The sequence below is a fragment of the Larus michahellis genome, chromosome 2, assembly GCF_964199755.1.
Source record: "Larus michahellis chromosome 2, bLarMic1.1, whole genome shotgun sequence".
Lineage (NCBI taxonomy): Eukaryota > Metazoa > Chordata > Aves > Charadriiformes > Laridae > Larus > Larus michahellis.
The window spans coordinates 135,247,359-135,319,447 of NC_133897.1; the positions used below are offsets into that span (position 1 = coordinate 135,247,359).

Below are 72,089 nucleotides of genomic sequence, written 5' to 3' on the forward strand. Positions count from 1 at the left end.
AAGAGGTTTCATCCAGTTCAAAGAGAGGCGAAAACATGAAAGAACAGAAGAAATAATTTTCAGCACAAAATTTGGTGTGACAAATGATATTTATCTCTCTTTCAGCTCGTTAATACCCTTTAATTATTTCAAATTACCTATTTAGAAACATTTTAGGATGAAATGACAAGGGGTATTTCCAGTTAATCTTAGTAAAAGGTTGGCGCTTCTCCTTAAGCCAGTTCATGCGTCATACTGCTTTCATTTGTCCAGCTGCTAATATAAATGATGATCTGTTGAAGTGCATCTCTCTTGGCAATATATAAAGCTGGCAAGGATTTCTGGACAGTTGCGTGCATTTACTTTATGAACAAGTACACCATTCTGTGTACCAGCACTTACATTGCATTAAACAGTCTTGCAAATATAGAGTGACTTTCTGAGACAAACCTTTTGTTTAACACAATTTGATTAACAAATCTTTTGTTGCAGGGATCTAAGGCTTGCAGTGATGGTGGCTTCTGTTTTGTCAGGGCTGATAAGTTTCTTTAAAAATGTTGAGAGGGAGAAATTAAGCAAATTTGAGAATGAACAAGGGAATGAATGGCTTCCATCTTCTTTGCCTTGTACAATATCTAGATTTACCACAAATATCTGGAATCAAACTATGGTCACATTTAACAACAGACATCCTTTGACTTCAGTGTATCCCAGGTGACATCATTAACATATGGTCTTCACTGTTCCGTTCTTAGAGCAAAATTCTGCTACCACTGGTTACACTGAGACAGTAACCACTTTTGGGATAATGTCTGGTGAGCATGACTGGGAGAGAGCAGTAGTATTTTTAGTGGAAAATCTTTTGGAACTGCTAATTTAGCCTGGTTGACGATCTGCTCCATGGAGTGGAGGTGGAGGCAAGATCAGATCCTGACTGATAAAAACTGAGGCCTGTACCGGGAAGACACTATTTGTATGTGGTTGGAGTACCATGTTTTCACTTTTACTTTTTAATCTCTGAGTTGACTGAAGACTATTCTGTGAAAATTGGACCTTTTTTAATATCCTGGAAGCTAAGATGTTACAGCATATATTGGAGTAGTCTGTGTTTGCTTGTACAGATTATTTTCTTAACGGAAAACATTAAAACTGCAAAGACAGACAATGCAAAACTTATTTTTGCATTTTTGCTATGTAAGTTTTTGCACTGTTGCCAGCCCATCCTGTTCTGCACCTATGCTGCAGCATTTTAATTTTTATAGCCTTACAGAATCATGCTGAAAATCTAGAAATGCTTTTTTGAATATGAACATAATTTCAGATGATGCTTTGGAATGCAAAAAGTTGTAAGAAAAATACCCATGAAATCTTATTTTCTGTGGCACTACATTTATGGCACCACAATTCACTGATGGCACAGTACAATGATTATAAACACAGCAGTCAGAGCTTAATCATTCCCATCAGCAGCGATTTCACTCATCCTCAGACGTCCTTAAATGTACCATCTTTAAGCTGACGCAGCACAATCTACCAGTTTTGTGCCTACTTGTTGAGAAATAAGGCCCTTGACTCTAAAATGGGCTGCTCAGCAACTTGTAACCCTAGAATTTAAAGTAATTAAAGGAACCTGTATGGTCACCATATAACTCACTGCTAGAGAAAGTGCACAGGCATGAAAAAGGTCCAAAGTAACATTAAGTAGAACATGAAATGGTGATTTAGCTGGTCACATTTATTCTTGTAAGTCAGTAATGAATCATTGACCCAGCATCATTTTGGAGGATCAGATTTTCCTATAAAATTTGAAATGGAGTACTTGACTAAGTATAGTCATTAATGATCACACAGAGCTCTGCAGAAGAGCGGAGGTATTTTCCTGGAGGTTTTAACTGTATTCTAACTCGCATGCTTGTATGCAGCCTTCTTGTATTTCCCCTGATGATTGACAGGAAATGCTCTAGTTTTTAATCTATTGGGGTTTTTTTTTGTTTGTTTTTGGCTTCTTTTTTGCTGTGTTCTGATGTAAGTACATTGTGCTGACAAGGGCACAGCTGGCTTTGGCACAAAGAGATGAAAAATCAGTTCAAGATAATGGTGGTGGATTTGTACTTGAATTTAGCAGTCTAATGAAAATAAGATGTTCATCTTCCTATTCGTATCTGGAGTTTGCACCTGCAAGTAGCTGCTGACCAATATCTGACTTTCTGGCAAATCTGGTTGCTATGATTTATACTGGTGTCTGACTTAGGAATTTTAGTCTCACTAATTTTCAGTGTGACTCAGGTGATGTAGACACCTTTTTATAGTGGATATGGAGAAGCCTAAGGTACTCACTGACTTTTTTGTCTTCACCGGCAAGTGCTCTTGCCACACCACTTGAGTAGCAGAAGGCAAAAGCAGTGACTGGCGGAATAAGTAATCACCCACTGTAGGAGAAGACCAGGTTCAAGACCATCTCAGGAGCCTGAAGGTGTAGAAATTCATGGGACCTGATGAGATTCATCCACGGGTCCTGAGGGAATTGGTGGATGAAGTTGCTAAGCCACTATCTGTCATATTTGAGAAGTTGTGGCAGTCCAGTGAAGTTCCCACTGACTGGAAAAGGGGAAATATAACCCTCACTTTTAAAAAGGGAAAAACGAAGACCTGGGGATCTAAAGGCCAGTCAGTCTCACCTCTGTGCCTGGCAAGATCATAGAGCAGAATCCTCCTAGAAACTCCGCTAAGGCACATGGAAAATAAGGAGGTGATTGGTGACAGCCAATGTGGCTTCACTAAGGGCAAATACTGCCTGACAAATTTGGTGGCCTTCTACGATAGTGTTACAGTGTTGGTGGATAAGGGAAGAGCAACTGACAACATCTACTTGAACGTGTGCAAAGCATTTGACACTGTCCTGCACAACATCCTTGTCTCTAAAGTGGAGAGAACATGGATTTGACTGATGGACCAGTTGATGGATAAGGAATTGGCTGGATGGTCCCACTCAAAGAGTTGCGGTCAACGGCTCGATGTCCAAGCAGTGAGCAGTACGAGTAGCGTTCCTCAGGGTACTGGGACCAGTGCTGTTTACCATCTTTATTGGCACCATAAACAACAGGATTGAGTCCACCCTCAGCAAGTTTGCCAATGACACCAAGCTGTGTGGTGCTGTCAACATGCTGGAGAGAAGGGATGCAATCCAGAGACTTTGACAGGCTTGAGAGACGGGCCTGTGCAAACCACATGAAGTTCAACAAGGCCAAGTCCAAGGTCCTGCACATGGGTCAGGGCAATCCCAAGCATAAATACAGGCTGGGAAGAGAACAGATTGAGAGCACCCCAGAGGAGAAGAACTTGGAGGTGTTGGTTGATGAGAAGCTCAACATGACCCAGCAATGTGCACTTGCAGCCCAGAAAGCCAACCGCATCCTGGACGTCATCAAAAGAAGCAAGGCCAGCAGGTCGAGGGAGGTGATTCTGCCCATCTACTCTGCTCTCATGAGACCCCACCTGGAGTACTGGGTCTAGCTCTGGAGCCCTCAGCACAGGAAAGACATGGACCTTTTGGAGTGGGTTCAGAGAAGGCCCCAAAAACGATCAGAGGGCTGGAACACCTCTCCTATGAGGACAGGCTGAGAGAGTTGGAATTGTTCGGCCTGGAGAAGAGAAGGCTCCGGAGAGACCTTATAGCAGCCTTCCAGTAGCTAAAGGGGTCCTACGAGCAGGATGGGGAGGGATGCTTTATCAGGGAGCATAGTGATAGGTTGAGGGGTAGCAGTTTTAAACTGAGAGAAGTTAGACTTAGGTAACATATTAGGAAGAAATTCTTTCCTGTGAGGGTGGTGAGACACTGGAAAAGGTTGCCCAGGGGAGCTGTGGATGCCCCATCCCTGGAAGTGTTCAAGGCCAGGCTGGATGGGGTTTTGATTGTCCCTGGTGTCCCTGCCCATGGAAGGGGGGTTACAAATAGATGATCTTTAAGGTGTCTCCCAATTCTAACATTCAATGATTCTATGATTTTATTATAGCTAACTGAAATTGCAAACAAAATTGCAGGTGAAATGATTTGTACGGTTAAAATATTTGGAACACACCCATTGAGAGTACTCTTTTAAGACTGACTAAGATGCATTATTCCTTTCCCTCCGAAAAGTTTCCTTCATTCCTTTTTGCCAGAACTGTTTTGTGCTATTAGGGTAAGACAACATATTTCAGTTTGTGATAATGCCTTTCATTACTGAAAGTCCCTCTCAGTTAATGAAGAATATGAAATTTCCTTAAATAAAGCAAATTCTCTCTAGTTTTCTCTCTAGTGTATTGACACTGACTGTGATCCATCACTTTTGCATATTTTGAAAAACTGGTAAAGTCAAGGTGTAAAACATTTTTAAGGTGAAATTTTCTGATCCAAGACTCTCCTTTTCAAAGACTTCTGTTGAAATACAGGTTGAAGTTCTTCACATACTTTGGGATAGATCATATCATCCAAACTTCAGTATTCCTTTCCAGTCTTAAACATCTCTTGAGGGTGAAAGTCCATGAGAAACCAAAACCATTTGTTTTATATAGGTACAAATTAAGTTATAATTTCAGCTAGCCTTGGAGGTGTGCTAGAACATTTTGAGATCATGAATGGTGCCTATGGCTTTAGCATTCATTATGAGTACAAGACGAGCAAGTGGTGTCTCTCAGCAGGTCACAGCATCACTGATTCTTTAACTTCTGCATCACTAATTATCAGTTATTTTTTTCTGGAATTTCAGGAAATACTTGCTCTAATTTTTCTTTCAGAGGAGAAAAGATTTTCTGTAAGACATAACAAGTGTATAAGAGCAGGGTCATTAAAGGGTTATGTCTGTTGTAATCAAGGAAATTCAAGGTGTAGCCCCAGGTACAAATGGAAGCTGTTGTTATATATGGGTTGAACTACTTCACTTATTTAATATGCCAACATAAATTTCAGCCTTCTTAGGTAGCCTAGATGTGCCCTTCCATGTTTCTTTATATCACTGTGTTCTTTAACATGTGCGGTGTTGGCTATTGAAAGCCCAGGGTTTTGCAGTCACTAGAAGTGTCTGATTTCAGGGACCAAAAATCCCAGCAGGAGGATGACTGAAATAAGAATGGCAGCTTTTCAGTGCTGAGAAAAAACTATTCCTGTATATAGCTTGTAAAAGACTTTGTAATCTTCCTAGATTAGGGTCATTATGCAGTATAAAATAGTTATTAGCAAATTAATAAAAAGAACACACACAGTAACCATGCAAACACAGAGGCCAAATGAAACCCCGGTGTAATCAGTGGAACTTAATTGATTTCATATGAGCTGTTCCTACCTCCACTTTAGTTGAACTTAGTCATTTATGTGAGTGCTTAAAATAATTTTGTGAAATCACTCTGATTAGCACTATATCAAAATGTCTGATAAAACAATGGCTTTGTTTTACTAAATTAAAGGATTTGAACATCAGAATTAATTATATTTTATGAATTTGAACTTTGATCAAGAAAGGAATGTCATTTTCTTACCAAAAGATCAGCATTGTTGTATACAGCTGGAAACAAGCATTCAGAAGGGCATCAAAGAATAATATTGTGCTCTGTCTCTTGTTAATACAGAATGTGGAATTCCAATTTGCATTTGCATCACTTGGCAAACCTGCTGTAAAAACAAACTCAACACCACCATTCCCCTTTTTTAAAATATTTTGTCTAGTTGTATTACCAGAGATCTTTGTCAGAGATCTTTGCTTGAGGTCAAAGAGGCCATTGTATTGCCTGTATTCATAAAAGTGTAAATAATCTAACAGGACATAGAAGATTGACAGGAGTTGAAGGTGTCTCCTTTAGTCTTTGCCAGTTTTTTCCAAATTGAATGCAGATGTGTTCAGGGGAAAACTACTGATGACAGGAGTGATCTCAAAATGAAGAAGTTAAAGAGTTACCCTTCCAGCAACAATATTTTTAATTCAGGTGATATAAATACCAGAAGTGCATCTCTCTTCAAATCTTTAAAGATTTCAAAGGAATAAGTGCTACAAAATTAGGTGTAACAAATCAACGATACAAAATACACCTTTGCCCAAGACCAAGATTTAAATTCAGGATCAATCTTGATAAAAACTTTGCCACCATTTCTATTCAGTGGTAGGAAGTGCCTTTTACCCATCCTGTCTGACTCATAAGGCACAGCTTCTCCAGAGTCCTTCCAGTCAGTGGCTCACTGACAACTAAAAAGCGTCATTTATCCTTCTTCTCTAATGAATGTCCACATCAAGATGCTGCAAACTTCCTAGGAGCCAGTGGGTCCCACATGCCTTGGCTAAAATGGAGCTAGTTCATTGCAGTTTTCCAAGCACATCGTGGGACTGAGCTTCATTTCTTCTATCAATTTTAATAAGAAACATAGAAACAGATGTGAAAGTTCTTTAATATGAAAGAACTCTTAGTTCGAATGCAGCATTACACGTTGCTTGATTTTTACACGGTGTACTTTCCACCTCTTTGTTGAAAGTAAGGGCTTTTACATATTGTTTAAAAAAACATTTTGTGAACCACATTTGGTCCATGGGCTGCATGTTTCAGTTTATATAGAAAATATGAAACAAATGAAAAAAGTTGATTTACCCAGGATCCAAAGTGATTGGGGTTTCTGCACCAAAAACGTCAACACTAAGGAACAAATTCATGTAAAGCAAAAATTCCAGAGGTAACCAACATCAAACTTATGTCTGATGCTAATGGCTTTCTCTTTCTCTCCATATCGTTAGGGTTGGACTTGCTTGAAACGCTTATAACGGCATTTCTTAAGAGAAGACAACATATAACCATAAGCAGGAAAAGGAGAGTATGAGACTCATGTTTCTCCAGATGTAAATCCGATACCTTGCTGAACATTGTTATATTTTTCACTTTACAATGACTGTTGAACCATAGCGAAGCAGATGAAACGAATGGGGAAAAGTGCATAGAGCCTAAGCTGCAGACAGCTATCCTTCACACGTCTACAAAGGGGGATTCCTCATCTGAAAGGCCTGTGATTGTTTATCTTATCCTTATGCGTGAATGACTGAATGACAATATCACCTCAGAAGTGGACAAAAAAATCAAAAAACTTTTTGATTATTAATCATTCCGTAGAAGGAGGAATAATGAAGAAAAACTACCTGATTTTCTTCAGAGTGAAGAAAAATTACCCTATTTACATGAATCTCTTCTTTATCACAGGGAATAGGGTATTCTGTAAAATATGTGTTCACATTTCTCACCATCTCTGTTGCATGCACAGCAGGCTAAATTATAGACACAGGACTCAAACAAAACCTGCAGTGTTGCTTTTTCCTCTATAAAAAAGTCTTTTAGATGGCAACTTCACTGAATATAATTGTAGCTGGATAAACAGTCTATATTTTCGCATTGATAACTAGTAAAATGGGAGTGGTGTTTCAAATTTGGAGTGGTTCAAATGAACGAGTTTTAATGTCACTTGACTACTTTGCCTATGGACAAAGCTAAACTATACCACATTGTGAGCAAATAATTTCACTCAGTCTAAAACATAGCACTAAAAGAATAGCATAGCAGACTCTTCAAAGGTTTTGGGAACCAAAACATGAAATCATGTTAGAAATCAGAGTAACTTGACCTAAGTACAAAGAGAGTTAACAAGTTCTTCCTAAAATGGGAAGAAGCCTTCTGTAGATAGAAGATTCTTTCCCCTGGGTTCTAGTGTCATATATCATAGGGTTGAGATGAAGTTCAAAGTCGGACAAAGTCAATATCTTTGACCTTCTTTAGCAAAACAAACAGTAATGGTGAGTGTCAGTAAAAGCTCAATAGCCATGAATGTTTTTCTTAAAGGGTAGAGCAGAGTCATGGACCCAGCTCTCCCTTCCTTTCTGAGGGTGAGCTTGTTCCACTGCTGGAAGGCTCCATCTTAAGTCAGCTCAGAAATTGAAGGATGTTAGCGTATAAGTGTGGTGAAGGCAGCTCCATGGACATGGAAGGTGAAGAAGGATTTGGATCACAAAATCCTGTAGTTACTGAACACATAAGCCAAGTTCTGGCCTTATGATCATATGTCATGAAGGACACGAATCTTCCAAGAAGCTATCATTCCACACTGATTCCCAGTCTACCTTTTCTTTATCATGTACTTAAACAAATATTTATTCATTGTGAAGTTTTTTCCAAATTTGTACAAAGGTTGAACTTTGACATTTTTTTAGAATTTCTTCTATGGCATCTGTTGTTTTGGCTTTTCACTTGCTAAGTTTAATCAGTTTTACTTGCCTTTAACCACACTTTTTGCTCCCTATCTTCCTGACCTTTTTTCTTATAAACCTGTCAGTTAGCTCTTCTGAAACAATTATAAGCCTTGTCTTTCTAAGATTTTGATATACCTTTACATTTAGTAAAGAATGACTAAATTTTACCTGTGTATGAGGATTTGGAATTTTTTTCAAACTTTTTTTTTTAATTTCATACGTGGCAGTGATATGTGCCTGTGTATCTCACTTCTAATGAATAACGGCTTCATCAAAGGGTTGTTCCAATCTCAGGAGGTAACTATCTGTGCAATAATTCTTGACTGTTGCAGAATAGATGACATTGGCTACTGCTGCATTCAATTCTGTCCAGTATTGCAAATGTCATTTTCACGTTTAGAGCATTTCTAATCTTATTTCTTTACAGCTGCAGTGAAGACTTCTCCAAAATAAAACCTCTATTCAAAAGCAGGACACAGTTTAGAACCATACTTGCTTCAATAGTATATGCAGTCTGTTGTTTCTTGAAAAGAAGAGTTGCTTCCTGACTAATTTTGGTTTTGTCTTACCGTCTCTTTGAAGCTTTGACTTGATGCTGGATATTCCTGTGGGGTTATGCTTTGCAAGTCCAGTCTACAGCAGTATGGTCCTGCTTTTCTTTCAAGAAATTAATCTGGCGTTTCTCTGCAGTCAGAGAATAACTGAGGTTGGAAAGCAGGGTCAGCTCTGAGCTCAGACTACATTGCTTAGGGCTTTGCCCAGTTGGGTCTTTAAAAGTCCCCAAGAACAGGGATTATGCAAACTTCCTGGGCAACCTGTTCTGTTTCTGGACATGACGGAAAAGCTTCTTAACATATTCTGACTGAACCTCTTGTTTCAATTTATATCCATTTCTCTTGTTCTTCTGCTGTGCACCACTGTGAAGATACTGGCTCCATCTGCTCTGTTACCTCCTCACAGATTCTGCCAGACTGCTGTCAGGTCTCCCCCAAAGCCATCTCTCCTCCAGGCTGAACAAGGCCTACTCTTAGCCTCTTCTGAGGGAAAATGCTGCATCCTTGATCATCTTGGTGGCCCTCTGCTGAAGTCAGTCCAGCCTATTGGTGTCTTTCTTGTATTGGGTGGGGGGTGTGTGTGGAAACTGGATGCACTACAGTATGTTGGATGCTGTCTAAAAACTGCCAAGTAAAAGAGAATAATTGCTTCTTTTAATACATCCCAGGAAGCTGTCAGCCTTTGATGCAAGGACACACTGCTGGCTCATGTTCATTTTGACTACCAAAACCCCAGGTCCTTCTCCACAGAGCTGCTCCCTGACGGTATCCCAGCAGGCCCAGCTTGTATCAAGGGTTTCTTCCCAGCTGAAGGAACTGGCAATTGTCCTTGCTGAGTTCCTGTTGGCACATTCCTCCAGCCTATCATTTTTCCAATGTTCTCCACCTTCTCCACTTCCAATCAGCCAAATGTAGTTGGGCTTCCCCTCCTGTGCAGTTGGGGTTCAGCCTCTCATCTCTGCTGGGTCTCTGTCATCTTCCCAGATGCTGTGCAGTCTGTTCGTTGTCCCACATCTCCTTAATGTGGTGACCTGACTCCTCAATGAGCGCGTGGCTCCTGCAAGCAAGGACAGTCTCCCACCATGTCAGCCTGTAGGCTAGGATGTGGATGGCCACATCCTCCCTCCAGAACTCTGCCTTGGTCAAGGCTTCTGTTGTACCAGAGGCAGCTGCTCCAGATAGGGCTGGGGACAGCACCCTATAGCTGTTACCAGTGCCATATTCTCTTCAGTTACCAGCCTCCCTATGCTCACCCAGCTGCACAAACTGCTGTTCTAGGAGCTGCAGTCAGGGCCTGACAGTTATGTGGGTCTCTTCCTAGCACTAGTTGAATGGCTGCTTGACACTCCTGAAGACAAAAGATGTGTGCACCTTTTGGCCACAAAGAGCTGACTGAAGTATTTAGAAGCTGCTAGATTTGGTAGAAGAAAAAGTGTGGGGTAGCTACCTTTTCCCAGTAACTTCACTCAATCCAAAGTTCCTAGAAGACTTTGTAAAAGTCCCCAAAGATATTAGAAGAAGGTATCAGAAGATCCAGAAGAGCCTGGAAACTACTCTGCAAACTATTGTGTCTGTTAACTTCAGTTTTGCATATTTTAGTGGTTATCATTTACATTAAAGTCACATTCTCCTAGCAGTCTCATTCTCCATTTTGGGTCTCTGATTCTTATGACAATTTAGTCTTGAATTAGGGATTCCATAAAACCTCAAAATTACATGTTTAACTCAACAGTCTCAAATCTGTTATAAATGTTTGAAATGTTTCATCCTCTCTTTGAGTTTTCATAGGAAACTGATATCTTTCAAAACGCTCTTTCTCTCTGGGAGTTCTGTTTTCCTAAAATATCTGTAGAATGGTCTGATAACTGCCTTATGCCATTTTACTTTTCTGGAATAATAAATCCTCCTCATATCTTTGGCCCAACAGTATATATCTGTATCTATATCTATATCTATATCTATATCTATATCTATATCTATATCTATAAAAATGCCTTCTGCTTACCTTTTTTTTTTATTTTTAAATTGCATTTCTGGGGAATTTTCAATGCATTGAAATGTTTAGTTTATTAGCTATTACGCATTTAATGACTCACGATTCATCTTGCATGTTTTGAGAAATGGTTCTTCCTTGATGTCCTCAGATGGTGGTCTGTGGGAAACTAGTGTCAGAATGTCTTGTAATGCTGAACAAGTTAGCAACATAAAAATAAAAAGCTTGTGAAGGTGAGAGAGAGAGATCTAAGCAGATCCTCTATCACACACACACACAAAAGGTTAAAAATTGCAATACTCACACACTACTACATTCTACTCCAGACCTTAAAAGTTTATCTGTTTCATACAAATAGATGAGATGGTAGAAAAAAGACAGGAAAGCATTTAGAGATACATATTTAGACACTTGCCTGAAGTTGTAAGCAGTAAACTACATTGCCCAGAGTCATAAAGAAGGTCAGCAACTCATCCAGAAATTGATGTTACTTTTTCTGCTTCCAATACAGTGAACTGGTCAACCTTATTGCCTTCAGAGTAAATATTTAGAAACTTCTTCAGGTTTAAATTTAATTTCCTTAAGCAAAGTTCATTTGGGCACATGCAGGTCAAATATCATTTAGAAGGTTCTTTTACTTACAGAAGTGCATATGAAGGAAAATGAATCCTCTAAAGGTCAGTAAAAATACTGCAGAATATACACACCCATTCTTCAAAAGTGGTGCCAAGTTGCTACATATCTTTCTATTAAAAAAAGAAATATTAAAAGTTTTGAAAATGACACAATGTTAGAATCAGGACCTGGTTTGCAGTTGAAAGATGTTGAACACCCCCCTAAATATTATTCTTTTTGACTTCAGTATTCTTCAAAGTTCTAAAAAGGATGCTTCAATCCAGCAGGAAGGAAACATGAACTTCTGCACTTGGAATGAGAAATGTTGCCTTTTTTAGTAGTGGTATACACTGGATTTTTCAACTGCATTTTCAATTATAAAGATGCTTAAAGCACCATATAAAGGGACTACATTATCAAAGAGCTATGAGAGAACACAAAAAAATGTTTAGGTTTGGTCATGACGAGCCCACAAGACAAGCCCTGCAGACACTACGCTGACGGTTAGGGAGATTTTGTTTTATAATTTATCTGTCCAAAGAAGTTAAGCACTGATGCATTCATCTATTTTCATTATGCTGGTTATGATAAGATTCCTAAAAGAACACCATAGCAATGCCCAGAGTAGTGAAATGTGACACAATAACCAAAAGAAAGTCTGGAAAATGTGTGCTTAATGTGACAAGTACACTTAACCTCGTAAATTCTTAACCCTTCTGCTTCTCTTCTCCACGGCCAGCGGTTTCTCCTGATATATTAGTGGGAAGAATACTGATTTTATCAGTGCCTCAAAGTGTGCTAATTACCTCATTTCTAAGAAATGTTATATTATGCCTGGCACAGCTCTTTAGCATCCACTTTATTCAGCAGTAATTTCTTGGCAAAGTAGAGTTCTTGCTACATGTAATTAGCATTTCCTCCCATTATAAATAATTGTTCCTCATTTTCTTCTAATTCTTTTCTAGGCCGTTGATACACTTCCAGTAACAATAGATAAACCTGAGCAAATTGTTTCATGGGCCTTACATATGCCAATTTTTTTGCTGTTGCCGCCCAATCCTGTGCCATTGGCTCCACAGTATATTAAGAATATTAATACTTGTGCTTGATGGAAGTTATATTTTAAACTTGTTTGGAAATTCAGGAGAAATGTTTAATACTGAGAATATGGTTTTCCATATTATACTTGTTCTATCTTCTTTGTCTAAAGCTTTGATTTCTGGGTGGAATTTGGATCTACTATGAGTTGGTATACTGGATAGGATTCAGTTCAAGATGAGGACACCAAAATTAGTGTCTATATATAAGCAGAGTGCTTAAGCCCCCAGTGTAGTCAACAAAGATATGGTCAATACAGTCACTGATGTTAAAAGAGTTATTCAAGCAACCTGCCAGGGTGGGCGTCTCACGCAACTTGAGATGTCCTCATCTGGCCACCTTTTGTACTTCAAAAAGACACAGATCTTCTTAAGTCCCATATCATATCTGTGAAGCAGACACCTCAAATGCCTGGACATAGAATCATCTAGGTCAGAAGGGGCCTTTAAGATCATAGAGTCCAACCAGTAACCTAACACTACCAAAACCACCACTAAAAGATGTCCCCAGGCACCACATCTACCCATCTTTTAAATACCGCCAGGGACAGTGATTCAATCACTTCCCTGGGCAGCCTGTTACAATGTTTGATAACCCTTTCTGTGAAGAAAATTTTTCTAATATCCATCCTAAACCTCCCCTGGTTCAACTTGCATCTTAAATGAAACTAGAAGTCTACGCCTGGGCTACATAAAATCTACCTTGGTGAGCTGAAGTCGTTTCTAGGCTCCACTGTTCCTCAGCTGCCATTATTTTTTCAGGAGCTTAGATAGCTCTTTGGACACCTATAGTTAGTTGTTACGATCTTAAACTGAAAACTACTGCTATAGTCCTGATTGGCTTGTGATTTGAGACTTCACTTATGACACTGCTGTAGCTGATGACATTTCCGCCGCCATACTGCCAGAAGGAAGTAGATAACGCCAAAGCATTCTTGAGTGAGGAATTTATGCTTCCTATTCTCACTTCACCTGTGCTAAAAATCCCTTCTTTAAAGGCCTCCTTTCTTTTTTTTCTTTTTTTTCTTTTTTCTTTTTCCTTGAGATACAGTAGGAAACTTCTTTTCCACGATGACCCAGAGGTAAAGTAGATCTGTAGTCTAGGACTTGGCAGAGCTCAGGTCAAAGTACCGCTCTCCACATGATTCTTGAGTAACTATAGGCATGCTACTTAGCTTCTCAATGCTTCATTGTCTCTTATGATGGACATCAGTCTGATGAATTATCAAAAATACAAGGCATAAACTTGAACGTATGAGACTTCTTGATCTTTACTGTGCCTGGAGATACGGAACAGGGAAAAACAGGCACTTTGGGTTTTAATTCTATGAATGAATTGTCTGGCATTAAATTTATAATATCAAAAGTATCTGGAATCCCAGGCAGGTATTTCTAAGGTAGTTAGGAAAAAAGAAAGTTATACTAAATGTTTCAAGTTTAATTGTGTAATGTTAGCAACCAGCATAACATTAATTTGGTGCAAAAACGCTCTTCTTAAATTATGACAGTTTGGCTTTTATACAGTCATAATTAATTTACTAAAATAAATGTCAGTCAAAATGATAAAGTTCATGCTACTTTGTTGAGTAATGGATGATTAGAAGATCAGAATTTTTATTTTTAATCCAAGGAATACACTGCAGAAGAACTAAGAGTGTTGTGAATCATCACTTTTATTGTGCAATGAAGACAAAGACGGTACATTTAATAAACTTATATCCTACTTATATCCTGTTCTCTTTGTCCCATGCCTCTGTACAGCCTACCTCCCAGATAAAATATAGATTTTATGCTAATAAGTTGTATTGCCATTTCTGCTTTTTTCTTATGTGTGAACACTGTTTCTGTGAAAAAGTAGGCCTTTTCTAGTCAAACCTTAAAATATAGTCCATTTCCCAGGACAGAGAGAGTCTTTCAGAAGATAAACTGAGTTATTTTTCTTTCTTCATTTCTTCTACATTCTTTCTCCTTCTTGATTGTATAACTTTCTTCATTGGTAACATTTGCCGACATTAAGTACAAGAATTATTGCCTTTTTTTTTTTTCAGGCTGCTCAGTAACCGTGTTGTGGCTGCCCCGGCTGGCACATTCTGTTCTTAATTAGGTTTACAGATATTTTGACTCATTCCATGGTCTCACTAATGTCTCTCTCTGGCCTGTAATCGTCTTTTGTCACTGGTCTGATTGTTCTCTCTTTGTCAGAATTTTCTGAGTGGGCTGAAGAGTCAGGAAATAGTTCTTTTTGTGCATATTGCAGATGGTTCCATCCACTTTTCATTTTTCTCCTTACAAGCTTGCAGACATCTTTGATGCTTCTTTTCTTCGTTCTTCCTCATTTTATCCATTCCTCTTCTTGGCACGGACCTTCATGAGGACTTTAGTGTGGCTTCCTTAGTCTTTCTTGCTATTTTTCACTGCATGTCAGGTCATTGACTCATTTCTTTCAGAAGAAAACTGAATGCACACAGGCAGGTGATTGTGTAAAGTACCTTAATTGTCAAGCTTGAGAGTTACTATTGCTCTTTCACTATTTGCCACTGCTTTTTTTTTTGAGAACTTATCAGTGCAAGAGGCTGGGTCAAGGCACTCTCGTGCCGTAAGATCTTTCATGTTGACAATATACTTTTTGCTATTGTACATGTTAGTATTGCTCATAACCTTTTTTGCTACAGTTAGATGAGTAGTTACACTGACTGCCTGTTAGGCATGGAAACAAATAATTAGGCAATAACCACAAGCAATGGAAATAAAAGTAATCTCATAAACTGGCCTGTTCTTAGGCAAGTACTGCTCAATTTTATAGCTGTGAATGTAATGGCTATTTTACAATAGCTGTAGAGCTCTACGTCATAACAGCCTCCAAGTACTGCCACAGGTTGAGTATGAGGAAATAATTACAGCAATCTAAAATGTGACTAACTAGTAAAATCTACCCTCTGAACTTCCTGAGATGTTAAGCTGGTGTCTTCCCTTTGATAACTTATTGCAGCTCAGATGAAATCAAAGGACCTGCGGCAATTCAAAGGAGCTGAGAATTCTTCCCGTTGTATTCAAACAATGGGAGGGCAGTTCTTGACATTAACATAAACAAATATGCGCTTCATTTCAGAAGAAAGAAAATTGGATTAAACGAATCATCCAACATCTAGTCCTGCAAAGGCAAATGATGTGTTAAAGTTTCATGTATAGTCACGTAAAGGAATACCTGCAGCTGCATTGTAAGCGGCAGTTTTGGACAGGCTGGATGTACGTATAGTAATATAACTAGTGATGATACTTTATACTTACTTAACACCTTTCAACACAAAGTACATTACCAAACACCAGTTATTTGAGCCTTACAACATGTCTGTAAAAGACTATTATACCATTGTAGAGATTGCACACAGAGATTAAATGGCTTGGGTTAGGCCACACAGCGAGTGAGTAGCAGAGCCAAAAGGAGAGCGTGAGTGTTGGCTGCCAGCCCCGTGCTCTAACTACTGGACTTCGCTTCCTTAATACTTAATTCCCTTATTGCTTCCCTAATAGAGCTACTGAAACTTTTGAGCCCTCGATAAGTTTTGGTGTAACAACAAACCGTTTGTGTTTCTCTCTCCTCTGTCCTTTATGACGTCGCAAAACATTGCAATTCCATTTTTAAGCACCTCATTTTACGGGTTGCCCCAGGTCGCTTAGCCCTGGTGGGGGATCAGCCTGACATTGTGTTGCTCCCATCCCCTGTCCCCAGTACACAATTGCTGGCCGCGGCTGCTTCTCTCTGCGAGCTTTCGTCATGGCCTCAGTGCTGTGCCCTCAGCTCTGCTGTGTGAGTGGCTGGACCATTCTGTGCCTAAATAATTCCAGCTATATGCTAGTTAATGTGAAACAGATGTCTCCCAGGCACTGGCGAGAGCTTTAGGTCCTGCTGCTCCGGTAGTTTCTCACGGGCGGACGTTCAGGTAACTGCTACGGGTCAGCCACAACCTGCCCAGAGTTCTGTCCCGCGTCTGTCTGTGCCTCTGAGGGGGAGCGGGCGGGAGAGGAGGACGGAGGGGGAGCGGGCAGGCGGGGAGGAGCGGCGCCCCGAGCATCCGCCGTGCTCGGCGAGGGATGGAGCGGCGGCCGCCTCCCGCCTGCTTCCCCCGCGCTGCCAGCCACGGACACGGCGGGGCACCGGGGCCGCCTGCCCCGCGGGACGGGGTCGGGGGGGACGGCGTGGCAGAGGTTCCGTTTCCTGTGACTGGGGGCAACAGCGCTTTGCAAACTCTCTTCGTGCTGCTCCTTTGGGGGCTCCGAGAGCTGCGTGAAATAACGTCGGCCAAGCCAGCACGATGCGCGTGAAATGAGGGGGGAAAAAAACCAAACAACAAACCCACAAAACAATCACGGAGGGGAAAAAAAAAAAAAAAAAGGTAGGAAGTACCGAAAAAAAAAAAGAGAGTCTTGCATGTTGCCTCTTTGTACTATAGAAACTGGGGGTGTGACTGAATATCCAAACCACCTACAGTCCGGGGATGCCGCCCAATCGCTGCCTGTGTGCTCTGCAGAGCTCCTCCCCTCGCCTTTTGGCTAAGCAGAGACCTTTAGAGAAGCTGCCTGCTCTGGCTCATACAGGCTGCAACATATAAAAGCTGTTAGCAGCTCCTGTGGCCAGAAGCTTCAAAACCAGCAGAGTTTTGTTCTGTGGGGGTTTGTAATAAGAGACACTCCTTCACAAAGGTTCAGATCATCATATAGGAGAGTGCTATATATACTGGGAGAACAATAGACTGTATTCTTTTTTTTTTTTTCTTGGTATTATCCAGAGGTAAGCCATTCAGCTCAATAAGTTTGCTTTGCATGCAGTTTTATCAATGCTCATCACATTTTTGCTGAAGTTAAGATTTGAATGCTATTTCTAAGACGTCCTGCTCTCATGCTTTATATGTTTTCTTTTGCCTACTAGTTTATCTGTGCCACATTGTGTCAAAACAATCCATGCATATAGGGTAGGCATAGCCTAGGATGTATTTTTCATTTTCAGTGAAAAACATTCTGTGAGGTTTCTTGCAGACTCCCCATTTAAGATTTATAGTGTGGTTTATGGACTGATCTGGTGTGATAGCACTGTTACTATTTCAGGAATACTACTAGCTCTGATCATGTAATTCATGGTATAATGATGCTTCATTTGGTGTGTTTGTAGTAAGAACATATCACTTAATGATAATATGGTTATGGAAAATTGCTCAGTAACGTGTTCTGACTGGATTGTTTTTGTGATTGAGCTGAGAGACAGAATCATATTTCTGATGACAGGCTGCCAGTTCACTTTGTCTGGCTACCCAGATGTTCAGAATCACATCTTTGACATCTTCTCTTCTACAGATCTGTTTTCTACTGCCCTGACTTAAAGCAGAGTACCTCTGTGGCCTATCTCTCTCCTTTGGCCCCAAAATGACAGCAATCGCTGCAATCAGTTGTGCTTTCTTATTTTCCATTCTCTGTGAAACAAGTGCATTAGTGTTACCCAACTCCACTGACCTACTCCTGTCAGACAATAATTTCACTGACATTGAGACAGCTTTGGCAGCCCATCTGGACTCTGCAAAAATTCCCAAAGCCAGGCGGAAGCGCTACATTTCGCAAAATGACATGATTGCCATTCTTGATTACCATAATCAAGTCAGAGGCAAAGTCTTCCCACCTGCTTCCAACATGGAATATATGGTAAGTGAACTTTGTTTATTTGAGAGTAAAACGAACTGTAAGTCAGTGATTTCATTTTCTTAATCAAATTATGAGGGTTTAGTTAAGTAGACAAATGATTTTTAACTGTTATTGCTTACTAAAATGTTCTTTCCTTACATTTTTAAAGTAGCATTAACTTAATCAAGCAAAAGCTAAATCCTGAACTCTGAAGCTTTTACTTGCGCTGTTGAATTTTCATTTCTGTGAATAGTCCTAATGAAGCTTCTGGGACCCAAGTAAATGAAGTTGTGAGCTAACTGCTTGTTGGCCTGAGGAATAGTATGTGATCACACGTCTTTAAAGTGCTGATCATTAGTAGTCCCATTGCTTTTGTGGAGTACACTGAAAGTCATCGTCCTGATGTATGCAAAAAGGTAGCCAATGACAATTTATAATTTCTTTCGTGCATAATACTTTTGGAGACAATACGGTAAAACTGTGTCGTCAAAGTAATTCATCTGGTCCGCTGTTTTTCTCACGCTCATGTGTTTTACTTACTGTATATTGTTTGTGTGCACCTAATACTTTTATTTTTCCATGAAATACAAGGCTGCTTTTAAATGTTGCTCTAGTACATAGGATTTCAGTGTGCTCAAAGTGTTATGTTTGTGGCAGGCACCTTTTCCCCTTATTGGCAAATACTCATTATGTGAATTATCTGTTCCCTGCAGGTATGATAGAAGTTATTCATTCACTGTGATTTCATACTTGGCACTACTAGCTAAAGCAGCGTGTTTGCTATTCTGTGTTCCAACTTTGAATGCATGCATACTGTGGAGCTCTAATATTAAACATAGGTTGGCCAAGCAAAGTTTTTTTTTACCTTCTAATTAAGGTATTCATACTGTTTTGAAAGCACAGACAAATTGTGTCAGCACCATAATATCTGCTTAAAGTCACAGAGTTTCTCATATGACAACAGACGGTTAACAGGTTTGAGAAACAGGACACCATCAGCTTGACATAAAAAGGGTATAGCAGTAATAACAGCTCCTCCTTTTTAGCAGCTAATGACTAACAATTTGGACATCTTTCTATCACAGATGTTACCTAAATCTGGATTTGATCGTATAAGCTGCTTAGCACATCCCAGCAGCACCTCAAAATGATGAATGCACTCAAAACATTGCAGGATGAAGACCTGTTGCCATACCGTAGGCTGAGTTTGAAGTTTGGTTAAGTGGAAAGGTCAGAGACAGAAAAAACAGAGAGGTCAGAAGTCAAGCTCAGTCATCATTTTCATTGCTGTGCTCTCCACTGACGTTTCCTTTGATTCTGCATAAATAAACTTTGTTGTAATGTCTGAGGGAATGGCAGCCTACCATGCCCTTCCTTGGCTTGTGTGTTTTAGAAATGTGCTCCTGCAGTTTGCTTAAGTGAAGCCAGCACCCCGTCATATTCCCATGAGTTTTTTAAGTGCAGTGTTCTTAGTCTGTTCCATAAAAAAAAACTTCAAAAGAGAAAGCAAGCTGCCTTGATGAAATCTGTTTTAACGTGCTCATATGCATAAACTGCCAAGATTTTACCCACATTGGTTGGGTATTCTGCTGCAGCTTTGCTCTGCAATGGTGCAGTGCAAGGTTTAATACAAAATCAAGACTCAAGATGTGGTCTTTACAGCTTACATGCTATTCCTTTTCTTGCCCTTCTTCCTATTGCTTTTACCAGTACCATCCAGCCATAAGGGGTACCCGTGTTCCCGTCAGCATCAGCCCCATCAGTAGTCTCAATGGCAAGGTCTGAGGCTTTCTTTCACTCTTGGTTTCCTAGTGTGAAAGTACTTTGTGATTTCGTGCAGTGGAATTCAGAGCAGCACCTCAAGCTACATAGGTAATGATCCAAAGCGCAACTTGAACTTGGATTCCCAAATGGCAGCCAACCCCTTTGCCACCAATTCTCTGTCAGAATTTAGTCAGTCTGTGCGTGTCCCCATTACAGGGCAAAAAAACCCCAGTGAGCAACATCCCACATAGCTTGCTCTGCCATCTGCATTGTAGCCATGGCAGCATCTATTTAACTTTTTACCTGTGTGGCTACAGAAAGGTTTTGGTAGGGAGATCTTAAAGGTGACATGGTGCTGTAAGCCATACCGAGACTGGGGACCCCTGTATCAGTAATGCCCATTTGAGTTTGTTTAGTCCATTCTTTGGTCTCTGTATAGTTCAGTGTATGGCACAGCATCTGTTGTGTCTTACGGGGACATAAGGTTGCTGCAGTTATATATAAAAGATGTTGTGTCACTCAATACTCATTTTCATAAATAAGACAACAAACACATTGTCATTACCAGCGGCCAACGTGCACTGTGCTTGAAAGAACCTTACAGAGCGTGTGTTCCTGTCCTGAATACTACAGAAAGGTGCAGTGGTGGTGATGAAAATGGCCTTTCCCATTTCCCCTAACAGTGACCAAAGAGGATGTCACATGTTAGAGAGCTGGAATTACTTACAGATGCAGTAAATTGTGGAAGTCCCTTGTAAGTGTGTTGAAGTAGAGAAGGACTAAGCAGTTTGGAAGCACAAGAAAAAGATGTTTTCTCATCTTTTGTCTCCCCACAGTCATATTAAATTTTGTTTTGTTCTTTTTTCCTAATTCTGTTAGTGTGCTGTCCACAACAGTTAGGAGCTCTGTTCTTCTCGTGAGTTGCTGTATGACATTCTCACTTCTGTGCCGTTCCATTTGCTTTTTCTTCTCCACTGGTAAGAGCACGGGGTTTAGCTGTATGGGCTTGTTGTTATGATTCCAGTTCTCCACACTCAACCTTTTTTGGGCTTTTCACCTTGAAGCATTCTGTTCCTTCCCCTGGTGCACTCTACTTCTCACACGTTCAGTGCACTTATAGATACTTTGAACTCCTTGGACATTATTCTTTCTGCCCCTACTGTCTTGAAAGTTTGTGTGCTGTAGGACTTGGGATGAGAGGTCTCAAAGAATGGCTTTGAATGCACACACGTTAGGCAGGGGAGGTTCAGATGAGCACTGCCATAACAGAGCTGGGGGAGTGTTTTAATTCTCTTTGGGAGCAGTGGGTGTCAGTGCTGCTCCAGCCTGCTGTTATATGTGGTCCCTAGTGTAAGCGGGCAACTGGGGAGTCAAAAGCAATGATGGGAGCCATTGTTCTATTATCAGTACCTAGCAAAAGAAACAAGCGTCTCTTATACCAATGAGACCTTGAGTAATCTTTCTCTTGGGATATTAGCACCCTATGAGTCACACTTTATAGTAGTACTTCTTTTGGTTCTGGTTCTGGTATTGCTGATGCCTTCAATTGGAAGTTTTTCTGCAAGTACAAGACTAGATTCAGGGTGTATGTGAAGGAAAGTGAAAGAGAAAGGAAACAACTTTTCAGGCCTATAATGTAGAAGTAATGGCCTCTTTTTTTTAAATTTCGTTCTTCTTATGATATCCTTCATTCTTCTTCATAGAATCATAGAATGTGTTGGTTTGGAAGGGGCCTTTAAAGGCCATCTAGTCCAACCCCCCTGCAGTAGCAGGGACATCTTTAACTAGATCAGGTTGCTCAGAGCCTCATCCAGCCTGGGCTTGAATGTCTCCAGGGATGGGGCCTCCACCACCTCTCTGGGCAACCTGTGCCAGTGCCTCACAACCCTCATTGTAAAGAACTTCTTCCTAATGTCGAATCTAAACCTGCCCTGCTCTATCCCTCGTCCTATTGCTACATGCCCTTGCAAACAGCCCCTCCCCAGCTTTCTTGTAGGCCCCCTTCAGGTACTGGGAGGCCTCTATAAGGTCTCTTCGTAGCCTTCTCTTCTCCAGGCTGAACAACCCCAACTCTCTCTTCATCCTACTAAGACTATCATTCTCCAGTCTTTGCTTGTGCTCTAAAAGCTGGTGCCATACCTGCAGAAAGAAAGATGACACCATCCTTTTGGCCTGGCAAAGGGTGAAAATCATCCACTTAGCTTTGCATACTTTTTCTGGAGAAAGCAGAAAGGTTCCATAAAATTCATGATTCAGAAGAAGCCAGGTATAGAATCGCCTGCAGCTCCCTAGTGTGAAAGGTATGTAAATCTGCAGTTTCAGGGGAAGTCTGTGAACAAGCAAATTCCTTTCCCTGAATGCTAATTCTGTGCTGTAGAGGCCTATGTCTCCTTGCTAGAACATCTCACCTACTTGGTAGGCCAGTAAAGATTTGCAACACGTTGCCAGCTGAAATTTGGTTCTATAAAACATGTCATTTAGTATGCATTGGTACTATCTTTAGGATCCCCAAATGTTCTTAATGAAATACCTGTTTCTATGAAAATCAAATGTTATTTTTACCTTCCCTGCAATCATCCCCACTTCAGGCCAGTTTCATAAAAGTCCATATGGTCTTTGTTGTAAGCCATGTCACTGTGCAGGCAAAAGCTGGTCGAGCAGGTGCTTCCATACAGGCATTCGCTTTACAGCTTTGCATGCACCGAGCGGAAGCAGAAACTCTGATAGAGCTGGGCATTAATGAGCATTGAACACTGCCCTCCATGGCATTCCCACAGGCAAAGTGAGAAAATCTGATCTCATTAAGAGTACTCTAAGGTGTAACTTGTTAAAGAGCCATATCAAAAGACAAAGTGTGAGTAGTTCACTGCTGGCTTTGCAAGGATGCGTTCTGAGCCCAGTACTGATCAACAGAGTCATTAGTAGACTGACGGTAGCATGTCTGAAGTATAATAGGTGGGGCAGGACTGCACAGTCAAAAACACGAAGCTGAATGTTTGTGGAATGCTGTGTGAAGATTTTAAGAGCAGAAAAATGCTCTAGGTAAACTTGAGCCTGCTGATGTATAGAAGATGTTCTGATATAGTTTCAATTCCTTTTTGTTCAGTAATTGCGTAAATGCACTTTTATAGTTGGGAAAATCTGCCCCACATCGAACATGTCACCTTGTAGGACTCCAAATAGTAAAAGATTCCCAGACGAGCCTGAAATGAGTTAGTTTGCATACCCTGGAGTTATTTCATGGCAGCATAAAGATAGTTTCTCATGAGCGGGTGACAGAGGAGCTGGGAGGTAATGGAGAATCTGAGGCTATTCATTTCTAGTAAATCCACATGAAAGACTGCGATAAAATGGACAAAGGAAATGAACTGTTGTTCTAAAAGAAATTAAATTGTTTTCCAAGAGAAGCTACTGTAGTCCTGTGAGGGAGTCCATGTGAGTCATGGGGGAAATTTGTTCACTCTGTGGCCCAGGAGTGACCCTCTTTCCTGAGGTGATGAATTTGGAGACTTTGCTTCCTGTCCACAAAGATCTGCAGACAACTTACAAAGTCAGGTCAGAGAAGGAAGTAAATAGCCCACTTGGTGGTCACAAATCTAAATAACTACATTATTATTTCACTCCTAACTTTGAAAGTCTTGATAAAATTTTCTTTCTGTCAAAGTGATCTTAAAAATGCTCTGTGAATATGCAGTAAGTGATGGGTAAGACAAAATGAAAAAAAAAGCCTACTTCAAGTTTTCCAAAGCCCTATTTAATACCTCAAGCCTTTCCTATGGACATGGAAAAAGTGATTTAATTTGATTTTCTCTCCAATTCAAAAGCATTTCTGATAAATAAGCTTCTCAACTTGTTTACCTATTTTTTGCTGTTGTCAGTGTGATTTCTTACAAACCATTCTAAATCTTAGAGGACATTTTGTTCTTGAGTCGTTTGCCCTGGCTCATCTACACAGTCCTACTGAAATCATCCATGTCTGTGAATAAGGATTGCAGGGCTAGTTCCTTCAAGATTTATGTCTAATTAGTTGGATAGGATCTCCTAATTCATATAGTTTATCCCTTCCCTGTTGCAGGACTTCCTTCTGCATTAAATACATATGGTTTTCATCTTGTCTACTTCTGAACACATATAGTGATGCTGTCTCAGTCACATCTCTTGGCAAATATTTTACCTTAGGGATAGAAATGATTTCCAAATGTCTAACCTAAATATTTCCCTCTAAAAGTCAGATAATTAATCTTTATATGCACTTTTTAACTGCCCAATCGAATTTCTCTCCGTTTTTATTTCAAACATTACCCTTTACCTGTTTACTGACAGTGTTCTTGGCATTAATTAAAATGCATGCATGTATATAATGTTTCCTTAATTTCCATGTGCATGTCTTACAATACTTCTGCATATTGCAGCACATTACAGTTGCACTCCATTTCCAGCTTTTTGGTTAAATAAGTGAACAGCACCCTGGAATGTCAAAGCAGATTAGGCCCATCATTTTAACTACGCGTGTTTAAAGACACAAGTGCCGTAACGCAATGGAGAATTTACTCTAGAAGCCTTACTGGCAGCTGTTGAATAGCCCTGTTCCTGTAAATCCTATATACACAGTGAAGGTTGAAATAAAGTAATCAGATGGTGAGTCAGGGTACAAAGATTTTAATCTGCTTTTCATCATGACAGACCATAAAGTAAATCCAAGTATCTAAGATGCCAGTCTTCTGGGAGTAGAGATAACAAGGAGTTCAGAGCTTCCCCAGTGTAGTCCACCTATCCCAGTTTGCCATGGCTTTTAGCTTGCTCTATGCTGGGAATTCACAAGTGAGGTGAGAACAAATAAGAAGGGATGTAATGGTGAAATGTGTTCACTGGCTCCAGTTTCTCCCTCTTAGCACTTACGTTTCTGTTTAGCCATGCATCAGCATGTCGCCAAAATCCAGTACCAGGAGTGTCTGAAGAACATGGGCTAATGAATTCTGGAATATCAATCCTCTCGGAAAATTAGAAGAGAACAGAAAGAACTGATGTGGTTTCATGGTTACAGTTAGGGATGCCTGTCTGCGTGACAACTTTGAAAGGAAGCACTCATTTTGCAGCATACTCAGCCTTTCTCTGCGGTGAAGGTGAAGCATCGCAACTGTCAGTAAGCTGAAAGAAAGCAAGCATAGATGGAGTTTACTTTCTGCTAATTTTGTCACAATAGAGTTGCCTGGCTCTCTTTTGCCTCACAGGTGAGTTTATCCACTTAACCGTTTCCTACTGAACCACTGTCAATAATGCAGCACTATACTACTCGTTGGCTATCAGTGAGATGCAGGATGCTGCTCATTTTTCTAGCGGAGTTTCATCTCCAAAAGGCTAGGAACTCCCATTCACTCTCAGTAGCTAAACCGGTGTTCCCCTAAGGTCAAATCAAAGTGGATGGTAGCTATAAGAACTACAAAAGCCATCAGTTATGTTCAGAGTGAATGATAGAGGACCTTTCCTGGAAAGCACTCCTTGAAAAATCTGAAGAACTTCCCCCAAAACACTATTGTTGATAAATATTGTGATAAAAAATAACTGTGTTAAACTTGCTTTGGTATTAGAGCTCCTTTCCAATGTTTTATACATAAGAATTTTAAAACATCCATCTTGATAGTGTTTTAGATGAGAACATTTACATTATTTAAATTTAGTATTAGTAGAAAGCCTTCTAGGAGTTTAAGCAAACAAAAAACAGCCGAGTAAAGTCTCAGATAGAAAAGCAGCCTGCCCAGAGCCCTCAGAATTAGACATTCCTTTATTATTAAATGTAGCACCTCTTGAACTTCTTGGCTAAAAACAGAGACAGGGCATTTTTCACAAGAGTCTTGATCCAAAGTACACAGTATTTTGTTTCATACATGAATGGAGATGATAGTAACCTTAAACCTCTCAACATTTTAATCCTCTTTCTGTACCTGAAAAGAAAAATCTGAAAAGAATTGTCTATTCAGGTCTGTGGAAATTTGTATCCTAAGGGCAGCAAAAGATGGAAACCCTAGGATAACCACTTGTTTGCTTTTTGTACACAGAATATTGTCTTCAGCACAGGCACCTCCACGTATGAATACATCTGCAGGTGCCATGGGATGGGGTTTGAGGTCTGTTTGAACTCATCTGAGAATGAACTGGTTTTACATCTCTATCTGTACTGTGATACCTGTTAAACCATGTTAAGAGAAAGAATCTTAAACTGAGCTTTCTTCTTCCGAGAATAAAGAACTATTGTTCTTATTTTTTATCCTGCAGAAAGAAGAAGCTGCTATGTGTTTTCTTTTGTGTCATGCTGCCATATCTTTCAGTTAGAGCTACTTAGAAAATAATAAGTATTTTCTCTGAAAACTTTTAAAGAAATTAAGAACATTTTTTTGTTTTAATAAAAAACTTCAGTGGTTAGTAACAAAAATAGTAAAAAATGGGGATTTTTTTTCATATAGAATAGAAACAAAACACCACAAAAGAAATACATTTTTCATTCACATTTTGTGGTTTTGAGCAAAGGCAATTTGCTCTGATTGTATTTAAAATGATAGAGGTCAGACACCTTCCTCCTCAGACTTATGACCAATTGTCAGGGTGACACGGAGCTAGACAAAGTTTGGTCCTTTTTGTTACCACTTCTGAGATAAGCTCTTGCCAATTGAAATATGCCTTGCAGTAGGTTAAGAAAGCACTGAATATTTTAAGATATGTAGCTCTGATATTTAACTTTTCCAAAAGCTAAACAAATAATAGCATATCAGGGAAGCTTATTGTTATTAAATCTGACAGCCTACCAATTTTCTTTGTTTCTTATTGTTTAAAAGCCTGGTGCCAAACATGAAAAAATGCGGACAACCTTTAGAAGAAACAAATTGACTATTAGCAGTGGTCAAGCTTCAAATGATAGGAGTTTGAATTTGGACCATATAGACACCCAGGAATATAAACTTTTGTATAAAATATAGACTTGAATTTTCATAAGAAAAGAATTTTTGGCAATGAGGTTTCTTGGACATCTGTCTGGTGATGCCCTGATTACTATAAGACAGACCTTCTAATACTGAGCCCTTCAAAAACGTGAATCAGATGTTTGGAGGTTTAGTTATATGAGGGCAAATTGACTATAAAACATTGCACAATTTTTCTTTGAGTTGCAGCGGAGTATTGGACAAGCAGCTTGATGTATTAACCCTCTATTTATTTGCAAAAGAATGAAGTACAGAACTGCGATTCCCATCAAGATTTTTTTTTCTCTACTGGGTAGACTTTGGCAATTTTCTGTGTAAACTTTCTAATTAGCACCTAATGCATTTAGGAAAAGACTTGCACGTGTGGTAGGCACCGATTACAGTATGCACAGTAAAATTTCTAACAGGTGGCAGCTGAGAGCAAAAAGTATTCATATTCTTAGAGAGAGAGAGAGAGAGAGAAAGCCTAGAGTCCAAATGATCTGAGCCCAAGTAAATATATACAGTTTGCCAAATCTGTCTATAAATTCCAATGAGCTCATATGTTTTCATCACACAGTATGTATTGAAAAAAGTGAGGGCAAAGAGACGAGGCTCTTTCAGTCACTCCACTGAAAAAGCGTGCAGGCAGAAGGGCTGGTGGGTTGTTTTATTAAGCTTTGTGCCAGATTTGGGGTAGTGGACGTGGTGGGGGGTCCTACAGAAAGTCTCTGAACCTGAAAATGCTACAGGTTTGACTGTACAAAAGAGAAGGGGAGAAGCTGTGTGAGGGTCCCCTGCATGCCCTGCACGATGGTGTGGGATTTGTGAGGAAGGGCCACCGCACGTGCAAGTGGTACGGCCGGCGCAAGGCTGCACGGCTGAATGACCCATGAGGACAAGACCTGCATGTTGCAGGGTAGCAGCCTGCATCTGCTAATCCGCTCTGGGACTTGCGCTAGCAGCTGTGGAGTGCAGCTGCACAGATGGGCTGGAGATGTCGGATTTCATCCCTCAGCTTTCCAACGTTTTTCTCACAGGAAGAAATGGCTTGAATCAAGGTTTTCTTCTTTCGCACTTGCTGACGTTTTGGAAGTAAGACCTTCTGATCTTCACCTGAGCAAACAAGCAGAAGCACAGGGGTAATGGAGAATAAAATCAGAAGCCTGAGGTAGAAATGTTAGGTTTTTGACTGATCTCTGCTAAAAGAAGGTCCTACTGGGCACCTTTCTGAAGTGCAGAGGAGCCACTGTGGATTCGTTGGTGCCAAATAACAATCTGAAGACACGAATACGAGTCCACAGTAAACTTATATTAATGATGAATAAGATGCCAGGACTGACAAATTGCCACTTTCTATTATGGCAAAACGTGACAGTGTTGCCATGCAACTGTATTCAAATTGCATACCCCAACATTTCATTTGCGATCTCATCATGTAAGTGCAGTTGTGGAAAGAAGCTGTTGAAGAGGAGAGTGATTAAAACACCTAGACAAAGACCTGTTAGCTCTGGATTTGTGCTCGAACCTGTACCTGATGCTTGTCACTCCGGCTGTGCCGTTGATGGCAGCCAGATGAGGGGCCAGTCACACCGCAACTGTCGTGGCATTATGGGCAAGTAGCCCTTGCCCGATGGGCACTCATGGAATTCCCACAAGGGTAGTGAGTGACCAGGTTGTATATGTTTTGCTTAAAGTACTTGCTTTGCCACTGAGAAATATGCAGAATATTTTCTTTGCTGATAGGTCATATTAAAAAACCCCACAGTAAAGTACTGAGGGCTGCTGCTGGTATTTAATATTGAGATCAATGCCCTGCTGAGGTTCTCCTGTACTCTTGTGCAAGAGCTTCCTTGCTTCTGGCAATAAAACTGAGCCAGGAAAGATTAAGGATTATGATGGCAAAAGAAGAATGGAAGCACAGTTCTGTATTGCTTGAATGCTTTAAGATGATGATGAGCAGACCCAGGTTAAAAACCCATCTTTATGGATTCCACAGTTATCCCATCTCTCCTAGCTACACAGTCTGTCGGATGGCAGTCTCAGGGAAGGAGTGCTCCTACTTCTCCCTTTTTTTTCTGTGTTTTCTTTGTGACAAGTTAAATGCTTCCAAACTTCTAAACATCCATCTTCCATCCATCCAAACATCCATCTTCCTTCCATCCAAACTTCCAAACATATCCGCATAGAATGAGAAAGGTATTAATACAGTGTGTCACTGTGTATTTTGCTCACTTTGTATTTACATCACAAATTCTGGCTGTTACCATTAATAACCATTTCAGAGCAATTGCAGAGAAGAGGAGAGTTCATTGCTTCCATACTGATGTATCTTTCTCATACAAAAAGGCACGCATAAAGATAGAGCAATCCTGAGTCAGGTGTTTCCTTTTGTCACTGGAAATCTGTATTCTGAACTTCAGGGATGGTATCTGATTAATCTGAAAACAGATTAATTTTTACCTCTGAAAATCAGGAAAAAAAATAATTATAAAAGTTTCAGCTTTCTCATGGAAAAGCACCCTTGGCTAGATGGTCATCCCCATCTGAATAATACTCTTTCTCCACACATTGCATAATGAAGAACTAGACTATGAAAGGGTAGGTTGATATTTTTTTCTCTCACTCCCCATATTTGCCAGGAATAATGTATCTTAACTTTCTCTTCTTCCAAATTCTGAACTTTAAGAACAACTTACAAAGGGGTGCAATTCCAGGTGACAGTATCAGCCATCCTTTCTCAGATGTGGCAGCTTTAGGGGGGGCAACTAAAACGTTAGTTTTCAGTTTACCTTCTCAGCTCTAAAGATATGACTGGTTTAAGTATCTGTTTTACGTGGGAGGTATTCTACTGCTTGAATCAGTCCTTTTTTCTACCTGTAAGAAAGCTGAAATAAATAGTTTATCTGCATGTACTTTATTTTTACTTTTGAAGTAGTGAGTTATCAGAAAAAGGTGGTGTAACATCACTCTTAAGGAAAGTAAATGCAGTAAAAGTGTTGACAGATCTTACTGATGACTTAGGAAGAAGCCAGTAATTGCTTTCTGTGGAAAAAAAAAAAATCACAGCATGTTTTGCAGATTTTATCAATCAGATCATAAATCTAAGGATAGGTATCAGCAACATGGAAAGTCAAAATTATGAATTTTCTTTATTTTTTTCTTTGACAATGTGTTGAAGAGAAGTAATAGAAATGGATGCCCATTTTGATATTTATAAAGCAGACAGATTATTTTTCCATTTTAAAATTATGAAATGTTGAAATTCTGATTATTTTTCAAATAATGAGGAGATATCCTCTTGCAGAAATGGGAAAAAAGTAATTAACATTTTCTGATATACCTAAAAGCAATTTAGGAATATAACATTTTTACACTTGCAGGAGTAGGGATTGTCTGTTTTTAAGAAAAGTATCAATCAAGGATCTGTGTGAAGTTCCAAGACATTCATCCTTTCTTTTCTTGACTTAGCTAGTGATACTTTGGATGATCTATAACATTCCAGAACTCTTTTGCACCACTCATAATATGAGAGAAAGCCTTGACAGAGTAAGGAAACCTTCTCTTTCCTCTCTTTTTACAAAATGTTTAAAATGTTCTCTCTAAAGCAATGAGAAACCTTGAGGCATATGACCAAGAAACTAAAGTAATACATGGCCACTTTTATGATTGAGCTTTTCCTCCTATTTTAGCAAATTATGAAATTAGTGTTCATTAAATGCACCTATATCCTGTATTATGTTTCTAGCTCTTCCAGCTATGAAAATACTCTCAGAAAATGACCTGATGTAGCCTTTTCTCCAGGTGTTGGCATCCTTTGGATGGCCAAGCTGAGCTCTAAGGGACACAGTCTGCTTCCTAGAGCCCTGTGGACTGCAAACCGACATCTTGCAAAGTCAGCTTAAAACCCAGTGTTTTAGTACTGGTTCCAGGCAGAAATGTTGTGGTGGCTGCATTTGAACTGTCTTACAGAGACAGGTTAATTTAAGGAAAAAATACAGTCATGTGATGAGCTTCACTGATATTCACTGACTTGGGGGAGTTGGTTGATGAGAAGCTCAGCGTGACCCAGCAATGTGTGCTTGTGTCCCAGAAGGCCAACTGCATCCCGGGCTGCATCAAAAGAAGCGTGGCCAGCAGGTTGAGGGCGGTGATTCTGCCCCTCTACTCCGCTCTCATGAGACCCCACCTGGAGTACCACATCTATCTCTGAAGCCCCCAGCACAAGAAGGACATGGACCTGTTGGAGCAAGTCCAGAGGAAGGCCAAGAAGGGCTGGAGTGCCTATGCTATGAGGACAGGCTGAGAGAATTGGGGTTGTTCAGCCTGGAGAAGAGAAGGCTCCAGGGAGACCTTATAGCAGCCTTCCAGTACTTAAAAGGGGCCTACAGGAAAGCTGGGGAGGTACTCTTTATCAGGGAATGTAGCAATAGGACAAGGGGTACGGTTTCAAACTGAAAGAGGGGAGATTTAGATTAGATATTAGGAAGGAATTATTTCCTGTGAGGGTGGTGAGACACTGGAACAGGTTGCCCAGAGAAGTTGTGGATGCCCCATCCCTGGAAGTGTTCAAGGCCAGGTTGGATGGGGCTTTGAGGGACCTGGTCTAGTGGGAGGTGTCCCTGCCTCTTGGCAAGAGGGTTGGAACTAGATGATCTTTAAGGTCCCTTCCAACCCAAACCATTCTATGATTCTGGGATTCTATGATATCCAGAGGTCCTGAATCAGACCTTACACAAGAAAAAGATTTAGTTTCCTAACCTTTATGTAATTACACAGTCAAATATTATGAAGCCAGACTAGAAGGACTCCAGCCTGTTGGGCAGTGAAACTGAGAGGTGCTCCATGAAAAGAGAAGGTCCTTAAGGAGGGTCTGACATTACTATGTCACCTAGTCATACTGAAGGCCTATAGTGAATATACGCCCCCCGCTTTAATAAAGATACAGGTCCCAAATGATATGGGTTCTTGATACCATCAAAATCCCAAGGCCTGATGTTTCATTAGCACCAATGATGGGCTGCAGACCCTGGGAACGCTGCTTTGAATACCTGCTCTGTTTTGGTCAGTGTAATTTAACCATGACTTCATATATTCATCATTCACAGATGTTCTCAGTAAAGTTTGCATGTTCAAGCTGTGCTAATAGATGTTGCAGTAGTGCACTTAAAACTAGGAATATGAAACTTTTTACTTTTCAAATAAAATTACCACAGGGTATATGTATCTGGGGTGGCAGTTTGTTTCCAGTGGTGTAGCAGTCCTTTAGAAAGTTTGCAGTAAGCACAAGTGATTTGAATTAAGAGAGCTCTGTGTAATTTGTTTTGCATACGCTTGTTCAATGTTTTCTATTTACAGATAAAGTAGCGGGGTTGCTGTCTGAAGTACCTTGTTGCTTTCGGCTTTTTCTCCTGTTCTGCAACAGGAGAAGACATGTGTTGAATAGGGTGTCAAGAGAAAGCTATTGGTATTAGGAGGAAATTCTGACTGTAATGAGAATGAGAAGAACAGCTGCGTTTCTGAGTTCAAATTACAGTCAAAAATGGGTTTGTACACCATTCCTCAAATTAAAGCATAGTTGTCACTGTAGGAAGGGAACGGGCAATTATTTTTCAACAAATGTTGTGGACAGATCTTTGCAATATTGTAGTTGCATCTCTTCTTTTTCTTCATTGTGATGTTTATACAGCTTCACCATCTTTTTAATACCTAAGAGGATAGTTGTGACCAGGACCTCCTGTTCCAACAAAGCTGTTCCAACAAAGAATGAAACGGCAACTCCATCCCTTCTACATACAAATTATCTAAGAACAACTGAGAGGCAGCTATAGAAACAGCTATAGAAAGGGAGGATACGAGGGAACTGTGACCCACAACATTAAAAGGCTTCCTTTGGGAAAGGAAGCTCGCTTTTTGGGCTTCAAAAAATTACATTCAACATTAAAGAGATTTAATTTTACACTCCGTTGCTTGTTATACATTATTAGAATAAAAGCATTTATTTTACTATTTGTTTACAGAGTGAAACAAACAAAAACCCTTGATCTTGGGTGAATGGGCTCACTGGCAAAATTCCTGCTGACTTTATTAATGCTGAGATTTTATTCCTAACTCTCAACCAGTGTGTGCCGTGTGAGTGCAGAGAACACCCCAGAGCTGCCTCATAAAGGCTCATAAGGTGGTCTCTGGTGTTGAAACTCCCCATGTAGAAGCACTAGCCTGTTCCCTCTATTCAGTCCGCTTGACAATTTTCAAGTTGAAGTGTAGTTTTGAAGTGTAGTTTTCCAGGGAACAGTGCGGAAAGCACAGTCGGACAGCTTTCTAGGAAAATAATCTTTGGCTGAGGAAAGAAATTGGCCAAAGGATGTTTGCTTCAAGTTGCCAGTGGAAGTGTGGTGAGATGCTTTAACTCCATCGCAGCTCAGTCAGACCCAGTTGACGAGTGGGGAGGTTTTCTATGCTGGACCAAATCAGTGATCCAAAGAGCTTGCGGGGGGATCTTTATCCTGGATGGAAGGAAGGTGACTGCTTCCCCAAGTACTAAGGACCTAGCAAATGACGATTTGCTATCCCCGGGGAGAGAATGAGCATAGTTTGGCACTGGGGGTTTGCATGATTAGCATTTGAGGATGAGTCACCTCCTCAGATGTTGACCCACTGAGTATGCAAATCTTTCTCCTTTTTCCCTTTTGCAATCTTGTGTTCATGTCAGGCAGCTTTCTCTAACATGGTTAATAGAAACACTGGGTTGGCCATCATTTCAGAGTTTATAATTTTGTTTATTGCAGTACTTTTTTAAACTCTTTGCTAATTACCTCGAGATTTTTAATTTCTCCTTATACAGAAACTGCTCCTCTGGCTTTCAAGTTACTCTGTTTTCTCTTTTTAGGATATTTTTCTATTTCTTTATATGCTATTTATCTATGTACAACAGGGTTCAAAAATCTAAATGTCTTTTCCCTGTTCTCTTACATGCCCAAAATAGGGGACTGAACTGACATACAAATTAGTACAAGTGTGGATCAGACTTCTTTTGAAAGGGGTGAACTAACAGTACAGTGTCTTACAGATTAGATTTTAGGTCATTATGAGATAATAATTTTTGTGCTTGAGCCTATATTAATTATTTGCCTTTTCTTGTGGAGATGATCTAGAGCTAGTCGTAGAGGGACTGAGATCACCTTTACTTCTAGGAAAGTAAAATAAAGTAAGGAAGGTGAAGCACTTCATCTTCTCCCATGAAATACAAATTATTTACATAGCAGGAGGGGACTCTGTACAAGGGCTTTTCACCAGCCTGCTAATGAAGGAATGGAGAAAATTAAAAGATGCTGCATTTGCTCCCCTGCCCTTATTTATTATTTTCTTCCTTTCTTTTTTTTTTATTTCTCTTTCTCTCTCTTTTTTTATGTTTGACAAAAATTTCATATGACCAGAGAGTGGTCAAGAGTGAATAGATAATGGAAAGCAGAGCACACTATATATCATAGTAATGCTTACTTGCCAAACCCACAACTTTTTAACTGAGTTTGAAACAACCCCCTAAAACTTTACCAATCAAGTGCTGCAGATGATTCCTGAGAACTAAAAAATGAAGCTAAGGAGGAATTAAAGTGGACTAGCAGTATTCTCACAGTCCAAGGCAAGGGCCATGCCTGCTTTAGAGAGGGCATTAATAGTGAAAACCTAATCCAGTCTTCACATTTCTTTCAAACACCTAACATGCTATTTTGCAAGGCAATTTAGTACGTGAAAATATGCTGGGTGGAAATCAGGAGCTTGGTGCTGTTTGTGCAAATACAGTACACATTTAGATTATTGTGGGACTGCAGCCAGGTCACTTGGGAGCAAGCACGCAAACCTCATGTTCAGCCTCCTGGCAGGGAGCGCTCGTGCCAGAAGCATGATTAATCCCAGCAAAGGAGGGTGTTTATGGGGTGTCATAGTCCTGGCGGAGCTGCCCCTTATGGCTGCACACCAGGCAGCTGTGTTTGGACCCACGCGCTGGATCCATCTGCTCCTCCGTTACCCTGGGCCTGGGCAGGCTCCAAATGCCGACTGTGGCCCCGCGCTCAGGCACACTTCCTAGGCACATTTTTATGCTTGTACCTGTTGTTGCCTCCTCTTCAAGCCTTCTTTTTGGGACCACTGATGTACCACAGGGTTTGTAAAGAGTTATTTGTATACTGGCCACGTGCAGCTAATTGATTGAATGTAAGAGATACAAAGCAGAACAAATATCTGTACGCGGTTTTCTCCCTCTTGGGCCCTAGAGCATTTCCTGGGTTTCGGATGGTGCCGTAGCAGCCCCAGGTCCCCTCTCTTGTACCCTAGTGCTCCAGCTTAGCCTTCTCTTCCTGAGTTATAGACTTATCTCTAACTCCTCCTAGAAACTCCCTTCATTTTTCAGAGCTGAAGTCAAAGTATTTTCTGGCTTGAAGACCATTCCTTCTTAGCATGTTCTTCCTAACACTTCTCTGTTTTGTCCCTTTACTGGCAATTTGCTTTGACGTTCTTCTGGGACCTTTTATGAACAGGTGTAAAGTAAATCTCCTCTGTTTTATACACCATCCATCTTCCTTTCCATAAGGTGCTTCCACTTGAATGGAAGATCATTTGTATGTATTTAGGGTTCCTACTGATTTCTGTTGCACTTCTTCAGCTTTAATCTAGAGGTACCTCACTCACTCCATAGTAGCAAAAGCTTGGTTCAATGATATAGCAATGATGTCGTACAATTTCCTAAGTTTTGTCCTTTTCACTTAGAGAAATTTCACGAACTACCAGACAGAGTCAGGGCATGAATTACTGTCCTAGTCCAGGATCTTTGGTCAGTCTTTTCACTCTGCAGGTTTGAGAAATTAAAACTATGAATTCAGTGTTAGAAATCATTATTAGCTCATAGAACAGAAAATATTTGTGATGTGGACCACCGTATCCTTAGACAAGTTTATTTCTGACCTTGCCTGTTATTTCATACCACTCAGAGACCATACTTTGTTTCATAGCCACTCAAGATTTATGGGTTTGGGTTTCTGTTTAAAAAGCTGTGATGGGCTGGGTAGGCAATTTTACCGCTTTCTTTTCCTGCCTTTCTACTTGCAGTTCACTAAATCTGTCCTGCACCAAAACACTCCACTTGGAGTATTCAAAATGCACTTCTAATTCCAGGATCTAGACCCTATTTGGGTATCACTCAAACACAAAGATATACTAGGATTTGTGTGTACTTGTAATAGTGAGATATTCTTTATCTGGAGCTCCAGCAGCGCAGTAGGTTCTATTGCTGATATCTCTGTTATTGCTGAGGCAAATGTATTTGCTGTGGAGGAAACAGTGGAGTCAGAAATCAAGCATGTGAGCAGGAAAAGCATATAAAGGAGACAGTGTTCACTTGTCATGTTCCTACCATTGGAGGAGAATTTAAGAAGTCAAATCGTCTCTTACAGAGCTGTTACCTTTTTATTCCAGGCAGGGAGCAATGTCAGCTCCCATGCAGAATAAAATGATGGAACTCATACCACACCTGGAAACTATCCATAGTCTTTGCCTTTGTGGAATCCCTTTGCTTGACCTTGTGGTCTCAAATACGAAAAGCTGCCACACACACTCTCTCTGGCTATAGATACTCCTGAGATCCTATTTCAAATGTGTTGTTGGGGTTTTGTGGAGTATGCAATACCTGTGCTGGATTGTTCTTCCCTGTGTGCCCCTCCTTCTCTTTAACTTCCATCTGAGTCCCATCCAATGTTTCACTCCACTCCACACATGGATCTCATCAACACGGAAGGGAAAATGTCAGGAGAATGCCTGCTCAGGGAAGGGCTTTTCCAGAAATAAGGAAGAGATCTGAATACTTGGCTTCCTCTCATGATGTGGATGGGATTTCTGTGCAGTGTTAGGGCAAATCCTGCTAGATTCTGTACGTGCTACCTACCCCACAGTTTTGTGAATTCAAGAGCTCTCTGCCTAGGTTACAGATCTGATGTGTTATGATAGTATATTTGTGACTGAAGATACTTGCTTCTTGTGTTCTTGCACTGTGGTCACTATTTGTTTTTTCAGTTCTGCTGCTAAGGATATTTTATTTTGTCAGGTTTGGGATGAAACTCTTGCTAAATCTGCAGAGGCTTGGGCTGCTACATGCATTTGGGACCATGGACCTTCCTACTTACTGAGATTCTTGGGCCAGAACCTGTCTGTAAGAACTGGAAGGTATGCAGATACCCTAAAAAACAGTTATTTTGTTAGCCTTTGAACAGCTTTTGAGATACAGATCCTAGATTGTTGCAAGTGTCATCCAGTATTCTAGCAGTAGTTGATATCCATCTGTGTTCATTTGGCTTAAGTGTATTATTGCTTAATACTGCACCCCTAGTGATGCATGGAGAAATGTGTATTTAGATGACTTCCATCAGAGGGATTAGCACCAGAAAGTTCCAAAATACCTAAATCTAAAATGATTTGTTTTTCTTTCTGTCCTTTAAACAAACCCAGGTATCGATCTATTCTCCAGCTGGTAAAGCCGTGGTATGATGAGGTGAAGGATTATGCTTTCCCTTATCCTCAGGATTGCAACCCCAGGTGCCCCATGCGATGTTATGGACCCATGTGCACCCATTACACACAGGTTATATAAATTACATTCTTCTATTCAATATCTACCGTCCAAAGCTGGACTTTTCTGTGATGTATTTATAGCTCTCTCTCAAATAAATGTATATATATATTTCTTTTCAATTTGGACTTCACCAATAATAAATATTTATTCAGATGGTTTGGGCCACTTCCAATCGTATAGGCTGCGCAATCCACACATGCCACAATATGAACGTCTGGGGATCTGTTTGGCGACGAGCTGTTTACTTGGTATGCAACTATGCCCCAAAGTGAGTTGCTTTCTTTTAATATTGTTTATTTTTATACTTTATGCATGTTTTGGTCCTGTCATAGGGCTGCTTATTCCCTTTTCTGCAGCTTGACTTCTATTTGTGCTTTTTCTGTGGGCTGCACCTTCATTCTAACTTTACATCTGAACGTACTGCAAATGCATGACTTCGGTATACCAGGAAGAAAAGGAAATAACTTGATGTGTATGGAATGAAGCCAAAAACTTGTTTTCTGTTATTGTTGTTGTTATTATTAAAATTCTTTTTGTCTTCCTCCTTTGTGCTGTCTGCACTTTACTTTCAATTCCTCATTTCTTCACTCTGTTATATATACCTGTGGTGAGCTAGACTTCCTCAGGTAAGCAATTCCACTGTAGCTCAGGCCCTTGATTTACTGTGAACACATGTTGTTGCCCATAACGTACCTTTGCTTGTGACCATGCTGCATAACGGCCTCCATAGCACAGGTTTCCCACTAAGTCCATCTACCTAAGCTCGGTGTCTACAAATCTCATTTTACCTTCCGTATGAGGGTCCTTCAGAGTATAGGTCATAGACACTCACAGGGGGCCCTAAATCAGGTAGCGGTGCAGAGAACTGTGTTAGGTTGAAATTAAGAAATTAATTTTCTCCCAGCATTTCCTAGATATCATTCCAAGCTTACGTCTGGGTGCAGAATGAATCAATAAAGTGTGGCTCTGGGAGAGCTTTGGTTTGAGGTCTGGTTTGGACGAGTGCTTCAAAAGCAGCATGGACAGTGTAAATAGCTGGTTCCTCTGACTGTATAATGTTAGGCAAAGCCATAGATCTGTATAGGAATGTAAGTATAATTAATTGAGCATGTTTTCCATAAACTCTCAGTGGCACGGATCCATTTGTGGTAAAGAATATGCAAGAATATGTCATTATCCTAGCTGTTACATGAGTAAAAGAATTTTTAAAGATTTTACAACTTAAAAAAAAGATAGGATTTAGTAAGAAAACTTGGAAAAAAACCCCTTTGGAAATCAAGGAGATTTCTCTGTCCTTTTGTCTTTAATATCTACTAGAAAAGGGTGGTAAGAAATGAATGTGAGGGGTATCAGGCGGCAAAAACTGTGCCTGACTTTTAGCTCCACAACATGGACTAGGTGAAATCAAAGTTTATAAGAGAAACCCAAATACTGTTCTTTATATATCTCCATTTGAAAACAAATACTAAAATTTACAAACTTCCTAGAATACATGTCTCATCTTCATATGTAGGAAAAGAATGCATTAGGCATTATTGAAAACTGATGCATTGTTTCTGTATCATTAATACATTAACAATGTGTTAATGACATTTTTATATTTTCTCAGTCTAAAACTTCCACTGTTTCTCAAACAGCAAACCAAAGCCTGGACTTACAAGCTTCCTCTCTGGATGAAACTTTGAGTAGACCTTTGATTCGTAGGTAGTGGAACCGTGAGTTTCACATCTACTTCTTGCACAGTCGCAAAAAGGATATTGAGTGGTCTTGTCTGGCTTAAGTTTATATTCCTAAGAATTAGTTAAATTGATTTAAGGACATTGGGCTTAGAGTCCTTTGGCACACATTCAAAAGTCTCTTTGCCAGTTGATAAAGGCTGCATCCTTCTGAGTAACCAGCACATCAGAAACTCCTCTGAAGAATAAGGGGGTGAATATAACAGCCCTGACTCGAGTTATTGATATTGGAATTTAGTAAAGGTTTAGGATTTGGAACTCCAGTAATTTTCCCTGATGCCATGCTGTAATGATGAAAAATATCTGTGCTTCTGAAATAATGAAAAAAAGTTAAGGAGGGTAATTACAAAATTTATAAAGGCTCTGCACCTGTTTATCTGACAGACTCACACGAATCAGCCACACGTTGCATAGCAAATAAAGCAGAAATCAGCTTTCAGCAAACTCTTTCTGGATTTCCATATCTGTTATCAAACTAAATATATTTCCTGAGCACTCAGTCTGCTGTACCCATTTGGAAGAGAAGTAGGAATGAGCAAATTATTTGAGAGATTCCTGCTTTCTTCCAAGGCGCAACCCAGACCAGGGTTTTTGATCCAATACTATTGGCTGGGAGGTGGGGGATGAGAAAATTTTTCATAAATACTTGCATTACTCACTGCTATACCACGTCACATGCAAACTAGAGGAAAGTTCTGTGCTCAGTGAGACATAACATTTAAATAAAAATCTAATTTTAACTTCCTTTCTGCCTACATCACGAGTGTTACATGAATCCTTAAAAGGCTGGGGTTTATATAAGCACCTAAAAGTCTGGATGCATTTTTTCAGATGTTCCTAGATCTTTCAGTTACCTCTTTTCACATGATCACTATCCAGACTTGTACCCCTTTCCCCCGGGGCTCTATTACTCAGCTCTGTTCACCAGATGGGAGCCCTCTTTCTCCTCCCATTAACACCTATGAGACCCCTACAAATGCCCAAATACAGTTCTTTTTAATACATCACTGGTACAAATAGTTTTCATCTTCCCTTTTCTCTAACCCCAAATTCAGTGTCAGAGCTTCACAATGTGGACTCAGGCAACCTGAGAATAAGGTTTCACTCAGTTCATTTTTCCACCTTCCAAACCCAAGCTTTTAAGATAACTTCCAGACAAAAAAGTGCTCAAGGAAAACCTTGCACCAATGTTTATGTTGCTAATTTCTCATAATGGAGCCCCCCAGTAAAAAATACTCTGCTTGGCTTGCAGCGTCAAAAGTCACTTGGCTGTAGCAAAAGCGAGAGGACTGGGACTTCATCACAGACACTGGCCTGGGGTAACATGATTGTTCTGCTGGTTTTTGGGAATCAGTAGATCAATGTTTGTCAGCAACCTGCAGAAATATATTTTTAATATATTTTGTCAGTGTTAGGTTAGTGGTTGGACTCGATGATCTTTAAGGTCCCTTCCAACATAGATGATTCTATGATTAATGTAAGTTTTCAGTAACAGGGCGTTTATAGGATATCACTGAAGACATTAACTTTAGTCACTCAAAACAAGTATGATTTAATGATTTTTTTTCTTCCTCTCTGAAATTACTAAGCATTCTTTTTCCTTTTATATTTTCAGGGGAAATTGGATTGGAGAAGCGCCATATAAAGTAGGAGTTCCGTGTTCTGCTTGTCCTCCAAGCTATGGAGGTTCTTGTACCGACAACCTTTGTTTCCCAGGAGTAACATCAAACTACTTATACTGGTTTAAATAAGTTAAGGTTTACATTATTTTTTTTAAAAAAAGGATGAGTAACAAGAAGCTTGTATATTGAAATTTGCACATTTTATATATAGAGAGATATTGTAATAATACTCTGATGTTTTCTTTTTGTATGCTTTTGTATAATTAGCTTTCAAAGTATAGTATAATTTGGTTTTAACACTTTGGGATTTAAGACTCACATTAACCCTTTTAGATTAACATTTTGTTAACGGAGAGCAAACTAATTTTCACCTTAGCAAGTGTAGCTTCCTGAAGATTAGGTTCTGTTAAAAGTGCATTAGAAGATAGAATATGACTTCCTTTAAAAAAGAATATCTCCAGAAAGAGAAGGGTCATTGTTTAATACTGTACTTTCAAAATGGAGTGTGACGTGCGAGGCAGCAAATTGTCCTCACGCTCCCAGTGGTTCCTCCCATTTACACCTGTGCTTTCACCTGCAATGTCAACGGGACTCCAAGCAGAGGAAAACATATGTGCAAGAGAAACTGCAGGATATTACCTACCTCATGCACAACATCAATTCGTTTATGGCATTTCAAGAGTTCAGCACACGGCTGCTGCTATCATCAACGATGCCTGTGTGCAGACAGGAAAATTAGAGAGAATGAGGAACAACACTGGCCAAGATGCAGTGGCTGTTAACTCACATGCCTAAAGTCTTAACCAGATAGAAAGCTACGTCACTTCAAATATACTGGTATAATAACACAGCCTAACTCTACCTTTCTGTGTTTGCGAACAGAGCCATAATGGTACAGTGGTGCTCTGCAGCAGTATATTTATTCTTGTACATGAAGGTAAAGAAATATATTGCTACAAAACAACTTATATCAATACATGACATCCATACTGTCCTTTACACTTTAAGTTTGCCAGTATATGTGCTATCCCCTCTGACTGAAACTCAGCCAGGTGAAACTTTCAAGGAGAGATCAGACGTAAAAGTAGGTAAGAGGATTTCCAAATAAAAGACATGAGGCAACTTTAAAACTTCATACAGTTTTGTGACAAAAATTCGAAATTTCTAGAGCAATTGACAATGTCCTTTAAAATATATTGCACTATTTCCTGAATTAATAAACCCCAAATCTGTTCATTCATACCTTTCCTGCCAAAAAGAGAATGCCTTTATGGGTGCTTACTGAAACGTTTAGAAAGAGGACCTACACTTTAAGCTAGCATATTATACAGGTAGTTTTCTTAAAAAAACAGATTGAAAAAAGGAGGAAATCAAATGTCTGCCACAACTACTATGTCATTGAAATAGCCTCGAGTTTTGGCTTTGTATTACAGGGCAGAATGTACCCCACTTCAAATATATGTGTTTAGTCTGCTTGCACTGCTACATTTAGACCTCTGAAATTTATGAACTTTGAAAAGCAATACTGAGTAGAGCAAGCAGAACAACAGAGGATAGTTTCACTAGTGATACATTTGTATGTGTCTTTAAGTCACTACTAATTCAGCCTGTTTGAGGGTGTTGGAGACAGTCTGTCACCAGAATATGAGGTATTGTATTGGCAATATAAAAAGAAAGATCAGAGTTTAAATTCTTCACGTTAGTTATTCTTTTTGTCCAGCAAGATAGCTGTGTGTGGGGAATGGGCTCTACAGCATATGAAACGTAACAGCCCCTCACCTTCTACCCATAATCTGATCCCTCAGAGAACGTCAGCAACTGATCTGTGACTCTTCAGACATTTCTGGTTAGTGACACTTCTGTATCTGACAGGACAATAACTAGGCAAGTGTATCGTCTTAAAATGTGATGTGTCCATGTCTTAAAAGAACAACACTTGTAATATTCTACTAACTGTTATCCTAACAGTTACAATATAAATGGTTTTCCTTTTGGTTTCAAAGGGGCTTGGACTCAGACAGTGCTCAATCAGTCAAGAACTTTGGCTGAGTAAAATCCAGTCCTGTTTTGGGAGTGAAACACAACCTCCATGCATCATCTATTTACACGTTGAAAGAGTTCAGTGAGACAATACGACTAGGTGGGTCACTAGCCCTCAGCCAACCCAGTTTTTGACAAGGATGCATGGGGCAAATACAGTTTTGTTCTGCATAAGAAATCTTCTCCAGAAGTAAAGACTGCAAAGTTAAAATAGCGCATCTAGCCATTTTCATTATTACTTTTTTTTAAATACAAAAATGGAAGCAGAGCATAAGCAAAAGTTCAGGTTAAGCCATGGAGCTACAACAGTAGGTCTAAGAGTAAATGACTATGCACTTTGGAATTTGCAACACGTATGTTGTATGGTACACTTTCCAAACAGGAGTAGACATTGTAAATTAATTTATAATTCTGTAATTCAGCTGAAATTATTATAACGGGTATATATGTTATCGTATCTGTTACTTTTTAAGTTGCTACAAATACCTTGATTTTGTGGAATATTTTGTTTTCTGTGGATATAGAAAACTTTGCTTTTAACAAACAGGTATGCAGGTTTTTTCACAACATCCCATAATGGTGCTAGGGATTAATTATTGTAATAACACTGTAATGACAGCAGCAAAAAACGATCTGGGTATAAGCTATTTCATACAAGCAGCTCCTGATAAAACCAGCAACAAGCGCTCAAGTACTTGCTGAATATTTTTCAGTGGACAGAGAGGTTTACAGCTCATCAGATATTTGATTACCACACGAAATTTGCCCTTCCACTTTATTTAATAAGAAGTTTAGTGAAGGCCTTTCTGTATTAGCGATTTGAATCGCCCCAGATTCTATCATCTTTTTTTCTCTTGGGTTGGGTAATGGCAATGCCAGTAAAGCTCTGCTTTGATTGCCAGTGTCAGTGCTGCCTGATTGATTACCTGACACCAAGCGCTGCTAGAACAAAAGTACTGAAATGTGTGGAAGGCTTCAGATGTCTTTGGCAGTATGTCTGCTCTGATCCATGCTGAGGGAAATTCCTGATGAGTGCAAGGTTATGCTGAGGCAAACGACCCCCAGCTGCTGTTCTAGCCTGAAGATTTGTGCTAATTCCTTCCAAGCAGAGTGGTGTGCCTTTAAAGACAGAGAAATTAGCTCAGACTTTTGTTCTGTTCTAAATATAAAGTTATGAAAATATACACACATTAAAACAAGGCTAAAAATATTTTTAGTCAAAATACTGTGAGAGGCATAAGAGTAAAAATGAAGTAACTGATATCATAATTATTGAGTGCAGCTGTTTATAGTATCTACTTGTGATTTTTTGCCTCATTTAAACATCTGAGATGATGGGTAGCAATTGATACCTTTTGGTGCTAACCTATATGTTCTGGTGCTGAAGTTATACATTATTTTTGTGGAAGATGAGGTTTACTTCCAATATTACCATAGACACTCCAGCGTTTGTGAGATCTTTTTCAGCTAAGCATATCATATACTACCATTTGCTTTCAAAGATTTGCTTTTTTACGGTTGTTTCAGGCTCTAATGAGAGTTTTATGTGCATCAGAGAGGAAAATGTATTCCTGTTCAAAACCAAAACAAACAGCACCCTCCCCTCAGCACAACAGTGAAGTGCCTGTGGAACGAATTACGGGGAGAGTAAGATCTCCGGCAGTCATGACTTCAGATTGATGCTGAGCAGGTTTTAGTGATCCCAAATCCTCTCTCTCCGGGGTAAGAAATGACTTCAGAAAATCTAGGCTTGACCTTGCACACTTGTCCTTGGGAAGCTTCTCTGACATCAGTTTGTTCCCCTCTGAATTTGAAATGAGTTGGATCAGGCCTCAGTAGAAACCACGGGAGGTTTAACATAACTTTTGCAGGAGTGAGGAAGTTGGATTCCATGAGAGCTTTATGGACAGCAGAATTAGACTTCACGTGCTATCCCCTACCAACACTGGGAAATACCATGTGATTCTGAAAGAAGAAACCTCCCAGAGCAAATGCGTTCTGTACCACAGCTGGGACCTAACAGGAAGAAATATGTCTATATCCTTGTCTGTGTCTATAGGTAGATGGATAGATAGGTAGATAGGTACATCTGTTCATATATGATCTTCAAGGCTCAGGTTGCAAGCATGGATGCCCTCTTGTGGTTGAGAATACCAATATATTGGTTTGATTTCCTAGGAATCCAAAAGGTTTTAGGATTTTTTAAAAACAAATGTATGCAAATTGAGTTTCCTTCCTTCAGAATTTTGGCCTTGATTTTAAAGGCACATGAATTAGTCTGTCTTTTTTCTTTGAGAAATGATGTCCATTGCATAACTCCTCCGTTTCTTAATTTTACGTGATTTGTAAGTACAGAACAATCACAGTTGTATTGTTGTATTGGCTGTTGGTTACCTATCATAAAGTTTTCTGAGCATGTGGTACAATAGAAGTATTCAGATGTCAGAAGAACTTTTAGAGGTGTTAAATCAGATGTAGTTCTTAAAAAGCAGGGCTGGGAAGCCTCATCACTCAGATACAAAATTCTAATGATCCCTAATAAAATAAGAGTTTTAAAATCCAAATTACTGTTGAAATTTGCCCATTAGTGCTAAGTTTTCAAGAAAAAACTGTTGCTTTCCTCTTCTAGTATGAAATGATCTCCTAGAATCCAAGCACACAGCATTTTTATGGTGCTTTTAAAAACTGTGCAGAATAGAAAATTCATATGCTGTGGTTGTCAGATCATAATTGGTTTGATGGTGTCAAAGTGCACAAACCTTCCCATTTGGATTCATAAGAACATTAAACTTCTGTCAATAGTAACCTGAAATAACCACAGCTTTCTCAAACTGCTTTCTTTCAATAGAAAATAAATTTAAAATCAAGAAAAACATAGCAATGACCCATCTGGTAAATTCAAGAAAAGAAAAAAATAATTCATTACTATTGGTAATTTCAAGACTTTCTTGCTGCTGAAACTTCATTTACTGAGTTTTGCTCAGGATATAGTTATTTTCTATTAGAAAAGATATTTTTTTCTCATATTACAAGGCAATGCATTTTTAAATTCGCACAAGTCAGTGGAACAGACATAAACTTTTGATAGTTATCCCCACTCTGCTGAGCTCCCCTGAGTGTGAAGTGTGAGAAAACCAGACTGAAATGGTTGCAATATAGTATTATCTCCTTGTCTTCTGCCAAAAGACAAAATCCAGAGTGGAAAAAGATTTTGGCACCTTATCATTTGGCAATCAGGTTGTAAATTCTTTAAAAATCCCTCATACTGACAATCCATATAAATTACGCTAGGAGGTTTTTTGGCCAGCAGAAGAGAGGGACTATCCCTCAGGTTATATGTTTAGCTCACAACAGCAATCGTTATTTAAATCACTGGGCTGTTCATTGTGCTGCAAGCTTGCTACAGCTTCAATAGATCATCATGTAAGTCAGGAAGTAGCTTAGATGCAATATTTAAGGTAAACAAACTTGTTCCTTAAGAGTGAATGGTAATATTGGAATCTAATAGCTCTGAGGAGTTAAAACATCTTTGTTTCATGTAGGGTGCTCTTACGTATTTGAAATGGTGCTTAAAGGCAGGGTTCATTTAAGAAGCAAACCATCTACAGTGGCTTTTTTCCGTATACAATAAGGAAAGATTTTTCTGGGGATTGAAGATGTTGAGGATTGGAAGATTATGACATTTCTATGCTTTCTATATGAACCCAAGCCAAAAAAAATGTTCAGTGTTTATTCAGTGAAATGTCCTTTCACCCCTCTTATTATATATTTTCATCATTTCGTGTTTAGATTTTTTTGATAATTATATGGGTGGGGTTATATCTGGTTTTTCAGAGAAGAAAGCTTGTTGTGTAACACGTCTTGCAGTGAACTTATCAATATAACATTTCTTTCATATTGTCATATGATGCTATATACGTTATACCTGAGATATAAATTTGTATCCCTGTTTCAACTTCTAATGCTTTGAACCTATAAAGAAGTGTACATCGTTTTGATCTATTTTGTAACATCTATGCATTTAAATAAATAAGTAAAATTATCAGTATTTACACTTGGTGTTCTTTTGAGGCATCGTTGTCATTTCTTTTGTTGATTTGTTCCCTGAAGAAGACAAGTTTTCAGTGAGACAGTAAAGGACATATCTAAACTGAATTTAAACTCAGTTTGAATATATTTATATAAGTGCATATCCTTTACACCTGAGCTCCATTATGTACTTGAAAGCTGTCTTTATGTATCCACCTATATGGATACGAGCCTATCTTTTGGTATTGAAAACTTGAACTCTTCATCAGGATTAGTGGTCGGGGGTTGTTTTCTTATGTGCCTCTGTCCAAGAAGAAAAATCTGAACAGTGACCAAAGGAGACATCCACAGAAAATCAGGGACGTACAATTGTCAGTTTGGCCAAGTTCTCTTCCATGGAAGAAACAATGCTGCAGTCAGGAAAAGAGTAAGTCTCCAGTACCTGAGTAATTCTTCTTCCTCCCAAGGTGGTACCAAAGCTGTAAAAGCTACATTTGAAAATTAAAAGCCCAAAACATATATTTAAAAGAAAAAAGGAAGCTATAACATGACGACAGGGGAGAACAGAGGGAGAAAGAGAAGGCATTTTTAAAATATTAAGAGCTGGTACGACAAAAGCTATTAAAAGTCAGCGTGAAAATCCTTGGTTCATCCTTCACAAACTGGACACAACAAAACCCACTTTTCTTATAATTCAGCATGACACAAAGTTATTTTATACATCATTAATTTAGAGATTCAACTGGGAGGATACAATCTCACAGAAAATGGGAAAGAATAGAAGGAAGAGCAGGTTCTTTCAGAATGTTGCAATGCATTCTCTCTAGTATGCTCTGTTTTGTTTAATGATATTGTATGCTTTTCATCACACCTGTTTGTGATGTAGAAGTTCACTGAAATTTGGGATTAATATTATGTGCTATTATGAATAAATATAGCCCGAGTTGTTGGCACTCTCTGGGCAATTGCAATAGGATTATGACAAATGTCAGCAGCTGGCCAACAATATTCAGTGTTGTTGCTCATCTCTGCCTGATCTGAGCCCAGTACTGTTTGGACTACAACAAAAAGAACAGTGGTAGTGCCAAATTTCTTACATCTGGATGGACTTGATTTGGTTTGTTTTACTCTGTTCCTGTCTTGCTTCTCTCCCATCTTTTCCTTGACATATAAATTGGCACATCAATCCACTATATTCTTTTTAATTTTCTCTCTGTTGCCCTTTTATCTGGATCTGAGGCTGAAACAGAACTGACCACTGAAGGTTCCCACTGGTGCCCTGTCTCAGTCTCCCAGTTTTCTAATCATGGTTTCCAGCAGGCCTTCACACCTTGATTTTTCACTTACAGAAGCCAGGACATGGAGGAGCTGATGTGTATGCAACTCTCACTCCAATATGGAGAGTGGATATAGTTGGGGTGTGTGATCTCAGGTGTGTGAACTTGATATCAGTCGCACAGTCCACAGTTTAGACATAGCATGAGGTGCTCTAAACTGTGACTTCAGCGGGAGGAATGGAAGAATGGTATCACTGTTGTCAGGAGGCAGCAAGTCCACGTTATAGTAGTACCGTGGTTTGGGATGCCTTTATGTTATTGCACCGTGGTTATTGTCAGCCTGAGAACCTCTCATGTAAACTAGGAGATCCAGTTTTCTTTAATTTTTGAGAAAATATCTACCATGTCAACATGGTATACATCCACAGGATGACAACCCTGTATATCCACAGACAGTCAACGTGGCATCCCAGCCATTTACAACCTAGGAGAGAGGCAGACAGCTTCCTTCTCATGAAATCACACAGTGCCTCAGAGCCTAGTTTTAACAAGTTTTTGGGTCTGTCTTAATCTCTAATTCAGCAAGTCCCCAGTGACTTCGACATCAGAGATGTTAATTTGATATTCTTTGACTTTTTTTTCTGTTTGGTTTTTTTTTTTTTCTGTTTTCTTTTATGTTAGTAACACAATAACCTGAAAATTTCTCGGTCATCCAAGCAAATTTTTCCTGTGTCTTTAACATAGTCCCTGACGTTTGACTGGGGGACCATTGTAGCAGTTGCATTCCTTACACATATGACAGGCCGTTATAGCAACATCATGAAAATATGTAATGGAAAATGCCATAAAGAGTTCTCCTTAACAGAGAATAGAAATTGAGAATATATTTTCTCAACTTGGCAGTGCTTATAGCTTTTTTTATTTTCTGTGGGATTTCACCCAGAGCTCTAGCTCCATCGTTTTGAATCCCCTTTTCATCTGAGGCAAGACAGGTTTATTTGATTTTGTCTGTGAAATCTAGCAGTGGACTTGCTCCACTGCACTTTTTGTCAAAAAAGTTTGAACTTATGTCTGCAAACCCAAAAGTCTCTACAGTCTTGCTCAATCTGCAGTCCATACATCTGCAGCTACAGCCTAAAAGTACTGTTTTGCATTCTTTTGTAGACACTGGCAACAGTAAGGTGACAGTAGTTTCGACTGACAAGGATCTTGCATAATGATAGGAGATTTTTCCACCCAGATCACATCCAAAGTCTCCTCTGTAACTGAATGTATTGAAATTCACTTTTATTAGCAGTCATGGCAGATGAGTCTACACTTGACCATATTGTTGTACGAGAATGTGGAGTAGAGCACAGAGAGGGACATGCTAATTTCCATGTAGGAGGTGAATAAATAATTTGCATTATTTAAGTACCATTTTGTCTTCTCTAAACTTTTAATATCCCTATATCTATTTAGGCACTGTAGGAGCCTTAGCTTGCTGCTTTAAGTTGGATTTAATTTTGGCACCATTTTTTCTGCATCATTTTTCAAAGAGTCTTTGTATTTCCTCCTTGTTTGCTGGATCAGATGTGTCGATAAATTCTTCATACTTACTGTGATCTACCTGCAGATCTCGCCATATAAATTTCTCCCCATGTTTGCTATTTTAATTACACAGAATTGGTGGTTTTACTTTTTTTTTTTTTTTTGCTTTTCTCAAAATCTTCAGCTCTTTCCATAGCTGCATGAGCTGCTAGTGAAGCTCTTCTTCACTCCTTCCCAATAGAAAGTCTACTTTCTGTTTAGTATGCTGTATACCACCAACATTTTCTATTTTCCAGTGCAAAACATATGTGCCAAACATAACTGAGGTGGCAGTCTGCAAAAAAACAGTGTCTCCCTATGGGTGTGTTGAATGTGCACAGACATGTGGTCTTTTTTCCTATGGGCAATGCCAGAATCCTGCTGTTATGTCAGACATGGAAAAATATTTGGCATTAGCCATCTCCTGAAGGATTTTTCCCCTTGCAGGTAGTGGAAAATATTTCTCTTTTACATATCAGTTTGATTATTTTGGGTATGTACATAAGCAAAAATAAGCACACTGGTTTTTAGCAACTGTATCTATTTCATCCATTCTTCTAACCCCAGTGTAGTCACTTGGAGCTGTATACCAAAATGTAATGCCTGAGAACAGTACAGCTCACTGAGCTGGGAGCAAGAGATGGTCTGAGTGCCTCAAAAAGAGAAGATGTCTGTGGCGGTGTCAGAATACCAGAAAAGAATACTGTTCCTTGCTGAACAAAGCCACATAAGCCCTACAGCTGGACCTCATGATGATGTCGCGATGTTTATATCTGCAGAGTCTGTTTCACTTCCTCCCACAGCCGTATCATGAAACCTTCACACCAAAGCAGCCTTGATGGTTGTATGACAAAGCTCCAGCAAAAGGTTTGAACATAATACCTTTCAAACTGTATCGCAACTCAAAAGCCATAGGTGGGAAACATCTCACCTATGCACATCCCCTCTGTGACTACCCCAGCTTCCCAGGTGCCTTTGCATAATAGGTATGAAGCTCTGCAAGTGGAACTGAGCAATAACAAGGACAATGTTTCATCTAGCTTGGAGGTGTCGCTGAGGTTAAGTTGACCTACACCCTGCATCAAAACTGCTTCCATAAAGAAAAAAAGACAGGTCCTTGTCATAAGAGACTCCCTTCTAAAGGGAACCCAATATGGAGTCCGGACCCATTTTTTAGAGAAGTCTGCTGCCTCCCTGGGGCCTGGGTTAAAGATGTGAAGAGAAAGCTTCCTACCCTGGTACAGCCCTCAGATTATTGATTTCTTGGGTAGGCAGCAATGAAGTTGCAACAAGAAGTCCAAAGGCAATCAAGAGAGACTTCAGGGCATTGGGATGACTGGTTAAGGAATCAGGAGCACAAGTAATATTTTCCTCTGTCATTCCAGTTGCAGGAAATGATGAGGGGAGAAACAGTAAGAGCCAGAAGATCAATACCTGGCTCTGAGCCCAGTGTCACCTGCAGAATTTTGGGTTTTTTTGATCGTGGGTCGGTTTACATGACACCAGGCCTGCTGGCAACAGACAGGGTACATCTGTCTAAAAGGGGGAAAAGGAACTCTGCACATGAGTTAGCAGGGCTCACTGAAAGCGCTTTAAACTAGATTTGAAGGGGGAAAGGGATAAAACCGGACTTGATAGAGATAAGCGTGGGGGCAGCACGGCAATATTTGAGGGACAGTGTGCTAGCGAGGTTCTTTGGTCTGCGATCTCAGTGGAGGCAGGGGATGGAGATCCATACAGTAGCAAAGACACAAGGGTTATTGATGTGTTAGAAACCACAGAAGTGTTTGATAATGGCCATGTGTGAATTAGGGCTTTTCCCCCCAAAAATATGTCGGGATCAATAGCCCAACTGAAGTGCATCTACACCAATGCATGCAGCATGGGTAACAAGCCATCGTGCATCAGGAAAAGTATGATATAATTGCCATCACAGAAAGATGGTGGGATGACTCATACCACTGGAGTGCTGCAATGGATGGGTATAAACTCTTCAGAAAGGATAGTCCAGGAAGGAAAGGCAGTGGGATAGCCCTGTACGTTAGGGAGTGTTTTAACTATCTAGAGCTCAATTGATGGTGAAGGCACTTGCCATGGGTACCCAGATAGTGGCACAGCCTGGATGGACAATGCACAGCAATGGAAGACCCTCCACTGCTTGAAAACAGTGTTAAATTCCTCACCAGTTTTGCTTCTCTTCTTTCCAAAGCATAAACTTTCTTCATAAGATCAATAGAGTGACATGCTTTTAATAAAAAAAAGAAAAAAAAAAGATGCTCTATACCCAAATTCTATTAATTTCTATAATTTCCGTTACTTATTCACCCAGGAACATAGTTCATCTACTCTTTTGTGGGAATAAACTCAACCTGAATTGTATTCATTTATCTTCTGTTACTCATCGCTTCTCTGACAAAGTTGTGAGGAGGGTTTCAGGAAAAATAAAAGCTAACTTTTTAAACTACCTTTCCTTTTATTTGTATCCATTTATTACCCTTCCACATCCAAAAAACATTTTAACTACAGTCTGCAATCTTTGATATATACATAAATTTTTCACCTTTGCTGTCTCTTTTCAGATTTTTATTCCTCTGTACAAGGTATTTTAATTTCTTTTTACTTTTATGCCATTCTCCTCAGATGTTTCCCGTATCTATATGGTGGTCAGTTTTGATGCAGATAATTCCCTTCTCTCCCAACCAGATTACCTACTCTCCCTCAGACAGCGTTTCTCTTTTGTGTCATCTTTACACCCTGTCACTCATGCCCTGTGGATGCTGATGTCATTGGATCATCTTCATATTTGATAACTTCGTTACTGCAAATTACAAAAGATCTATTTTTATTTTTTTTTCTTTTTTTCTTTTTCTTCTTCTGATTTGGTATCTTAGTGTGTGGATGCTAATAACAACTTCACAGAGACCCACGTAGTGGTACCTTCTGGGAAACTCTCCTCGTAAATACTGCCATTTAGGTGCGTGTACTTCTATATAGACCTATAGAAGTATGCAGCAATCCTTTGAAGCAACCCAGTGAAAGTTTTTTTTCATTCCATTGGAGCAGGAATTTCTCCTCTGCTAAAATGAGAACTTCTGCTTTCTGCTTTTCCAGACTTTTTAAAGTAGTATCACTCTACCTCAGCTAAAGAGAGAAGGAACTTTAAAGTACCTGCAAGCTCTATCCATTTCTCCAAAAGGTGTATAAACATAGCCTGGAGAAGAGGAGGCTGAGGGGAGACCTTATCACCCTCTACAACTACCTGAAAGGAGGTTGTAGAGAGATGGGGGCTGACCTCTTCTCCCTGGTGACAAGTGATAGGACGAGGGGAAACGGGTTCAAGTTACGTCAGGGGAGGTTTAGATTAGATATTAGGAAACATTTTTTCACTGAAAGGGTTATTAAACATTGGAATAGGCTGCCCAGGGAGGTGGTGGATTCACCATCTCTGGAGGTGTTTAAAAAAAGGGTAGATGGGGCACTTAGGGACATGGTTTAGAAGTGGCTCTTGTCAGGGTAGGCTAAAGGTTGGACTCAATGATCTTAAAGGTCCCTTCCAACCTCAACAATTCTATGATTCTATGATTCTATAATTGGAGAGAGGGGGTAAAAAAAGGACAAAATACATGAGAAGGAGCAAAGTGACAACTGAATGAAACTAAGCAAATGGAAAATATAATTTTAACTTCGAGTCTTTGGAAATTTCTACTTTAGCACATGCTGTTTAATCAAGTTTTTGTACAATGAAGACATCATAACGTGGAGCTCACTTTAAATGTAAAGAGTTTTATTTCTGACAGCTGCATTTACCAAAGAAACAGAGCCCATAAAAGTCTTAAACTGAAAAGGACAAAATAAGTAAAATACCTGATTTGTGTTAAGAAATAAACTGCATTAAAGGCCTTTATTTTCTAAAGATAAACAATGCTGAAAAACTTTTGCTCCTGACTGGTGGTATCAGAAATGAGTTTCTACTCTGAATTCCTGCAGTCATATTTTATTTGTCCAACGTATTTTTTCTAAGGACATTTAAACTTTTATCACTTTTAAAACATTTTCTTCCACCTCAATAGTGTTATAGTATATCCTTGTCAATGGTATCCTTGTCAATGTTGAAACAGTCTTTTGGAGTCTTCATCAATCAAAAAATACTGGTTCTTAAAACTGCAACACATGTTTTACTATTATTGTCATATAATTTATGTGCTTTCAACACAATATTAATAAATTAGTTTTAAACGGTAGTTCAAAATGTTATTTATATGATATGTATTTTCAAAATTGCTCACCATTATATTGATGAAAATCTTATTCCTCCTCACAAAGAGGATATTAAAATAATAGTCCATGCACCTCCTTTTTTACCACCTGGGTAAAAAAGGCAAGATCCCCAGAAGTCACTTGTTTATTTATAGAGCTACTTATACAGAATAGAAATTCCTAAATCGAAGAACGTGATAAATAGTCCTTTCTTCCTACCAACAATACCTGCATATGCTAGTGTAGAAGCAGAGCCTGTTCACCTCCTTTCAATAGTGAAAGCAAAACCGCATTTTGACATCCCAAGCATGAAGGGCTGGAGGTGTCTTCCCAGGAAGAAGACAACGAGTCCGAAGAGCTCTAGAGAATGGAGTTTGCTGTCAGGGAAGAAGAAAAGAGGCTAAAATGGCGGCAGCAAGTGCTGCTTCTATAAATGTTTAGTTCTCTTCCATACCGTCTATTTGTCAGATAACTCCTACAGGAAGCAGGGGTCTTATAGTCAGTTTCTTCCTCACCCTGAGGGAATTCAACCCCTCTCTCATGCTTTCAGTAGACTCCCAAATAAAATAGTTTACACGTGCAGAAAAGCTTTGTTAAAAGGTGGGTAGGCAAGCAAAAGAAGCCACTGCTGAGCAGCCAAGTACGCAAGAGTCATGCAAGAGGCCCAAGGGAAAACAAAAGTGTTGGTTTGGACGCCTAACTAGAAGACCTACAAATCCCAGCACCTCCTCTCAGGACTGTGGCTGCTGTAGGCAGTGATTTTGGCATGCAAAATGTATAAGTTTATGCATTTCTTTTTAAACATAGAATGTAAAATACAATATTCCCAGGAACGCAGACTAGAACCCACAACTCATTATGGAACAATACATGCCTTACCTGAGAGGAGGGACATCACTTTCTCTCTAACATTACATAGGCTGAGTGAGCCCCCAAAAGAGCTTCATAGAAGCTAGCTCTGAAGCATGTGTTCACCTTACTCATTTGTACAGAAAAAATTCAAAAAGGGAAGTAGAAATAAACTCAAATGCTTGCTAAACATTATAATGAATATTCCCCCTTGGGTATTTTGTAAATTTAAAATGAAGGAATGCCTCATCAGATAAGCACGGGTCTTACCCTTCATGTAACATGGGGGAAGAAGGGAAGTGAGCTCGCTAGTGCTAGGGTCATTGAAGGTCAGATTTTGTTACTTTTATTCCACCTGTGTAGTTGAAAGGGTTACTGACTGTATTGAATGGAATTAATGGCAGAGTAAGATAATACAATAGTAAAGTCATAGTGGCAGAACAAAGACAGCGCTATTTATCTGTGCGTGTAAAAGTATATGCAGATCTGCATATACTCCTAAGCTTTCACATTCCTCATCCATGAGTAGTTTGGCAAATCTTAACATTACTACAAAGAATATATATCAATCCATAGAATTTACTTCATAACTTTTTTCCCCTGCGCCTTAGCCAAGCCTCACCATGTGTGTGCATTAGAAACCCTTGACAAAAGCCAGCTGAGGGCTGAAATGTTGGGAATTTGCCCTCTTCACCCTTATGAATAAATCTTTCTTTAAAAGCAAGGAAAAAATCCTCTTGGCTTGGAATATCTCAGCATGCTGACTGTGCACAAACCAAGGTTGGAATAATCATGCATTACTGTGATTTGTTTTTGTATTGACTCCTTGTCATGTTTTAAAAAAAGAATACAAGTATTATAATTTCTTATTGCTGTGCACCAGGTGCTTGCCAGATAGTTAAGGAGGGCCAGCTGTGTGCTTTCAGGAGATGCCAGTGGAAGAACTGATAGATTTTTTTAACCAATGCGTTCAGAAACCTATAACATTCCTGCAAGTAGTACAGCATTTGCTTGCCTTGAGAAGAAGCACTGGGAAAGCAGTGCTTAATGCAGTTTCGGCTGTCTTTTTGAGAAAAGAGAAGAAAGGCAGCAAAACATGTACTATGTGATGAGCTAATTTTTCATGGACCACCAGTGAGTGCTCTGCAAGCTACACTTTGAGAACCATTTCTGTAAATGGTGCCAAATGAATGCATGGTCTGATAAAACCAAAGAAAATGTTTCTGTCTGTTTTTCTCTACCCATAAGCTGTGCAATGAAAGCCCTGATGCTCGTTCCACTGCTACGCTTGGCACCAAGGTTTATGAAAGCTGCGAGTCCATGAAGGGAGTTTAGAGTGAAAAGAACCTGCCATCAGCAAATATAAGTGCAAGTGCTATCAGTGTTGTTCTTAAAGCAACTATTGCAACAGGTTGATGAGACTGGTTAAAAGACTAATTCTTATTACTTGCCACGTGATTTATAACAGGAACTAAGTTTTCTCCTGTTTGTGCAAATGTTTTAGTAACCAGAGGTGTTCATTCTTGTTCCATCCCATCCCTTAAATGAAAAGGCTTTCAATTGAGCACAACTCCATTGATCTGATCTGGCACTAGCCCAGACAGCAAAGTTTGCCAGTGACTCCAGTGGAAGCTGGTTCAGCTCTGCCCAGCCCTGTGTGTCGTGGGAGCAGCACTGCAGGTTTCTCCCTTTCCTGTCATGCCACACCACCATGGCTAGGGTCTGAGAGCTGATCAGAAGGAGGAACACAGATGGACAAGGCCACAACTTCATTAACAAAACACTTGTTATGTCTGAGGAGGTCCAGAGCAAGGCTACAGTGCTTCTTCTATTGTGTAATCACAAAGTAGCTTTTCCACAGTCTCTAACACCCTGACTCTCCTCCCCTCCTCTTCTGTAGAAAATGTAGTAGAATAGGGACCTCACAAGGTGACACCTCAGGACATGAGCTTCTTTAGGTTTAAGGTCCATGAGCAAAATCCCAGTTCTCTCTTGCTTCTGGTACTTGGCTCTTTTATTTTTCTGTATGAGCTGTAACTTGGAATGACCTGAAACATTCCTACAGAAATGACCAGCATTCAGGTCCAAGTCCTCCACCAATCTGGGTTTTCCCGACATTGTGAAGAAGATGAAAAATTTCCCAGTTTATCCCCAACAACAAAACCAACTGCTGGACACCAGAATTAATCACTAGTCAGCATCAAAATTTTTTAAAACTATATTGTACCTATAATTCAGTTGGAATGGGGGAAGTGGTAGCTACAAAGTCAGAGAATTTTAACCCTGATGAAACAACTGTATTAAGAGGATAGTGAAGACTGAAACAGATACTCTCTGTCTGAAATCATGAGATGTAAACAAGTGCTAGAAGAGATGGGATCCCAACTAAGTTCTCTGTCTTGTGCTTTCTCTGTTCCTTCTAGACAGAGCCATGGGATGGTAAATTTGTTCCACTTAAAAATCAAGTCTGTAGCAGTCATTTCACTTTGAATTAGGAGGTAAGCTGACTGTGAGTATAGTCAACAACTTAATGGCAGTATTAGCGGCTAAAATACTCAGCAAAGATGCACATTCATAAAGAAAGCATTAGAAAAAAACTTGCTTAAATACAGCTGGATAAATAGCTTACGTAGATAAAGAGGAAAGAGATTACAGATCCTAGCATCTGGCCAGTCTCATTCTTGACACGGTCCACTGAAAATTAAATAGACAAACCTATACCAAATAGCCTTAAGGTCCCTTTTTTCCCTGCTTAGTTTCATGCTCTTTCAGCAAGATAGAAATGTCTTTTTAGAGACGTACATTTTTTGAGAAGGGAAACAAGTTCAGTTATTAGGAGGAAGCTTGTCTGCCATATTGTCTTGAATTGGTTCTGAGACTCCTCATGCGAAGGCTCAGATTGTTCAAAACAACCCACCTGTCACTTCCTTCAGCAAATAGCTTCTGCTTATATTTCAGAAGTTTAAGATTTGCGAGTTGCATACATCTGAGCTGTGCACCTAGACTCTGTATGTTCTAAACAGGGGAAAGTAAGACCCTACTCATTTTTTTTTTCTGTGATTTCTCTCACTTGCTCCCAGAAGGTGATTTTAAAGACAAAGGAAAAGATATAAATCTGTCTGGATATAGGGATTAGAACTTGAGGAAGAAATAAAAAATACAGTTTGGGAACTGTTTGCACACAGATAAACTTGCTGATACATTTTGTATAAAAACTGTATCTGGTAGATCAATAAGAGTAAGGAGGAGTAACAAGTAAGGATACAACTGCAGGATTTGATCAACAAAGCTAGATGAGAGTGAAGCAGACATATAGCCTGGAAGCCAAGGGAAGGCAGAAATCAGAGAAAGTGAGAGAAAGAGGAATTGCATAAAAGGTAGGAGGCAGAATAAACACAAAGATGATAGAAACATGCCCATTAGATTTAACTAAAGTGACAGTTGAAAGAAACCTCTAGCTTAGATGATCTGCTGGCAAAGATAAACCATTTTTGTAAAATCCTTTTTAATCCCTTTAACTTGTAATTCTATGGCCCCCTTTTACATACCAAAATAAACTTTCTCCCACATTCTGTATCACTCTGTCATTAGGACTGTTATTTCAACTTTTCATTTTGAAAAACATTCAGCCCTCTAATAGCCAGTCAAGGACAGGAGATTTATTTTATCCCTTTTTTTAAAAGAAAATGGTCTTAGAAGCCAAAGTTTACAGAAGAAAAGTGCAGCAGAGTACTTCCAATACACACCACTTTTTCCAAATACAGTGAAGGTACAAGATAAGTCAGTCACATGAAGCACAAGACAGTACTGAACAAAAGAAAAAAGTGATATATTATTGAGACCAGTCCTGCCTTGGCTGGGAGACAGTTTAATAATCTCATGGGTCTTTTCCAGTTCTAACTTCTACTGTATGATAGCTCTTCTGACTGTGAGCAAGTAAAGAAAAAAAACTAAGGGCAAAAATGAAGCCAGCGTCAGACTGAAGTGTGTCCCTCAGAGGGGCAAAGGGTAAGGCATGGCTCCTCCTTCCTCTAATATATGCATTGGACAACATGCATTACTGCCTAATTTCATCTTTAAGACATCTCACCTCTTTTCTCGGCAGTTGGCTTACTTCCTTCCCCTAAAACCAGCTAGGGGGTTAAAAGGAATGTAGGAGAACTTTAGCATTCTCATTTCAGTTTTTCACCATCTTACACCAGTTTTATACCACCGAGCTTCACTCAGTTCCTTTCAGAACAGAGGACCCTGGTTTTCACACCTGTGCAAGAGGTGTGAAAACTCGAGGATCTAGATAATTTGCCTGCCTCTCTGCTTACTCATTCATTACTCATAAGAATTCAGAGCCAGAATCTATTTTTGGTGGCTGTGGATATTCAGTATCTCAGTCAAGCCTCAAGGGCTGGTGATCAGATTGGAGGGGACTTTGTCACTGGCCTTGGTGGGACAAAGAGACCTTTTATGGCCAACCTTCAGAAATTGAGAATGACAAATAGAAGCAAGTTCCAGCTTGTATTCAATATTGTGTAGGAATTAGAACAATTAGCTGCTAAAGGAGTTTCATTGAAGACATGATTCATTCACATGCTCAACCACTAATTCAATCAATCCTTATTTTGGAAAGCAAAATATTGTCTAAACTTGAACTTTCAGATATTTAGCCTACCAGGGAAGATTTTTAGGGAAGGAGGCAGAGTCACAATCTTCCAGTTTCACCATTTGCTTTGTTTTTAGCAGAGGGAAGAAGCTGACAGCTTTGTTTTCAATATTACAGTGGCATCCAGCCATAGTCTGCCACTTACAACCTTCCCTCCACTGTCTGCATTGACATATAAAAAAGACAAAGTGATATGATGCATTTTATGTAGACAGAAGGAATTATATTTACAATAGGGAGAGTTAGTCCCTATAGACCACTGTAATCTGAATTCAGTGAGTTAATAAAAAAAATAGATATTTTGTGGAACTGTAGAGTTGAGAAATAGAGCGCCATAATGTTGGATAAGGCGATATGGTCACATTTGAAACAAGTGTCATTAAAGCCTGCGTGCCTCATGATATCTTATTTTTTTCATATATATGCGGCTTTTAAACAAAAGAGCTATTTATGAAATGGCTTAAATTTGAAGGGTTCTTCAAGCTCATTTTGTGTATTCTGGCTATGGTCTTATGCTGTATTACTGACACGAATCCATCTGTGGGAGCTTTAATGCTGCACCTTTAGTGGAGAGACCATATCACATTTATATGAGTTGAAAATGTGAAGGAAAAATCCCAATGTCTAAGCTAAGGTTTCTCCACATAATGAGCCTTCTTGTTCTCTGTCTACTTAATGAGATGTGAGTATCTTAAAGATCATGTGAAAATCAACATGACTAAACAAAGGTAATTTCACCACCCACTCTTTTTCCTTAAAACAAAGTGTTCTAGACAACTATGTGTAAATCCATGGGATACAGTATTACAGCTGTCATCACATCAAGTCAGACAATATAAGAATCATCTTTTCAGAAGCTGTATTAGCCAAGATATATGTTATATGTTTTTTATTGCTGCTTAATTGTGTGATATTTGTGTTGGACTAGAAGTACAAAGGGTTCAGATTATGCAATGTGTCTTATTTTATGCCGATGCTGGAGTGTTAATGACTGAGTTTCTTCCAATTATGTCATTCTAGTTGTGCAATCTTCAAATTTCACCATTTTATGTTTCCTCTCATTATTTATCAACATATCTTGTAATCAGTTATTACAAAATCCTATAAAACAGTAGACTGTACAAAACTGAATACTTATTCTGAAAGTAGAATGTAATTCTTCACAAAATAAATCCAGAGGTTGTATTAATATGGCAGAATAGTAAAGAGCTATGATAGTAGCTTTAGGACTCCAGCTTGAGCTTCCCTGACAACACCTTATGACAACAATTTGTTTGATGGTCCTCTGTGAAAGTCCAGGTGATCCTTCTGACAGAGGCAGTGACCGTAATGGTTTCATAAGGTATAGAGGAAAATCAGCTAGAGCTCAATTTTGGAAAATTTTCATCCATAAGTTTGAATTTCTGTTGGAGCATATTAGTCTAATTTTTCCTTCCTGATGGAAAATAAAGGCATTTGGGGAATTTCAACATAATGTTTTTCTTATGGTGTTATTTTGTAAAACTGTAATGGTTTTATGGCATTATTTTCTTATGGTGTTATTTTTTATGGTCTTATTTTGTATTGTTGTAACATATAAAGTCAAAATCAGAAAAAAGTATTTTGACTCATTCAAAGATAATTATTTTTTTAAAACATCTTTTCTTTAAAAAATGTTTTCATTCCATTGAAAGTTGTAAAAAAACAGATTTTCATTTCAGTTTAATCTCTATTAACATAAGAATGTCCTCAAAATAATCTAAAAATCACATTTTGTAATTTTTACGTGCAGCGTGCTTGAAGTGCCATTCCGTTTGAAATTACAGATGACACTGAATTTCTTTTAATATAAATTGCCCTTTTTGGATCCTTGGTAGAAGAGAATTTTATTAAAAAGTGAACTTTTTTCAGTTTCTATTTCTATAGCACTATTTTTACTAGGATGAAAGGTGACAGGAACAACTGTTGGCTTATCAATATCTGTGACATGCTGTAGACAGTATCATTTTAGCCGTGCTGATCAACTGGTCCATGTCAACCCTGCCAAAAAGAGAACTGCAACCTGTTAGCACATGGGAACTGTCGCTTCCCCCATTTACCCTACAATTGTAACACTGCTAGTTGGCATGTTGGCTATCACCTGCCAAGGCCCATGTGCTATGAAAGACACAAAACTGCAGTCTTCTCAAGGAGGACAGCGTGGCCTTCTTGAAGGAGTAGGACCTTGGCTCCAACTCCCTCCTGCAGCATGGAAGCAAACTGAGGTCAGCAGTGAGTAAATACGAGGAGTGTAATTGTCGCTGCTGCCTACTACTAGATGTACCTACCTGCCAGTGTGGGAAGGGACTTTCTGGTTGGGGACACTTCTCACATCATTTAGGAATTACTGCTCGACTACTTCAGGTCCTTGGACTGCGGACCCCGCACTCCCACTTGCTGAGGACTCACTAAAACAGTTGAGCAAAAGGGCTTAGCTATGTTGAGAGTGGGCACTGCAGCATTTTTAACTTTCTGCCTAGAGGAATTCAGGGCCTTTGTTTCAATCGGTTGAGGGAGTGCATGAGGAGTACAAAACAGGTAGTACTGAGTGAGAAACTGTCTAAAGTATCCATCGGGAAACGCTGAAGGAAGAGGGAAAGAGGGCCACCCTAGAACATTCAGGAACAGAAGTGTTTACTCAGGGTGCAAATTCCCTTTAGAAAGCAAGGTAAACAAAACCCTTACTGATCACATTCCAGCTGACAATTTATTTAGGGGACCTTTGAGACAAAATGAAAGCAAGGCTATTTCTATCTGTCACATCAGTGCTTTGTGCTAAACCTTGTCCTGGAGGTTTGCTGTCATTGTTAGGTGCTCATTAGGTGAGTGGCTTGATTAAACTCCTCACAAGGGACAGAAGTAGGAAATCAGAGTAAGAGCATCATAGGGATACTTAAGCATGGGCTCAGCTCTATCAAGGAGTGACCACATCTGAGCACATCTGAATTTATAGGGAAAATGTGCTGTACCATAGGCCCCGTGGTAGGAGCCTGAAGCTCCATGTTTTTGGTGTAGCTCTTAAAGGGCTCCATTTTTTTGTAGATCAGCTGCAGGCACAGGGAAAGCTTGGACCTGAAGCACTCTGAAGGAATAGTTTGAAAACCATGAGTAAGCTCAAAGCATGTCCCCTACTGAGAAATGCAAAGAGATGTTTATTTTCAGAAGAAAATAACAGTTGGTTTCAAAACAATCTTGTACATCCAACAGATTTATTTGTAGGAAAAAAGGACGAAAATATTGGAATGAAGCACAATCACAAGAATGTAGGGTGAAGTTAACAACAGCAAGGTTGTCATTATGAAAAATTCTAGGATTCAGTCTTCTTTGCCAAAACATACATAAATAGATATAGTGCTGTTAATGAGACTTAGGCCTCTAACACCAGACAGTATAATCATGTCTGAGCATTATTATAAAAGCTAAATAGGTGTTAATTGAACATTTCCTTTTTTTTTTTTTTTTTTTTTTTGCTGGCCCCTCCCCTTGTCTCCAAGATCGTTAGTTCCTTGGCAGTTGCCCGGTCCCCTCACCACAAGACTGGAGGGAACTCCAGGCAGTCAAGAGATGGAAAAGGCCCAGCAGTACTGCACCATTTGGAGTACTGAATAGATTACAACCTCTTTTAATAATACTCCAGCACCTTTGTTTGAGATCATGTCATTAATCTCTAGCTGTTGCATTCCCCTGGAGCTGGAAGAATTAAAGGGGAAAAAAAACCACACCTCCATCAACTGAAAAAACTCTATCCTTCATGTAGGGACAGGAAACCATCAGTGGAATCAAACCTCCCATGGCGCTGAGCTAACCGCACCTCATTACAGAGGCATTAGTGAAGAGCTGTATAATCACGTTTTTATGGCTTAACAGGTAGAAAAGCAGAATTTAGTGCAATTAATTGCCCCTTGGGAACAGACAGTGACCGCTCCTGAGTGACAAACACTTTTGATCTCAGATTCATGTTACTAATTTGTTCCAGAAGATACTAAATGCATTTGATAGCAAATTCCTGGAACTTCTCAGGTATCATTCAAAACTTCCAAAAGAATGTTTTTGTTTTTATTTCCTCTGCTAACACAGAAGCAAAGTATGACCCAAACTATTTCACTAGGAAAACTTATAAGTTTCTTCATAAAAATAATTCTGCCTTTGCTCCTGTGTCCAATGTTTTAGGGGACTATTTTGTTACAGTATAAACACATTAAATATATTACCCTATATATACAAAAATATTAGTACATATTTTTCAGTCAATTATTTAGAAACTTGTATTCAAAACCAAAATCCAAAATAAATGAACATATTGACTATTTTTACAAAGGTACAAATCAGCAAAAATAGCCTTTTTTTAACTCCATAAGCCAGAAAAAAATTATTATTACTGGAATAAATAGCTTGACTTCTAAATATAAACTGGAGGCAAAATTATAAACTCGCAAGACTTTTCTGGTTGATATTCAATCTGAGTGAATAATACGAACAGATCAGTCCTTTCCAAAACACCAGATCAGGATACGGTTTTAGTAATAGATATCTATGTCACTTCTCAGTGTCCTTGTTTTGTGTATGATGACTGGCTTCGAAGTCTAGTCCCCTTCCTTGCCTGAAGGGAACCTAAAACCGCTGCTCTAGGGTGCTGCAGCAATGCAATGACTTAATGCAAGGCTCTCACATAGCCTTGGTGAAGCCGCTCTACTTTACGGAAATAATTTATTTGAGTAAGTGAAGGGTCCCAGCCTGCCCTTTCCAAGGAGTCCCTTAACTCATTAACAATCATTCTCACTTTTTCATGCCTTTTGTCCTTCAACGTAAAATTAACTATTCTCTGTGAACTACAGGAGGAAGCGACACAGAGACCATCCTGGAATAACCACAGCCTGGCAGTTTATGTTGTCTTCTGAGAGTGGGAAAAAACTTCTGGTGAAGGAGGGATCAAAAATGTTAAAAGCACCCAGAGCTTTAATGACTGGCCTATCGAGTAAAACAGGAATTGCTCTTTCAGCTAACTTGGGAATGTGTGGGAAGGGGGGGACATGGGGAGGTGTTGATAAGTGCGATCATCTACCAAATCAAACTCTATTTTTAGAGAAGTGAAGGAATGCACATTTTATGAGGCCTGAAGGAGTTGAGCTATGAGAAAGGAACTCTGCATTTTACTGCTGTCAGATTACAGACAGATATGTACATACCTAGTAAAAAGGTTTTGGTACCATAGCAACATTAGCAATGGAAATATAGGCTCCAAAAGAGCTAAGTTTTGATAGTCCTAGATGGCAGTTTTGTAGCTGCCAGTGTTGACTTTAAAAAAAGATTTTCTGGAATTTAGATGCTTAAGTAGCCATTGAATATATAATGGTCAGATAACAATTTAACAGGCAGTCAAAAGACTGGGATGGGAGGAGAAAACAAACATTAGAGCTGGTTTTATTCTTTTGCCAGTAGTTTCACATGAGCTAACCCTATTTCCTCCTGATCCAGAATGGCAGGATCAATAGTGTTCTGATATTTTATACCCATTGAAGATCTGACTTGTTAATTTTACAAGGTTTTCACTGAAATTACTTGAAATCTTTCTGAAAAATATCTCTGAGGAACCGAGACCCCTCTTAACAAAACTCAGCACGGAGCTAATTGAACAAAATGAACCGACTCATTTCAAATCCTTTGGAATTAGAGATTTTAATATAAACATCCAGGAGAATGTGAGTACATTTTTTGATGGTTTTTATTTGGAATGTTTTTTTAACCCAGTTATTTCCAGCTAGTCACATTTCTGCAATATGATGGCATCGTCTGCATTTTTAAAAAATATGTTGTCTGTACATACAAGGAATTTTGGAAAAGAGAATCCTAAATCCTATATGGATTTCATCGGATGAAGCATTGAAGTAATTGAAGGCCCGTTTGCAAAGCTCTGTTTAGTTGTTGTCAGTCTTTCAATCTTTCAAAGTTTCCACCAAAGATGACTTGTTTTGCACCTTCCTCCTCACTTCATTTTTAACATTGATGTTGAAGATTTGTAAATGTTGCCCCTGTTAAGTTTATTATAATAGCAGCACAAGTGAATTGAGTGTGACAAAGGCTCCTGGTGAAGGCTAGCCACATGAAGCATTTTGTTTTCTCCAGTTTTAATAGGCTCTTATGGAAACCTGGCAAGGGAGGAGTTCATTGTTGGAGCTGATAATGTTGAACAACATCTCTTGGTTTATGAAAATTATACCCTTTCTCCCTATTTAGGTTTTTTCTCCCCCCCCGCCCCCCCAGATAGGAGTCATGGGTTTAGGAACTTTGCTGCTTCGCCTTTTGAACCTTTAGTTTTCTCCAGTACATCCATTACTTTCCTGTTTATTTGGCTCTATCACAACGCTCCACCTCTAGTTATGAAGACAGAAAACACTGAATCATTATGAATTAGGCAGGGCTGAGAAAAGGCTCCAAAGGGGACACTAGCCAGGGAGAATGCTCGTCTATTTAAAAAGGGACGAAGCATGTCCCAAGGCTGCTGTCAAATATAGATCTCCCTCTGTACGGCCTCTGTCTGTGTGTGAGAAGCTTTTATTTTGCCTAACCTTCTGGTACCTGCTAATGATGTGATCACTGAAGTACACGTGTGCTGCAATAAAAACATGTTGCACCTCCTTGTGTGTTTGTTCATCAGTCCTCTCTATTAGCTGATCTAGTAGAGTTGCTGTTTTAGCTCAGTGGGTGGAGGTTTGTGGTTTTGGAAGCCACATTTAAATCCCAGTGCTGTGTTTGTGGTTGGCTGACGATCCTAGGGTCAGTTTGTCTGTGGTCACAGATCATTACACCCTGTAGACAGCAACTCTCATACCACATCACCAAAAATTATACCCTCTGAACACAGTCATGTCTTCTGAACCATCTGAATATTTTAAACTACTAATCTTTTGAAGATTGTGCATGCTAATTGTCTTGGAATAGACACTTTTGATGAATTTTACCTTTTTGATATGTTTTAAGAATTTTTCTTTCTACCTATAGCAATTTCCTCCACTTTGTTGATGAACAGAAAGTATATTGATGTATATTGATGCATCAGAAAAGAACTAGTTTGAGAGCATCTATTATGGAAAAAGAACACGATGCTTCCACTAACTTCAGTGTGTGTTGGATTCTTCCCTGAGCACAAGAATATGTCAAATTCAGATCATCACAAAAAATAACAAACTGCCCAAATCTTGCTCTTTTTCCTCATACTAAATATCAGAAAAGTTAACTACATTCTTAAATATGCATCATCAAATTCTGTACATAACTGGATCCTATATCTCTACCTAAAGGGATGCAGAATCAAGTCATAGAGCTTCAACTTTTGGAGTAAAGTAAAAAAGCAGACGCAGCAGACTGCTGTAGTTGGTAAAGATGAACTAGATGTGCTTTGCAGGCTTGAAGATGAAGCTGTAACCTGAAGTTACAGCATCTGTGACTCACAGATCTGAGTAAATATTTGTCTGCTGGAGTCCATTTCTGCTTTACCAGAAGAGGCAGAGGCTTTCTTATGAGTCTCTGGATGTCCTGCAACTTTCTGTAATTGCTGGCTATACATGTACAAATGTTGGTTAAAATGCCCTGGCGTATGCAAGTACACTGACCAGCTTCTTTCATGGATAAGGAAATAAAACAGAATAGTGAGACAACTTTTTTTTTTTATTTTTCATACAGGTGCTTCTAAAAATACAGATCACTTTTCAATATGCAATTTTAAAAACTGGATGCAAATATGTCTGTTGGAGCTCAAAGTACTTAAATCAGAGTTTGATTTTCCTAATCTTTTGCTTATCCGAGTTCCTCAAAAAGTAGAAAAAATGTGATGCAAAGTTATAAAGTACTTGATTTATTTCCTGATCTATCGGCATTCTCAAGAGTCCCATTCTTTAAACATATTTTCAGGAAGAGAAATTAATAACAGCACTCAAAACTGATTTTATAAATCAATGCCATTCCCTCCAGCTACGATCTTTCAAGGGGCATATGTTGTACATGGTATGGATCTATTAATAAAGTAACCACAGCAAAAAACCCAAGCAACCAACCAAAAAAACAGTCACTTTAGTGGCAACCTACTTTGGACTGTGTGATACTGTAGCGCTTGCAGACTATTATACACTGTAAAAACATGTCTCAAGCCCGGAAAGCCAAATCTGAACAATTTTAATTAGTTCACTATGAAGTGGCTTTGTTCCACACATAAGGTTTTTTTCAAACTTAACTGCTTTCTAATAAACAAAGCAGATAGATAAGAACTCTAACCTTGTCTGGAATAGAAGAAACTCCATTTTGCAGTAAGTTTATTCATTTTAAAGTTAAGAAGTTTTGTTAGGAAGTTGTGTTTGTAACTCTGTTTACAACAGCTGGCCTTTTAGGCAGGAGCCATCAGTTTAGCAACACTGAGTCCCATGCTGAAAAGAGCCTTGTTAGGATTTGCATCTTTTTATATTTGAACACAGGTTATTAACCCAGTCATTTGATTGCTGCCCGCTGTGCGGATCATTTCCTACCTGACCCAATGTACACAATTCCTGGGCAAGGCTCAGAAGGAAATAAACCTCTTCAGTATTACAAGAACCTGTGTCTCTCCATCTGGTTCTGTCTAAATCCACTCTTACTTCTGAATGCTCTTAACTGTTATCCCCCATTTCTTAGTGTTTTGATTGGTCTTGTTCAGGCACCTGCCTACCCTGAGCTCTTCCAGATGCTCCCCTTCATCACGCAGCCCGGAGCGGCTCAAGGAAGCTGTAGTCTAAAACCAGAGGCAGATAATTATAACATCACTCACAGAGTGTCCCTGCACCTGGGTATGCCAGCTCCGAGTTGCTGGACTCAATTGCCCTGATTGGAGCACATTCAGTGTTGGAGCATGTTCAGTACCGTCTGGAGAACTGACAGGATGCAGGCATCCTTATACAGATATTACAGAGTGAGACAGAAAAGAAAGGATTTATGGATCTTATGCTGTCCAAATGATAAAGAAGTGGACTGCAAGTTTGTTCTACCATCAAATCATGAAAAAAATTCATTACTGTAAAATTTGATAAAAAAACCCCAAGCAATACGGGGCGCCCTTAGCTTAACATAACAAGTGCCCTTTTCCCAAACCCACAAGAACTCTTTCTGTAAGACACGGGCCCCAACCACAAAGCATTTAATCAGAGCAGCCCAAAACTCAGTGACTTTGCGGATACAGGCATTGGTTTGCTTAATCATGGAGACAGGCGAACTTCCACTATGACCATATAGTTTTTTTCCTGGACAAGCCTGAAAATGTTTCAGTATGATTGCAGGTATTTTGTGTGCCATCACACAAACGCAAGAGTTTTCACATATTTATGGATATGGGCTAAATAAGGCAGAATTAATGCTTGTCTGGTGGTACTCTACAAGTAGCTTTTCTTCTCTCCTCTCCCCATTCTTCTTTTCCTCGCTCTTTCTCAGCATGTTAAAAAATGCCGCAATTGTCAAACTTCAGTCTTTATTTCCCTGCATAAACACTTCTCCCAGTATTTGGTCCCAACAGCCCCTTCCCCAACCCATTTTCTGCTTACTGTCGCTTCCTTTCAACCATCTTAACCCATTACATCCTGCTCCCCGCTTATTCTCTCTAGCCATCATTGACTGATAGGATTATGAAGATCATAGAATCATAGAATCATTTCAGTTGGAGAAGACCCTTAAAATCACTGAGTCTAACTATTAACATTACCAAGTCCAATCCTAAACCATGTCCCTAAGTGCCAATATGTATCTGTCTAAAAATACTAACAACTGCATTGTGAGGCAACGTGGTGATAAACAAAAAGGACCGAATAACAATCAAAAGTGTATACTGGCATAGTTTTGAGCTATAGTATATTGGTAAGCAGACTGCAAGAGAAATAGTCCGTACAGGTTACGTTTCTCTTTTATTTCTATACTATCTCAGAGCAAATCTTTATGGGAAACAGCAGGATAATATCTTCTCTTAGTTTGCTCATTGTCTTTTCTAAAAGGTTCCTTCCTGTGTCTCTTGAATATTTATGTCAGGTGATGTGGTTGCCTGTAAAGTACAGTCTGCTAAGACGCACATAGAATTACTGTATTGCCACATAGCCACTTAAGCCGTCACATGCATAAAGCCCAAAAGTACATCCATTTTGTAACCTCAAAATCAATCACAACCTCACAACTACTAACGTTTTGTTACAAAGGCTATTTTTCAGGGGAAATATTTTGCCTTTGCAGAAGAAACCTTCTGTGAGAGTAGAAGACAGAAATGTCAAAACTGGAGGGAAAGGAATAAGGAAGAGTTTCACAGAAAATGAGCTATGCTACCACTGAGATCGGTGTCATGGCCGGTTGTCCCACATTTGTATCACTAACCTAGCCCACAGTTCACTGCTAGCAGCCCATGTCCAGAAAAATATCTCCACTTGTGAAGTTGCTTCAGATTAATGCTCTATTTCATACTGCTGCTCCTCTTCCTTCTCCATTTACCTTTTTGCCATGGCATGGAAAGCCCATGGAACTGCAAAGGCAAATCCAGTGGCTATAGAATAAATACAATATACTCACCTTAGCTCCACCTAAGGAAGTCAAGTGGACATTTCTAAGAGAGTCATATTCTACACTGAAGTGGACTGATCCACTGTGTAGATGACTAAAATAAGCAAGGACTGGAGGATAAAAAGAGAAGACGATCAAGTGTATTGAAAAGTTATGGGTCATGGGCATCTTTGGATAGAAAGAGGGAAGCAAGTTTATACTCTGCTCTCATTTCACTGGACTGATCTCAACTTACTGCTAGTCTTTTGTAGAAATAGCATAGGATTTTGCTGCAGCACACTAAACTCAGGTTTGTTTATAGCAGGGAGTCTCATTATTTTAACATTCTAATTAATGTCCTCACGGAAGGTGCTTATTATTATTGGCTTTACCTTGTCTGTAATTCTGACAAACTAACAGATTGAGGGAGACTGTGTTGATGTTGCCTATAGCTGTTTGTGGCTTTCCCATTTGAAAGAGTATATTAAAGTTGGATCCAGATTACAAATGTTTAATCTGGCAAAGATATTTGGTGGCCTCTAAAACAAATATTGTGTCATTAATATAGCAGTATCCATAAATGGGACTGGCGACATATAATGCTGTGTCTGTGGATATTTTCAAACTCTGTTTAGGATCCTTAACTAACCCCATTCTGTGTAGGTATTGCAGTTCCACCTCTTCAATACCTAAATGCAACAAAATAAGTTAAGACTGTATTTTTAGCCTTAACTCTAAATTCTCAGGAGTTTGTGGTTTTTAAATGAGACCCTCAGTATTATCTGGACTAAGACTTCTTTTGTGGTTCAATAGAAAATACACAGTATTCAGTTTTTCATTTTTGGTACATTTTTACAATGGCATTAAAAATAGTGAAACCTTTCAACTTTATTCAAGTTGACATGATGAACCATAATTACATTGTTTAGCACAGTTTATTGTATAAATACAAGCTTAGATTTTTTCAAGTGAATTTTGATCCAATGCCAGAACAGTTCTTTGAACAATTTATGCTGATCTTTGACATGATATTCAGACACGTGTCATCTCCATCCAAACCACTGAGCTATTATAATGTTGTTACAGGAACAAGGTGTGGGCCAAAAAGATATGAGTATTGAAGTTAGGAAAAAATTACTGCATGGTAGCTGATGTTAAAAAAATCCCCCATGGTCAATTTTATTAATTTTTTTACTACCAAAGCAAAAAAAAAAAGCTGAATCTCTATTGTGCACTGCAGTCTTCGGGGACTGGGTTGAATAGCTGCTGCGCTGCAGGGACGACAAAACGGCAGGCCTTTATTTTGGGCTTTTGCTGCTAGAAAGGCAGCAGTGGGGCATACCACCGGTGGCAAGTGCCCGCCACCTTTGCCTACAGCTTGCCCCTTAGGTATTCCATATCACAAGACAGATGTTAAGTTTAGTCCTCATGGAAACAGCTGAGGTCAACCAATGAAATCAAGAAGTAGAAATACTCCCTTGCAGAGAATTTCAGCACGTGACATGTAAAATCATTACTTAGAAACCGTCCTGACTTAAATTTTCAGACTATCTTCTCTTTGCTTCTCCTCCTCTCTCATACTGGTGTTCTTGTCAAAGGCTCTTCTGTGTATGAACACCATTTTATAAAGTTAGCCAGCCATCTGAAGAAAGTGAGGACAAAGTCTCAAATCTTTAGAGAAGTTGCATACTCCTGCAAGGAGCCATAAAACAACTCTCTTGTTTTTAAAAATCAACCCAAAACTTCATGTTTTTCTCTTAGTAAAGGGAACCATAAATAGAAATTTTTTATTAAAGACGCACATGTTCCACAGGGTGCGAAAAAGATTTGTGTTGTGCAGCACAAATTATAAGCATGTTTATAAAGTGGGTGTGTAAATTTTCTGTCTATCAGACATCATGTGCATCTTTCTGGAAATATTTCACACCTTCTTCCCTTTCAGATAGTTCTCAAATAGCACATATTGCTTTGATGGTCCTTTCCTTTGAAGATCTTTCTAGA

The 72,089-nt window shown here is 39.4% G+C and overlaps 1 protein-coding gene across 1 annotated transcript; it reads left to right on the forward strand.

The window, feature by feature from the left end:
- Nucleotides 1–16,419: 16,419 nt before the first annotated feature.
- PI15 (peptidase inhibitor 15) lies at nucleotides 16,420–46,928 on the forward strand. The gene is made up of 6 exons (XM_074577296.1): nucleotides 16,420–17,279; nucleotides 17,840–18,181; nucleotides 36,974–37,092; nucleotides 37,375–37,507; nucleotides 37,651–37,766; nucleotides 40,850–46,928. Exons 2-6 carry the CDS (start codon nucleotides 17,909–17,911, stop codon nucleotides 40,983–40,985), a joined length of 777 nt encoding a protein of 258 aa, XP_074433397.1. The 5' UTR covers nucleotides 16,420–17,279; nucleotides 17,840–17,908; the 3' UTR covers nucleotides 40,986–46,928.
- Nucleotides 46,929–72,089: the final 25,161 nt, after the last annotated feature.

Coding starts and splice junctions, on each gene's coding strand:
- PI15 (XM_074577296.1), top strand. CDS start 17,909: ATGACAGCAATCGCTGCAATCAGTTGTGCTTTCTTATTTTCCATTCTC. Junction 18,182..36,973: donor CTTCCAACATGGAATATATG/GTAAGTGAACTT, acceptor TTATTTTGTCAG/GTTTGGGATGAAACTCTTGC. Junction 37,508..37,650: donor TGTGCACCCATTACACACAG/GTTATATAAATT, acceptor ATATTTATTCAG/ATGGTTTGGGCCACTTCCAA.